Here is a 72,089-nt window from a genome sequence, read left to right as displayed (position 1 = left end):
AAGAGCAACTGATCATTGATTGAACTAGTTCCTAATCATATGTTTCCATTATAATTTAGATAGTTGTCACATTGAGCTTGTTTATCCAACTGAGATTGGAAAGCAACTTTTGATGCCGGTAATTTAAAATCAGACCAACCAACCACTACTGAGCGCCATTAATCCTTCTTTGGGTTTCTTTGTCTCAATCAGATGGGATCTCTGTCTCAACTTGCGACTGCAACCTGAAATCCTAGGTTCGATCTTATCAGACCCATATCACTTGCATTGAAAACGCTGACAGAACCTTCATGGTTGTGTACTGTGACTCGGCCCAAATGAGTCAGATTTTGACAAATAAACCACACACAATGTGGTGTCACGCTTTGGTCCATGATGTGAACTCGTCTTACGCCAAGCAGAGCTGAAATGGCCCCCTACCCATGTGAGAGAGGATCCGTTTGACAGTTCTCTGACGCTTCTTTTGTTTGCTGCTTGGACCCTCTCTCATTTCAGCTTTAAGCCAAGAGGAGCCCAGATTCCCTCCACAAAAACTCTACACGCACCCCATCTATCCGCAGAGTGGAGTCTTTTGAATTCTAATCTGTGCCCCACAGAACACATCTCGTTGTCATTATTGGAAGATGTTCCAAATACATGGTTGAGATGTGCTGTGTGGGAATAGATGTGAATTTGAATATTTTCCCTACGTGTGTGTTAAATTTGTGGGAGATTGTTCCCAATGTACAGGTCTATGCCAGTGAAACTTTCATGGGGTACAAGTTTTTGTGGGGGAAATCCCAGCTAAGAGGGACAAATTTGGCTGCATCCTTGAACAAAATGTATGGTAAGATGCAGTAACTAACCTTAGAAAAGAGACGAATTACAATATAGAGAGATTGTGACTTTATCAAGGTCATACTGGACCTAGGTGGTAGGGATAGTTTGGCAAGATATTGGGCCCTAAATAATTTAATAACTCTTCTAGTAGCCCTAAACACAAGATATGTATCACAGTTTTTATATTTAGCCATTTGAATTCATCCATAGTTTGAGATTGGTGTGTGTTAGAAAGAATTTTGTTTGATCTAGAGGCAAATAAAAGGCATTTCAAATTAAGAAATGGGTCTTTTGTTTTGTTTATGGGGTTAGTTGATCTTCCTCAGTTAATAGAAAACAACACTTAATTAAAATTAGGAGACATGAAAGGCCAACCCATGGAGATCACATTGGCGCCGCACAGCACATCCCATCCTTGGGAAAATCTCTCAATGTGGGGCGCCACTAAGGACAAAGCGAGCTTACTTTCGTAACACAAAAGCAAGGACCACGAACCAGCTGCATGATTTATTTATTTATTTTTTATTTGTTTCTTTGCAAACTTGGACTAGGGAATGGAAAGCCTGGGGTTGGGTGAAGCATCTTCAGATGTATCTAATGCATATGTTAGAGAATAAAAATTTCAGGAACGAATGGTTCCTTGACATACATTATCTCTTCATTTGACAGCAAGTGTTAAAAAAAGAATCCCCAGAACTGATGTTAATTGATGAATAGATGACTTGTATTTGAAGGGAATTCTTAGAAGAAAATGAGCTTCCATTTAGAACACAATGGACCCCAAATCTGTTTGCAAAACTTTGATGCTGGAAAGATAGATACCGAATTAAAGAGCTTTGACCAATCAACCCCCCTCGGCCCTTCCTCCAGGTTGAATTTTGATAAATATCACTTGATTGATTATTACATATTTTTATGACACTGGTTGATTGGTAACAAGGTTTTTTAGTATTATAGTCGAATCTAAGGGTGTCAATGGATCGGTTTAAAATCAATTTGGATGGACTGGATGGACCAACAAAACATATTGGATTGGACCAATCCAGTCCAAAATATTTATTAGATTATATTGAACCTGGTCCATTCGTAAGAAATTTATATTAAATTGGGTTGGATTAAGCCAATATTGATCTATTGATATAAGATAAGAATACATGTATCAATGAACCATGTTTGAGTTGAAACTAATCTAAACCAAAATAAATTTGAACAGATTGAATGGTCTAGACATTGAATTGAACAGTCCAAATTGATCCAAAACATTCATTGGATTAGGTTGAACCTGATTGGATTCACATTTGACTGGATTGGATTGGACCAAATCCAGTCCAACTGACACCCCTACTCGAATCGTTTTGTTTATACATGTATGTATCAACTGATGGTTGGTTATAAGTTTGACTGATTGTAATGAAGATTTGGGATGAAATCCCACTATTGGGTTTGGGAGAGTTGTGTATCACAGTATCAAGAATGGGCTACCTTCATTGTCTAGTCTTGGAAATAATTAAATAAACAATGATAATATGTCACAAAAAAGTGGATGCAAATTAAATGAGGAATTAATGCTTTTCTGTTAGGGATCCCCAACCCAACAACCAACCATAATGTTTTTCTTTTGTAACCAATTAAATTTGAGGGGATTAATTACTAATCAAGAGTTATTAAAATGGCCATGGAATTAATGCTTTTGTAACCAAATGTCTTACATTTGGAATATCTCTTCATAAAAAGGTATATAAGTGGAGATATTCTTAATATAAGGCTATAAAAGACTGTATAAACGATGTAAGTCTAGTGAGCACTGAAGCTGATTTCAATTCATTTAGCCATTCCATGTATATAGTTGAGACAAGTCTGCTGCTGCTGCTATGGTTCTGTAATAAATAGATACTGAAACCCATTATGTTTACAGCAACTTTCATCGAAGCTTGGGAATAAATTTCATTCAAGCTATGGCCCACACTCATCTATCAACAAAGAAAATATGACATAGATTTCTCTTCAGGAACCGTGGATCCTTATTCATCTATGAGCTCCTGAATTATAATAAGGGTAAGCTTCACATGGGATTTTCAGTATTTGTCATCTTTGGATAAATGACTTCTCAGAGCTTTCTCTTTTTCGGCTAAGCATCAAGTTGGTCCCTGTTTCCAATTATTTCACATGTTTTTCACTCATTTATATATCTTTTTCTTCATTGTTAGATCAGCTATTACCTTCAAAATTAACTGCAAATATTGCTAGTAACTATCTCATAATTTAAATTTTTAATTAAATTCTATTCACACTTATTGTGGATGAGGTGCACTCTTACTTAGCGTTGGTCTTACATCCATGCCATTGCTCCAGAAAGTGGTGACATATTAGTACTACGTTGGAAAAAATGGTGCTTCAAGAAACGTCAATATGTTTGGAACCGTTTTTCCATAAAAAATGGTATTCCAAGCCACACTTTAGAAATCAAAAAGACGTGGTTTGAAGCAATGCCAATTTTGACATATTCTCGGATTGGAGTGATGTGGCAGTGATGTGGACTTTCTATAATGGGTACCAGTGTTGAAAACAGATATGGAACATTGGTACCAAATAGAAACGTCATACCTAGCAACAATGCTTCCAAACAAAAAAAAAAGGCACCGTTTTCTCAGAAAACATACTGTATCAACAGCATCAATACCAAACATATACTTAGTTTCTTCCAAACTGATTTGATTAATTAATATTTTCAACTGCATACCCATTAATTTCTGTAGCATGGATTAAAAGGCTTCTGCAGTTTCAATAAAATTCATTAGTGTTGACTGTTGAGCAACATTTTCTAGACTTTTAGATAAAAAGTACAAGCCAAGTAAAAGATGATGGGCAATTTCTTTTGAAAAATAAGTATAGTACTATTTTATGATTTATGATGAATAATATTAAAACACATTTTTTGTTTTACAGAATAAAAACCTATTCACAGACATTACCTAACAACTTAAGCTTTTAAATTGTCAACACAAATTATGAGTAGGCCTGTAGTTACACACTCTTTAAGTGAGAGGGTGTATTAGCTTTTAGAGTAAAAGGTTCTTTAAGATATTTGCTTAAATTACACCCTATTACAATTTTACTCAGAAAATTAAGGTATGTATAAATTCATAAAGCTATTTTGGGTGGAGTCAAGGATCCTTTCCTTGAAACCAATTTAGGGTTTCATCATCTGTTGTATGATCTTCTTTCTGAATATCCATAGCAAGAGATTCCTTTAATCTTTTTTTTCCAATCTCATTAGATACATTTTTAAGATAGACCTAGGCAAATCAAGATGGCCATGATGATAATGAGAGTTTGGCAAAAAATTTTTAATGCTGGCTGCTAACCTTCCCTCCTTTACCAGAGCTTGTAATAAACATTATCTATTACAAAGTTTTTATTTTTTCAGATTATCTATTACAAGTCGAAGGGGTTAGAGAGCTAGCACACCAAAAAGGATATAAAGTGGAAATAGTAAAAAAAATGAATTGATTATCCATAATTTAATGATGAATATAACACTGAACAGAATAGAATGATAAAATAAGATTCATGTAGCTAACCCCATATATTTGAGACAAGACTTAGATGATGATGATCCCAGGCCATTCCACTGGTATTTGTAATGATAACAATGGTGATGCATGGATTTCATACGCAATTATAGAGCAGCCTTAATTAATTTCTCTAATAAAACTTTTATACATTTAGAAAGAATGACGATTCAGCCTAAAAGTAGAATTTTTAAGTCCAAATTACAGTTGGAATAGATGTCAGTTAGGAATTGATGCCTCTTTACAGTCGGGTATTGATGCATATAATGAGAGTATTTGACATTTTGAATATTTATATTCTGCGGGATTAAGAAATCTACAATGAGCCTGTCAATTGATATATATATATATATATATATATATATATATATATAAAACTTAATTATTTACCAAGCTTAATTTACATGAAACAGATCGATCCTTTATATATGGTAACAATATGGTTTCATTTTCCTCAATGACTGACTGCCCATTATTTCAATAGTTTGTTCCTTAATTGAATGGGCATTCTGTTTGTTGATTAAATTTGCAACTTGTCCCAGAGCAGTAGCACTAATCTGTCTAAATTGCCACGGAATTTCTCTGAAAGTGGTCTGTAAGATTGTCAGGACTTGTTGGACTATATGTTCTAACTGAACTATGACATTTGGCTGTGATGTCTTAAATCATTCAAATCGTCATCTTATACCATGGAATGTGCTGAAAAAACTTTGGCTCCTTAATTAATTAATTCATTCAAATCAACATCTTTCACATGACACATTATCAAGGCTGCGGGGTAAAAGAGTAATTGCTCTTAATGCTTTTTTGACCAAAAAGTCAAACAGTAGATTGATTGAGTATACCTTGAACTTTTAATTTTAGGACAGTGTATATAAATCATCTAATACAATACTGGTTATGTGTCCATCAAGAGTATGTTTTATAGGACCCTTTCTTCAAAAACTCAAAGAGCAAAACTTCTTGCAGAGTGAATGGGTTGACATAATCATGCGGAAAAAGCTCCTCAACAGCAAAGTTTTCTCCAATGTGCAGTTGGTGGGATAAAAGAATCCTCTCATCCTTATCTCCAGCTTTTACAAAAATGTATGATTTCTACCTAAAAGCAGCTTTTGGTCGCACCTAAAATAAATTATTCCCTTTAGAAAATGATATTCAATTGAAAAACAAATTATATCCCAAAATTTTTTAGCATTTCACTTAAACTTGGAGAAGCAAATCTAAATACTTGGGAAATATAATAAGCTATGAAATTAAGAAGATCAATCTTAAATGGGAATCCAAATGAGATGAAAATTAAATTAGAAGGGATAACATTTCCCTATAATTACCATTTACTTTATTTTTTCACTTTTGAATATGTGCACACTGTAAAATTGAAAATTTCAGCAAACCATTTACTTTCCTTTGTTTTACTTGCAATCAAAGGGGTAATAATGTAGAGAAAGTTTGTGACTTTTCAACTTATATATATATATATATATATAGTACCTACTTAAATTTGGAGTAACTTTTTATTTCATTTTTGAGTATTTAACATAGATTTTTTTTGCACTGTGATTTCAGTTAAAAAATAAAGATTCTTACCCAAGTTAGTGAAAATGTGGTTGATTCTTAATACAAACATTGCTTTACAAATTACTCCAATTGTTTCTATTTTTTAACCATCCAATCCAAATATAAAATCTTGGGTAACCACAAGATAGTGCCTTGATAAGAGAAAGTGCAGAAAAGGAAAGTCCCAAAACTTTACAATGTTCCTAGAGGTTCACCAACAACTCAACCCCCTCTCCCCACTGACATGACTCCGGATCTCCTGCCCACGTTTACTTACATCACACTATTTTTGTGCATTGGAAATATTTTCCTGTGCAAAATACTATGTAAGAAGATGAGATGTTCAACATGTGTGGCTGCGATGATATATAATTTATTGTAGGCAAGAAATCCTAACTTGTAAGATTGATAGTTTAGGGAGCCACGTGTAAGTTCAGGACTTGATGATGAGGGGGACTACATCATATATATACTGTTTTCTAGGACTCACTTGATCCTATTTGCACCCATCTTCTCTAATTAATTGCTCTCTTCATCTTCTTCCTCATCCAATAGCCTTGATTCACTTCTTACAAACATGAATGATTATGGCGAAGAGAATCCTTGTTGCTATTTCCATCCCAAAGAAGTGATTGTGGGGGTGTGTGCCCTTTGCTTGAGAGAGAGACTTCTCATCTTGGCTGCAAAGCAAGGACATCTTCCCCTATCCGAGTCCAAGAGAGCAAGCATTGACGAGCACAGGAAGCGTCCCATCACCCTGCCAAAGATATTCGCTTTGGGGTCCTTTCTTCATCGCCTCGAGTTCCGACATCGGAAATCTGATGCCTCCGACGATGATTTGTCCACAAGCCAAGAAGGTACACCTCCAAAAACCAGTTGTTTTCTTCAGTAAAATCAATATTATAACCAGAGTAAGAACAATAGTTGGCTCACAGACGCTTAGAAAACCTGTTCTTTCGAATAATTTCTGCCTTGATTTCTTAACATCTTTTCCCTGATCCATCTTGCACCTCATAATGATGTATAATTTGTAAAACATTCTCTTCGCATATTACATCATTTAGGATTAATTTGATTCACCATCTTCGCATGCACCAAATTATAGTTCCATCTATGAATTTCCCTGTATTTCTAGTGATCAGCATGAGTTTGCTTCAATTCAATTATACATCCTGAGGGGCTTTACCAAGTGGTTTAGGACAGCTGAATTTCCATCAGTTCAATGCTCCCAACCACAAGCAACGAGCCAAGGACTGAAAACTAGGGTACTCATTTGGTGAGGAAGAAGAGAAAACTACTGTGCTAGCTCTCATACTGAAAATTGCACCCAACATGCAAATGGATCCTAGCTAGTTTGGTTTTGGAGATCCACTAGTAAATTTTAGTTTTTTTTTTTTTTTAATCTTTTCTTTTTGGGGTGGTTTAGAAGTTCCTAGATATCCAATTATTGCATTATTTGTTAGATAATAGCCAAGGAAGCATGTCGACAGAGTGGATGTTTATGTTCATCTGATAATGTTTGTTCATGTAATGGAAATCTTGGTGGGATCAGCTCAACCACGTGTGGCATGTACCCTTTGGTGTCCTCTTGTTATTAAGCTCTTCTTATTGTATTATTTGAATAAAAACAAGCATTATTCATATTTTATATGAAATGGGTTCTGAGGTTTATTATTAATTGGTTTGAACTTTTGCAGATTCATTCATTTCCATCAAGTTTGAAGACAATGGTGTTGCCTCATGGGATAAGGGTACAGGCTCTAAGGTGTCCCTTGGGTCCCTTCACATGAATGGTAATCAAAAGTTGAGCAAGGAACCACTGAGGGAGGTTAAGACTGTGGTAGAGCATGCCAAACCACGTGCAACGCTGAGGTGGCGGAAGCGGATTGGTCACCTGTTCCACCTCATGCGGTGGAAGAGGTCCAGCAAGGCCAATGTGTGCCATGTGGGCACCAAGGTGGAGGGAGTAAAGGTGAGAAATAAGGGCTGGATGAGAACTCTGACAAAGAGGAGGAACATGGAATAAAGAGACACAAGGAAAGAGACAGCAGACCTTTCCTCCCCACCTTGTTTGGGTTTCAATTTTTTGTGTAAAGCAATACATTATTGAGATGGTAGATACAGATCAGAAGACCGCATGATTTCTGCAGTCTTGCGCTTGCTTTGTTCTTGGATTTGATAGTTTAGCTTAGCATGACAGCACTATAGCAAGACTCCTGCTACGAAAAGCTATAGCACCCAATAAGATGATGCTCCGATCAAGATCTCAGCTGTCTGATCTTGATCTCTAGATTTGTGGCAAGCGATGCCGTATGTTAATATATATTGGCAGGTGATTTGGGTACTGTTTGGTAAAGATGGATGATTATGGGCCCAAGCAACACCAAACTATGAAGCCATTGTTTGCATTTTTCGTGCATTCCTCTTCAAGTTCACATGCTTACACAGACACAGTACTTGCTCTTTGAATCCAAAGAGTTAGGAGTCTAAAGCAGGCATCCAAAGTGCTGTCCAGCTTCCCCTGTATTATTTAATTTCCTTTTGACCACAAGGCTCGTATAAAGAGAATTTCCCTTTACAAGTTTGCTTCCATAGAACTTCTAAAGCCTTTTCAGTTTTCACAAGATGGGTCTCCATAGGGAGAGGCTAGCTATATAAAGCTAGCTTTTGAGAAGATGGGTATGTAAATAAACTACTGGAGAGTTTGTTGTTATAGTCTTCCACATTTATTCCTATTTCATTGTTCAATAATTTTATTATTCTTTTGTTAGGAAGCTTCTAATGAAGTGGGCAATTCATTAGAGAACCATGAAGTGGTTTGACATTTGTTTCCCTAGTCTCTACTCCCTACTAGAGGTGTAAGGAGCTGAACTAAGCCATGTGAGCTCCTGTATACCATTTAACATTTGTTTTTCTAGTTTGTTTGGTTCAAGCATGAATGAGAATGAAAATTATATTGGAATTAATAAGAATGGGATTTCATTCCCAAGTGATAAAGGAGAGAATGGCCATTTCCTCAAATGGGAAAATGTCATTCCACCAAAAATGAGAATAGAATTTCGATTCCAATTCCAGACTCTTATTCCCTCTAACCAAACGGGGCCTCAAACTCATTAAATATTTAAATGACACACTCAATTTCAATCAGTCAGGCTCAGCTGACACACTGTACACTGTACAGAGATTTTTGTATACATAGAGCGAAACGATGTTGTGTAACCCTATGCACTCCAAAGAGTTGTCTTGTGAAGTTGTTTCTTTAGTCCCCACATGAGGGAGTATAATGTTTCTTCCAGGAGAACTAGCTTTTCTTTGAAAGAAATTAAGGTTCTGTTTGGCTCGTTTTTTTGCATGGTCATTCGGCTGTTTATAATCCGGGCAAGTTGCATCTTGGTCTTTTTTCGTTTAGTTCGTAATAGATCTAATTACCAAAAGTTGGTGTGAAAAGATGCGAGAAACCCATTTTAAGCTGTTTTCGGGAAGTTCTAAATGAAGTTTTTTGCATATTTCTCACTTTATTCTCACACGGAAAGACACGGAAAGATGCATGAAAAGATGTACAACAGCCAAACTAACTTCGAGCTTCTCAGATTTTCATACAAAAGCTCAATATATCTTTTGACTGTCAAAACTACAAAACGATCTTTTAAAAAGACATACCAAACAGTCTCTAAAACTTTGTTTGATTGGATAGAAAAATAAGAAACTGAAAGTTGATGAAAAGTTGTTGAGGAATGAGGATGCTTACAAATTTCGTTATTGAAAACTTTCTCTTAACTTTCTATTTCTCTCTGTTTTCTTTTTGCAATCAAACCAAACATATATACCTTCAAATATAACTCACTAATTTTCATACAATAACCCTACTTTGATTTTCTCTGGATGTATAACAAAAAGTTGGTCATGGGTCATTTGGTGATTTGTCCTTGGTGTTGGCTCTAGCCGTGGACCGTTCCCTCTAGCATCTAGGACCACCATAGACATGGAGAAAAAGAGCTTCATGTTGGCTGGAGATAAAGTGACATGACATGAACCAATCAACCATATTATACATATTTATATGCACGCACACGCATGTAATCAAGAGATTAGAAAAAGAAAAGGAGCCCCATTAAAGTAGGAAACTGGTCAGGTAGGTGGATGGTCTGCTCAGATCCGACCTATCTGAAAATTTGACTAGTCTTAACGGGAAAGTAGTCGGAAGATCAATGACTTTTGTATAAGAGATGAGTGGGTTCAGCCAAGTTGATCCGAGTTTGGTTGGGATTTGGGAAATAATGCTCAATCAGAATGTAATTCGAATTGTAAACCGATAATTAAAAGAAATGACAGCTCGGGTAGGATGTTTTGTTCCGTGGATAAGCGGGTAAGAGATCCGGATTCGGATTTGCCACCGTATATTCCTAAGAAATTTGAGTCAAAGACTATCAGTCTCAACGCCTATGTGTCAACTCAACCCGGAGTTCAACCGATGTCAGTTCTGCAAAGCATCGAGTTAACTGAGTTGATTTGTTGAAACACAGGAAATTTGAAATGAACCGACTTAACATTTCCATTTCAGTTTGATTAACTTAAGAATCATTGGAGAACATTACTCTGCAAGTCATCGAGTATACTGTGACTCGGACCTCCGAGTTGTGTTGAGTTTGTATTTAAAGCAAAGATCATTTACTAAAACATTAAACATCCCCTATATGGTCTGCAATTGATTTAACTAATCAACCTTGAGTAAGATACATGGTTTTCAACTGTCCAGTTCCAATGGATGGTATGTTCAGACCAAAAATTTAAAAAATAAAAAAATAATAATTAAAAAAAAACAGTCAAAAACCATTGAACGGGTTGATGAACCAACGGGTTGTTGATTTTTTCAATGGTTTTTGGTCAAAGACTAGGTTTGGGATAAAACGGAACTGGTTTTTTAGATGGTTTTCGGGCTGAACAGTCTGACCGTTTGAATCAACGGCGGTTCGAAAACCATGGTTAGATAAAAGTGAAAAGGAAAAACCTATGATAGTGAAAAGACATGGTATCATAAGAGATTTGAGTCTTTGACAAACCAAAGCACCTTCTGAATTTTGATGAATACCACCAGATTGGTCACTTTTTCTATGATACTAATTGATTGACTCTAAAATTTTCAAGCATCATGTCTTTCCATTGAACCCGAGTGAAAAATGATGGTTTGACCCTAAGGCTGTGTTTGGAAATGATACAAATAAGTAAATGCAAATATGTAATGTATAAAACGATTCATATAAATTACATGGGTTAGTTTTGTGTTGACAATTTAATGGATGCAAATATAAATTCCAATAAAGCATATGTTTCTTTTATCAAAAGTCCACCTGAATGCAAATTTTTTTCTTTTTTGTTGATGTACTTTTACATCTTATTATCAATGTATATGCATTAGTATGCCATTTGTCAATGCATAAATGTAATATTGTCAAATACAGGCAAAAGTGAATCAGAGTACAAATTTACCCTGAACTGAGATTTACACTCCATTTGCATCGTTTCCAACATTCCTTTGAACAAATTTAATCAAAAAATAAATAAAAATAATGATATTATTCTTGACCCCGGTGAAACACTGATAACTATTTTGTTCTCTGAGGCATGTCGAGCATCATTATTCTTTCTTCTTCTTACTAAAACCAAACACTGTTTTGTTAGATCGGAAAACCAAACATTGTCTCCTATAAACTTCATATGAAGTTATAAATTGATCTATAAACTTCATATGAAGTTATAAATTGATAAGTGTTAGCGATATTTACTCATGGGCTGATGCCTTTAGACATTTTTTCCCTCCGTTTAAATGATAACCATTTTCAAAAGGCAATACAAACGGTTTTCAATGAAAGATCGATTAAATAAATCAACTTTATTTTAATAAGTACAAATTATAGGATAGATTTCAGTAAATCCATAAAAATATAAGTGCTGTTTTAGTAAAAGATCTTAAAACAATTGTGAAGACAAACCAACAATAACTTCATTCCGTGAGAAAGCGAGTGGAGTTGGGGATGCGGATTGTTGGTGAATGGTGAGTAGTAGATGTGAATGGAGACGACAGACGTCAAATGCAATCACATCTGGTCAGTATCAGTTGCCTACAGAAGGTCCCAGTTACCAACAGCTCTGAGACATCCCTATCTTGTGGCCTACTTTTGTCTAGTATGGTATCTGCTCTCACCATGTGAGCACACTGAAATGTGGTCTCGCCAAGTTTAAAAAGAAATCATCAGCTAGCAACATGGTTGGTCTTTGTAATTTTACACGTAAAAGGAGTTATAGTCCTTAACTGGGTATCTCAGTCTCATATTTCTACAACTTTTAATCTAATTTCTTCTTTTTTTTTGTATAAACTGGTAATGTTCATATGCATGTTAGATATTATCCATATTGGTTGAAATATGAGAAAGAAAGAGAGGGGGAAAGTGACGAGGACACATCAAGCCCCTCTTCACCACAAATCAAATCAAGAGTAAAGTAGTCTTGGCTCATTGAATTCCTCATAAGAAAAGGAAGCCCTTTTGCAAACCCGAGTCAAAGTTCTTTTCATAGCTAGGCATGTTATAGAGGGTGAATATGGTCCATCCAAGCACTCAATTCTGAAAAGAAATGGTCCATGGATCGAAACTGTAAGGTGTGGTGACCGGTGAATGATGATGAATGTTGGATACTTGGACAAGAAATAGGAATCCTCATGTTTATCTTAAATTCTTTCTCTTTTAATTTTATAGAAATTAGTATTAATTTAGGGAAATTGTCTAAAATTCATCATGAGTTTTCAGCATTCTTCTTAAATTCACCACAATTTTTCAAAACGTTTAAAACTCATTATGTCAATAAGTTTTTATTTTCCAAAACTCACGTTCTTTTAATACACCATTAATGTTTCTTAGCAGAGGTGTCCATCACCCTTGAATGGTGAGTTAGAGGAAAATTATTTTTCAATTTTCTTTTTTTTTTTTACATTTTAGTGTTTTGTTATAATTTCTAATGTTTTTTTTTTATAATTTCTGTTTTCTTACATTTTTCTATTTTCCACAATCTAAAAAGTTTCTGTATTTTTTATTTATTTGCAATTTCTGTGCTTTTCTATAATTTTTGTATTTTTTCTACAATTTTTATTTTCTAATTTTGTTTTCCAATTTCTATAGTTTCTATAATTTGAAAATAATTTTTTATTTTGTGTGCAATTTCTATAATTTTTTTATATTTTTTCCAATTTCTGTGTTTCTATATATTTTATATTTGAAAATATTTTTTGAACTTTTCCTTTTTTTTCATATCTAAATATTAAAATATATGTATATATTTTATATTTTTCTATGAAGGTTAAAATGGCAATATATTAGCAGTTGTTAGTCTCTTTAACGTCAAGTTAGTTACAAGGTGAGTTTTAGACATTTTGAAAAGTTGTGGTGAGTTTAAGAGAAATGCTGAAAAGTCATGGTGAGTTTAAGAGAAATGCTGAAAAGTCATGGTGAGTTTTTGACAATTTCCCTTAATTTTAAGATGAAACTGCTGTGGTTATTTGTGAAAGACGAAGACTCAGTTTGGAAGGTGTACAAATACAAATTTATAGAGTATAAAACCTTGTATTTTGTATTATTTTCTATGTATTTGCATTGTGTATATTTGTATTATAGTCGAACCCTGAAAGGGAAAATCTAAATTTATGGGACTGGGGATCCTACACTTGGGACATTAAAGCATTTATCCTAGTTATGGTGGATTGAACCAGCCTGAAAACTGTCCTGGCGGACCTGGCCGGGTTCAAACTTGGCTTGACCTAAAGCAGCTGGTTTCTCTGCTCGTTGATGGGTTGAACACAGTGTTTTCAAAACCAGATCGGAACGGACCAGATAGGTGGACAAAAAAATCAGGTGGTTCCATTTCACCCCAAAATCACTTTTTGGACAAAAACTGTTGATTTGGTCAGCAAATTGTTATCCTGGGCGGTCGTCCAAATTAGTTTTTGGCCATTTTTTATTTTTTTATTTATTTTTATAATTTTTTTCTTATTTTTTTGTTAGAGTGAGCCATCTATTCAGATCAGATGGTCAGACCATTTGATCTGGGAACTAATCCCAGAATGGTTCCTGTTTGGTCCGGTTTTGAAAACCTTGGTTGAATGGTCCAACCATCAGGGCCGGGCAGGGTATTGTAACTGCAAGCAATGATATATATATATATATATATAAACATGACCATATTGAAAAGTAGTTTATTTTATTTTACCTTTTTCTTTTATTACTATTATCTTGATTTATATCTACTTCCTCATTGACGTGATAACTTAATACTAACAGCTTACACAACTTTTTCTCTCCTCAATTACAAGTAGTCCATTCAAAACATCCTATCTTGGAATTCACAGAATGTCATCACATGGCCATCATTTTGTCTTCAGTCCTGTGATAATGAAGCCTAATCTGATTCATTCCTCAATGAAAACAAGTCGAACTATCTAATAAAGAAGCACAGACTCCAGCCTCCAGCCTCCAAAGTGTGGCTATGATGTCTTGGTCCCATACAACTCAAGCTCCATGGCTTCATGCAATGAACCTAGCTAAGTGGAGCAGTAGTCCGTGGCTTCTACGCAACATTAGGTGGTAACTAGAGGCCTAACTGCTTGTTGGCATGCTATGAGGGTACCTTTTGGGCTCAATCATCAAATAAGCACAAAAGTCCCTAGAGTCTAAGCCATAGTATGTACATCTATAATTGAAACATTTCAATAGGTTTGGTTAACCTAGACTTAATAGAGTGTTTGGTGATGGTCATTTCTAGTATGGAAGCAGAGGCACCTAACTCTACCATACAAATATTGTCATCTTAGACATGTACATATAAGCAAACATGGGACTCTTTGAAACCTGTCTTCTCGTAGGGTTCTCTAGGAGCTAATGAGCCTATTGGATGATGAGCCACAGTTTATGCCCAGCCCATTACTGTTCAACTCTTTGCCAGCCTTTAGATCCAGAATTTATCAACCTAAACATTAGTCATACTTGACACATTAGTCATACTTGACCATGAAGGTCAAAACGCAACAACGACTCAGGACAAGGTCTGATTCAGATCATGGTTTCGAAAACTGTGGCTCATCAAACGGTTGGACCAGAAAAACTAGGAATCGATAAGGAAATCAGTTCCGTTTCATCCTAAAACTGTTTTTGGCCAAAAATCGTTGATTTTATTAGTGATTCATTACCCGAGTAGTTGAATTGTCAATTCAGACAATGGTTTTGACAGTTTTTTTTTATTTTTTTTTATTTTTTAAGTCAGGACAGGCCATCTATTTGAATCAGACGGTTGGATCGTTCAACCTGGGAACTGGTCCCAGAACAGTTCCTGTCCGATCTGATTTTAAAAATCTTCATTAAGACTTAATTGCACCAGGATTGGCCAAATTTGATCAGGTTTGACTGAATCATGTTATTATGAACACCAAGATGTTGGAAACTTGAAATTTTGGGAAAGTAGGAACAATTTTATATCCTATTTTCCCATAAATATTTTCCTGATTATTCACATATTTTACATAACTGTCCTATTTTGATCTATTTACTTGCGTGTTGTATTTCTATCTAAAAATAATAGAATCATTTTTTATTCCGTACAAAAACGGTTAGGTTGACAGTTATTCGTTATTTATGATAGAGCTAGGGGTGTCAAAGGATCGGTTTTGGATTGGAGCCCAAAATCAATTTGAACGGATTGGACGGGCCAAAAAGATATAGTGGATTGAACCAATCCGGTCCAAAGTATGTATTATATTAGACTGGACCTGGTCTGTCTATAATAAATATATATTGGATTTGGTTGGATTGTGTCAATATCTGATTCATTGATATAAGATAAGAATATAGGTGTCAATTGACCAGATTTGGTTGAAATCAATCTAAATTAAAATGAATTTGAACAAATTGATAGTTCGAATATTGAATTGGACCGGTCCAAAATGGTCCATGAATAATTAAATTGGACCTAACCCATTTATAATAGATTCGCATTAAACTGGACCAGATTAGACCAAACCTAATCCAATCGACACCCATAGATAGAGCTAGTTAAGTTGATAATATATTTATTATTTATGAGTATGACAAGAAAATTCATTAATCATATGCTCTGGTTAGGTCTTTCTCAATACAAGAGGCAGGACAAATAGTCCAGGTCTGAGTTTGATTATACAATGGGCAGCAGAATTAGTAGACATTGAGCAAAGAGAGGTGTGATTCAAGTAAGCTCTGCAATCATCAATCAAGGAGGAGATTTATCAATCTCCAACAAAACATTAATAATCTGAAGTGCATCCTCCTCAGTTGGTACCATATTCATCCCAATCTCTAAGATGAATTTTAATGGTTCAAGTAAGGCCAGAGCTTCTAATTGTCCAGTGCAGCTTTTGCACATGGGCCCAATTTAACAGCTATTACGATCATGATTTAGAGTTTTGCTCCTCAATTTAAGCATGGGCCCAATTAATGATAAATCATCCTAATTGCAGCTTTTGCACATGGATTTTCATATCTGCAATATATAAAATGATACTACACATTTAGCAAATAAAGAAACTGTTGAGGAATTCAACACATCTACGGCCCATTCCGCACACCAGTAAAAGAATCAAACCACATTGCACGTGGCGTGAATAGGTTATGAATACCACGCAAAGTCAATAAATGTATACCAGGTGGCAAATTTTTGGTACGCCAAGTAATATTAATTAATAAATGCAGGACGAGTGGTAGAGAACTGACCTGCTTGAAGATGTAACGCTCTAAGCTAGGAAATTTTGGTCTAAACCAGGTTTAAAAATTCGATATGTATTGGCCCATATCGTCCAATACGTATACTATTGAAAACATCTCAATAATATGTTCCTATAAATAGTATATCGGGGTTTTGACTGGTTCAAGGGGTGGAGGAATCTTAAACCGTCCTCTAAACAAAAAAAGTATGGACGTATTGAATATATCTATATTTAGAACCTTGTTCCAAACTAAACAATCCTCTCCATGCAGTATATCTTCTGAAAACCAAAATATGTTTAATAGCATTGATTTCGGCCGCTGTATAATATCATTCCGATACATCATCCCTCCATTTGTGAGTATGAGTATCTATTAGGTGAGCAACCCTGGTACATTGGATATTTGGAAGCTGCATCTCATCCATTACTGAATTTGAAAAACCCGGAATCCATGGATCAAACTGTGTATCAAAACTCCTACCATTGCCTATTACCCCGTGCCCTCATTTCAAATTAATTCTACATTCTTATCTTAATTAATTAATTTAACGAAAATCGTAACTTACTACTTTTTTATATAGCAAGGGCAATCGTAACTTACAGTTGCAATTTTGCAAAGGCAATTAGTAACACTATATATATATAGTAGGCTTTATTGTATACACTAGTTGGGCGTCCCTGTCCTCAACATCTCACAGTCAACATTCAACCAGTTGAGAATATATATCACTCTCAATTGGTCATGGTGGAGGAAAGCAGTGGATTTTGCCTTTGTACTAGCCGTTAGGGATGGCTACGAATTGAGTTTTTTACAAGTTATTTGAATTCGACTCAGTTTAAACTGAATTTTGAGCCGAGCTTGAGGCTGATATATAGCCTCATTTGTTAATCAAGTTGAGCTTGAGCCCAATGAAACTCGACTTGTAAGGCTCACAAGCCTAATATAATAAATAAATAAATAATTTTTTATTTATATATATATATACATACATATAATAAATAATTTTATTATATATAATATTTTTATTTTTTATATGTAAAATAAAAAACATTTTTATATGTATATTTTTTTATTTTATATATATAATAAATAAATTTTATAATTTTTAATTTTTTGTATATAAAACAAAAAATATTTTTATATGTATAATTTTTATTTTTTATTTTTTAAATACTTGACTTTTACTCAAGCTCAAGCCGAATTGAACTCAAACTGGCGTACTTTGAACCGAACTGAGCTCTTACACAGTTTTGGCTGGAATCCACCTCTACTAACCGCCTCAGAAAATACAGATTTGGGCTGTATAGGCCATGAGCCAATGGCATAAGAAATAGGACTGGTTTGGGTTTGGCCAAATTTGGGTTCCACCTTGAAACAGAGCGAAAGATGTGATTTTGAAACAAAAACCATGGGCGTTGGTAAGATAATCCATTTAAACTGAAATCAGGTGGGTCTAAAGACATATCTGATCAGACATTTTTTTTGGTAAGCTCCACTTTATGTAGGACCTATCTGAATATCTGCGACATGGAAAGTTACGAGGGACTCTGAAGACAAGTAGCGGTTGTGTTCCAACTTCCAACACCCGATCCAACTCCATTGATAAATTGGAAGAAGAAATTGGTTGATGGAACCTGAATGTCGACCGAGAAAGTTGCCGAGATGGTAAGTTTAATGGTTCGACCGAGTAGTTCATCTGGCGAAATGATCAAAACTGTCTAAAACCAGAGGCAGTCAGCTGTCTGGATTGTCACCGGTTCAATCATACAGGTCAAAGATGGTTTGATAACACTGGTCTAAACGATTCATAAGATTCCGAATCCCGCTATTATGAAAGAAAAGAACTGTTGATGTAATGTTGTACTGTTTACTTAGATGAATAAGAACCCCTAAGGGGGGTGCCGGGCAATGATTAATACGAAAAAAAAACTAATTGATCCTATCCTGATCACTAAATTTGGATTCGGAAAAGCCCTTATCAAAGAAAAATAAGCATTTTCTGTGACATAGAAACAATCTTAATATGAACTGTCCTATAGGCCTAGTTTGTTTGAAATGCAATTTCATTTGCATTGGTGCAGAAATATGGGAGTGTATGTGAATGGAATGCAAATCCTGATTTATTTTTGTTTTAAATTTTACTCTCATTTGTTTGCTTTGTAAATGAAGTAAAATATAACTTGAAGCAAAGCAAAGTAAAACCCCAAGCAAAAGTGAACCGGAATTTCCAGAATTTACATCAGTAGAAAGAAAAGGAAAGACCCTCATATGTCATATCTCACCACCTGTTGCATATTCAGTGGATAAAGATCTACATTGGATAGGTCCAACATTTAGAGGTGTCCAGCCAAAAATAGAATGATGAGATAACTTTAGGCCATCTCAGAATTTCAAGAGTAGTCAAGTACTTCTTGCAGCCTTCCATGTATTAACACAATGGATATACAGAGCTGCTAACAAAGTAGAGGTTTGATGAGACCAGACCCTCTGAATGGAGGACAAACGACAAGATATGGGGAGCCCCAGATCAGTTACTGGTCTTCTTCCCCTGACACAAGCTTTTGTAGATCTGGGAGAAGGAGAAACTTGAGTATGGGGACAAAGGACCAATAGAAAGATTAGAAGGGGGAGGGATATTCTCATAACTTGTCTTTTGTCCTATGCATTGAGAATCAGGACCAAATATTTGATTGGGTCCAAACTACAACTTGGGGTAGGCCCATATGTTGATAATACAGATTCTGTTTTGCCTTGATAGGAATAAAATCTTCTGCTCCCAGATTTTTCGCCCAAGTAATAACACTGAAGTGTTTTGGAGGAAGGAGGGCATCATGCATGAAAAACTGGGATACATGGCAAGTTATGAGGACTTAGACCCACTAATGGATCCTGAGTAACCAGACTCAAGATTTGGCCATTTCTGAATTGACTCTCACTGCATTTAATCAAAGCACTCATCCACACATCAATACAACCATGGAGGAAGAAGAATGTATTTCTATCTGCTAACATGCTTGTGAAATAATCATAAGCAACGAACTAAGCTGTGGCCACAGAGTCACAATTATACATGATAATAAAAGGAACTCCATTTTTATTCTCACTACAGCTTATAAGTATGCTAGGCATACATATGTCTGATTCATGTTTGAGCATGCATGCTCAATTTACATGGCTTTCTTGTGGCATGCCATTCTCAAAGGAAGAGGTGGATCCGAGTATTTGCCATCGACAATCCTGTCTAAAACCCATCTGTTAGCTGCCTCGGTGTAATGTATTCCATCCCAAATTACTCGAACAGAAGGGCGCTTGCAGGATCCAACAAATAGTCGGGTGCCATTGACAGTGATTGTATCTCCACATCCTGCAGTAGGACTGTAGTTATACTTGCCTCCATAGCCACAACAAGCTACAAGTGGGTGCTCAAAACCTGCATGTATAGTTTATACAGAATTGGTTAGAGGCTTAGAGCAGAGAGCAACTATAACAGAGTTGCCCACATGTGAACATTAATGCCGGATGAATTGGAAAATCTCAGAAAACTTACCATACTTCTCAGCTTGGCTAATGAGAAGGTACTTCACCGAATAAACATCTACATATGTGAATGCGGCCAAGGGAAGGTCCTTTCTGAGCTGAACCACAGCCTCCTTCAACTTCTTATTGAAATACTGTGCAACATCATTGTAAGGAGCAGCGCAACCGGCCTTGTCTATCTGAGAAGCTGTTATAGGCATATTAACCAAAATGTATGGAAGGCAACCAATGGGACCAGTGTTGTGGATCCAGAATGATCTAGCTCCAAGGTCATAAATTAACTGCATAATCACAAGCCCTGACATGGTTAGCAGTGATGATGGAAAGAGTAGGAAGAGCATTTAGGGCAGAATGACTGTAATATGGTAAATGGACATTGTTATTCATACCCTAACATCCCTGCTGAAGTTGCTGACTATGTCAGGGACTGAGGCATTAACTTCTTGAACAGACTGGTTACCAAAAAAACCTGCTCCCAAGTCATTCTGACCAATATCAAATGTATACAGAGCTTGAGAAAAATATTCTTCCTTGGGCATCAAACTTGCAAAGACTCCACCTACAATGAATCAGAATCCCATCAAAGGATGAGTTGCATTTCAGTCGCAGGTACCAATTAAGGTAATTTTACTAAAAGACGTTCAGAAAGTAACCTCTTTTCTTGATCAACTGGGATCTAGATTTGAATTGCATGAATTGCCAGTATTGCACCAATAAGTAAAATGGACTAAATCCACCCTCACTTAGACCTCTTTTCACCGGTCGAATCGGCGATGCTGCTGTGGCGAAATTGGCGCCATGGGTGAAATTAGATTCCAGGGAATTAAGATAAGCACTTAGGTAGGGCAATCCAAGGCTCTGCGCTGGAAAATATGTGTTGTTGAATATTGTCAATAATAGTGAATCTTAAAGCTTTAGTGGAAAAGAGAAAAATCTATTGAGACATGATAATGTTAAACTGAATATCGTAATGTGTTTTCTATTAACATCACAAAAGAGATGACCCACAATTTTTCAGTATGTAAAAGAAGATCCTCTTTTTTCTTTTTCTACGTTAGATAAGCTTTGATATTACTTCCTCCAAGTTCTAGATAATACTTTGCTCATAAGAAAATAGTAAAAAAATAAACGATTCTATATATTTCATTTTGAACCCAAATCACCCCAACTGTTTTCATCTGAGATGGGTCCGGGTTTGATCATTAAGAGAGGTCCTACAAACCCAAGTGGCCTAGTCCCAGGTTCAACAAAGTTGCCAAAAATAAAAGTTCAAACATAAAGATGAAGACCCAGTTCACCATCATAGATCGATCGATTAATCTTTGTAAACAAAATCTGAAAATAAGGTCAGTTTCAAGTTCTATTCCAAAATAACTCTTGCACTTTCCATTACATTTCAATACTAATGCAGAAGTGAAACGAAATGGGTGCATTAGAGGTGGAATTTGTCCATAGAGGAAATAGCCACGTGTATATTTGGCTACTGCTGGACTAGGTTTGGGCGAGATTTGACAAGACACATTAACCCAAGACCAACTCTAGCATAGGTTAGGTTGGGATTTGAAAACAGAAGTAACTGAATAGTCCGTCTCAACCTCAATCTCAGAGTGGATTGGATTCAATGCAAATGGACACAATCCTACAATACCCAACTTTATCTAAACCCAAACCCGATTCAACTGGCCTCAGCTCAGGCCAGTCATCAGAGATTAATATAAGTATTCTACTCTTCGGGTAAGGTTCAGGCTGGCGCAACCCCACCCAGCCCGACCCAAAATCCCTCCCTGCAAAGCATTTGGTCCTTCTCACTTTCTCAGTTCTCATCCTTCTTCCATGTGGCAAATATCTGCATGAATTCACTCACTCTTGTGCTAAAATTTCAGAGACTGAACACAGAACAGTATAACAAACAAGTATAATAAAATGTTGAAAACCATGGAAGAATGACAACAGTATCACAGTTGGATGAGGAAGAGCCAGTACCCATGAAATCGATGGTTAGCCGCCCATCAGAATATCTTCCAGCCGGCATGTGGAAGAAGGTCTCCCCATTGGGTGGTTGTGTGGGATAGTACGAAGCAGACAAGCCACCAGTGTCAGAATTTGAGTCACCGAAGTTGAAGATCGCCGGAAAATTACAGTCTCTTGAAGCAAATGTAGGATTCAAGATCAAAGTCAGAATTATCAATGTGGAGAAAAAGAGAGAAAGAGAAGGTTCAGTGGATGCCGGAGAACCCATGATGAACATAGAGAAAGAGCAAACAGAAGTTGATTAGACAATGAACAAACAACAAAAGAAAATATATAGAGGATAAGAGGACTGAGGCGGGAAACTGACTTTTCCACAGCAACCGCGTTGAGTGATAAGAAGCTAATTGGAATAATGCGAATTCCAAATTACTTCTCAAGACCAAACAAAGAAATTTTATTCAAAAACCATGTTTTATTTTAACAAAGAAATTTCCGTGTCCTTGAGGAAATTATACTGCTTATTGAGTGATGTATTTTGATTGGTTCTGTTTTTTTTTTTACTTTTTCTTTTTTTTTTAAGAAAAAACCTTGTTGGTTTGTGGCTGGCAATATCTTGGTCTTTTATTTCCATTGTACTAAATAATTTGCTTCTGTTTTACCCTTTAATTGTTGTTTGAGACCTGGGAGGGCTGGAGATTGATTTGGGCACTGCCAGTTTATTTTAATAATTGAGCATTTGGGAATAGTGATCAGAATAAATGGTGAAGAGGATCTTTTTCTTGTGAAGTTGGAATTAAGGATAGTCTTGAGAAATCCAGTGGGGCTGTTTGATAACAGATGGAATGGATGGATGAATTGAATGACTGGAAGAATTAAATAGTTTTGAGCTCCTTAATGGTAGAATTTATTATTAGGTCGCCTCTATCTACAAGAAGACAAAAGCAATAAGTCATTCATTTCAGCTCTTACACCCATTATCATAGAGTACCTTTCATGTCGTAGAATTTAGAGGAAATGAGACAGAGTCGGGTTCAAAGATTTTGATGATGTCACGGTGAAATGCCTAAAATACCAAGAGGGGATAAATTAAAGAAAGAAGAATAATAAAAGGCCTTATACAACCACCAAAAAAAACCTTCACTGAGGACAGAAACACAAAAGAAAAGAAAGTCTCTAACAAGAATCTTCATATAATAGAATGCGCTGCAACCTGTAAGAGCAAAACTAGGGATTGCAGTGGTTCAATTAATAGCAGGGTAGGATGCATTCAGTGGTGGGCCCCTCCAGTCAAATAGGACGAAGATATTTTGGTGGGCCCAGATCGGAAACCCAATAAGTTTTCTGGGTCCTACAATTTTTTTTTTATCTGGGTGGTGGTGGGGTTGGGGAATTGGGATCTGCTAGTCACATTGACTTCACAGTCACATTCGACCGTATATTGGAATTATCTGACCGTGTATTGGAATTATCTTGGATGAATATGCGGTCAGGACATGTTGTGAGGTCAGTATAAGGAGTGCCCTCTGTTGGGAATAGATCCAACTCGGCTTGGGGTGGGAATGATCCAAGGAGCGTTTCAATTTTACATTTGATACAGTTCTGATTTGAGTTATGAGTCCTACTCAAAGTTTGACATGAGAAGCATTTTCATTAGATTAAGAGACCAATTCGATTTGTTACGTGTCAAATGACGCCGTGAACAATCTTCTAGATTGTGACTTTAGAGGCAGAAGAGATGAGGCTTTGAGAAAATTTTGCAAGCTAACAGATAATGAACTCTTCAAATTGGCAACGTGTTTGACGGAAATCATGGTCTTATGGCTTGCAACTCAAGCAGTTGAAGCCTGCAATTTTCAAAGATTGAATACGAAGTGTCCCAGAAATGACGCAGCTAACTTGAGCTCTTTCTCATGTGGATTGCCAGATTGGATGTTAAATAGTGGTACAAAACAATCCTTCTGCTAACTCCAAACTCTACGAATAGTTGTATTCTGAGGCTATTGTAACTTGCCACGTGTTGTGTTCAAAGTATTACGATTTAGGAGTCAGGACCCACCATTTTGTTTTGTTTTGCTGGATTGGACAACTATTTCAATTATGCATCATCTCTTACCATAACTTGCAATAACAATAATAATTAATAATTTTTTTTCTAGAAATGCATTGGAAATCATGTTTAAAGACTGATTATAATTGTTCGACAAGCTTTTTTAAAGGGTAAAAGCACAAAAAGAAAAAAAAAAAAGGAATAAAAAGATATTGAGATTCTGTCGCTGAATGCCTTAATTCATTTATTAGATTTAACTATTGAAATATTTGAAAAATTACTGTTTATAAACATTAACCGATATAATGATGCTACCAAAATACTATGATTTAACTCTTATAACCTATTTGAAAAAGAAAACTCTTATAAGCTGCACGAAAATCAAGACAAGGGTATTATATAGTATAGGAAATTGATGGGTCCTGGTTTCCAAGTGCCCACAGCCCATAAAAAGTGCAGTGCCACTTGGGATCATACAAAACATGTTCGCAATAGCTCAGATGGTAGGGACCAACTAGAAATGATGGTACTGGTGACAATTTTAGTAGTACTCTTCGGATGAGTAAAATTGATTATTGATTAATCAAAATTCAAAAGGAGGGAAACTTTCAAGCCTACAAATGAAGGTTTTCTTTCTGTTTTAAGTTCAGCTCAGGTTTATACTTTATAGTTTTATATCACATCCTGATGATGAAGTCAATCTTCACCATTTAATTAATCGACTTAACATTAACCCATTGAGAACAGTAATAAAGTAAAATGTAAAGTGTAGAAATATAAATAGAATTATATCTCAAGCTATGAGATCTAGTATAAGAATATTTATCTTGTGAAATTCATTTCTCCCCAGGAAATAAAAGCAGTTTTTTTTCTTTTTTTCTGCTTTCATTTGGAGGTAGCAAACTGCTTTATTTTTAACTCAGCTTCCAGAGCTATAATAAAGCTGATTAGCTGTTTTATAGGCTTCTAGTACATGTAGATATCAGTTTCTTTTCTGGGTTCCCACTCTGCCCTAGTAATGTTATGGTTGTGTTTGGTTTATTGAATGCTTTTGTTTCTCAAAATGAAAAGTGCCACATCAGGGAAGTAAAATAAAACCATTCACATCATCAAGCACCACCTATATATGAGCCCCGTTCAGGGAGTGGAACCAAGGGGGGCGCAAGAGGGCCCCAGCCACCAGAAACAACAATAATTTACAAACTGATCCGCACATTAGGGTGTTTGTCCAGGCTTTTTTAAAGTGTTATTGATCCATAAGATACACATGCATTCAAAAATGACAAGGTTGGACTGTCCAACTTGCCAAGTATCCAATAGTTCACACACAGACACCCCAAGTGACAACTGACAAGGTTGGACTGTCCAACTTGGACAAGAAAAAGGTAGCATCCCTCTGTCAATTGTTGTGCAAATCACATGAGACCTGAAAGGCTGAAACAATGGCTCTGAATGATTAATAGGATTTTTTTTATCAATAATTTTGGATTGAATTAATATTAAAAATATGAGAAAATTACTGGGCAAGGGGGCAAAACAATCTTAGCTCCCAAGAACAACCATTAAGCATCAAATGAACAAAAATTACAAGACAGCCCAAAAAAGAGAATGTCTGCTCACCCCTTGTCTAGCTAGACCATCTGTCAAAGAGTTCAACTTCTTTTTACCCATTTGTATTGGATTTCCATGTCCTTAGTCAGCCACTTGAATTTTCTCTTTTCATTATTGTATTTCCAAAGTCCAAGACTATCATTTTTCAGCCAGTTTACCACCACTTCGGAATCTCCTATGATCAACTTGTTAATATGCATATCTTTGATTCTTTGTACCCCTTCAAGAGCTGCAAGAATCTCAACTCTCAAAGAACCTCCCACACCAACTGGTCCAGAATACATAGCTAATAGTTTCCCTTGTTCATCTCTTATTACTCCTATTCCGGATGGTCCTGAATTGCCCAAGTTGCTGCCATCAAAGTTCAGTTTAACAAAGTCATGGGGTGGGGGGGATCCAACAAACATTTGAGGCCTTCCTCATTGGAACAAGTTCTGCTATCATCTTCCACTTTCTTTGCAGTTCATCAATTGAGAATTCTGCGAACAGAGCCAAGGTTTTCAGCCAGTGTATAACCCTAATGTGGATGACCTTCAGCATTGCTTCCAAACTTCTCTCCTTATCTGTAAATAATCGTGAATTTCTCTCTTCCCAAATAGTCTAACAGACTGCAGTCCTCATACACCTCCACATAAACTTGGCCCTTTTTGTTGGCCGAAACGGCATACATGTGAACAGGCTTTGCACATTCAAAGGGGGGGTCCACCTGCACCCAAACAAAGAAGTACACCACTCCCAAATGATGTTAGTGAACCGACAGGAGATTAGTAAGTGATATCTAGACTCACCATCAGCTTTACAGAGGACACACCAGTGAGAACAAAAACAACTATTGGGTCTTTTTCTTTCAAGTAAATCTGTTGTGTTAACTCTTTCCATAAAGGCTTCCCAATAGAAACTCCCAACCTTAGGAGGTATAGGATGACACCACCTCTTTAACAGGGAAAGACAAGCCCGTAGAAGAAGAATGTGTGAGAGCGCTAAAGAAAGAGGACAAGTGAAAGAACTAGAGGGGGTGAGAGTTCAAATTCTACTATCTGCCTTTGTTGGCTCTTGGAACACCCCTTCAAGAATGGATAACAGTGATGAGATACCATCAAGCTCTATGTCCCTGATATCTCTTCGCAGGCCCAAGTTTCAGCCGACCTCAGAAATAGAATTAGAAGTTACAATGAATGAAGACATTGGTTCATTTTTAAAAGTGGAAAGGGCAAAAAGGCTTGGGAATTGGTCTTTTAGGGTGGAGCCCCCAATCCAAATATGTTCCAAAAAATTAATGAGATTGCCTGAGTGCAAGTCATACATGATCCATGGAGAGAACAAAGCTAGAATAGCTTGAATAGCTTTCCAAGGAGATGCTCTTGTACTCTTTGCCAAAATCCCAGTGTCCCATCCATTTGCTGCAACCCCATGAATACTTTCAACTATCTTCACCCAAAGTTTGTCATTCTCCAATGAGAACCTCCAAAGCCATTTCCCCAGAAGAGCCAAGTTCTTATTCCTTAAATTCCCGATACCCAAACCTCCCTCCCTCTTACTCCTACAAACCATCTCCCACCCCACCCTATGGTCTTTCTTCTCCTCCCCTGACTCCTAGAGAAAGTCTCTCATTAGTTTTTCCAATCTACTAGCCACCTTTGTCAGAATCTTGAAGATTGACAAAAAGTAAACAGGAAGGTTAGCTAAAGTAGACCTGATTACAATGTTTCTCCCTCCAAGAGACAAATAGTTTTTCTTCCAAGTTGCTAATTTCTTTTCAAACCTCTCCACAATCGAAACCCAAAACTCACCTTTTTGAAGGTTATCACCCAATGGCAAACCAAGGTAATTAAGGGGCCATTTTGCTATTGCACATTCTAAAATGTTTGCAGCCTCAGAGATCTCCCCCTCGCCCATATTTACCCCAACTATACAACTCTTCTCAAAATTCACCTTAAGGTTTGACATTTGCTCAAAAAGTCGTATAGTGAGCTTCAAATTTTTAACCCTGTTAGGGTGCCCTGCTTTACAAAAGAGTATGGTGTCATCTACAAATTGCAAATGTGTGAGTGGCACAAGCTCCCTCTCAACTCTCCAACCTCTGATTAAGCCCCTGGAATCTGCTCTATAAATTAGTCTCCCCAGAACTTCAGCTACCAAAGTAAATAAGAAGGGAGAGAGGGGGTCTCCTTGCCTAATCCCTCTCAAGGCTGGGAAGAAATCGACCACTGTCCCATTTTCCATAATGGAGTAATGGCAGCTCCTGATACAACCCAAGACCTATCTGCACCAATTATCCCCAAAACCAAAATTGGTCATCACCTCCATCAAGAAAGACCAATCCACCAAATCATAAGCCTTTTTCAAATCTAGTTTACAAATCAACCCTTTTTTCTTGGATCTCTTAAACTCCTCCAAGCTCTCATTTGCTATCAGAATCTGATATGTTATTTGTCTCCCCTTCACAAAGGTTCCTTGATTATCTGCTAGGCTGATCGACCAGTACCTTGGTGATAATCTTATAAAGGCTGTTGACTAGGCTGATCGACCTGAAATCCTTTGGGTGACATGCATTCCTCTTATTAGGAACCAGTGCAATAAAACTGGAGTTCAGCCATGGGTTGATCACCCCTCTAGAGTGGAATTCATCAAATACAATCCATAGATCTTCCTTTAATATCTCGCAGCAATCTTAATAAAAAGCCATCGTAAAACCATCTAGGCTTGGTGCTTTTGATCTATCCATAGAGAACACTACCTCCCTTATCTCTTCCACTTCAAATTTCCTTTCCAACCAATCCCTATCCTCTATCTACAAAGTTGGCCATTCCATGCCCTCAATCCACACCCTATTATTTGGGGGTTTTCTAAAGATAGACCTAAGGTGATTTGCAAAAGTCCATGCTATTTCTCTTTGGGCGGATATTGTAACCCCTTCAATCTCTAGACTTGAAACAAAATTCCTTATTCTTCCACTTTCCATCGCATGAAAAAATTGGTATTCCTATTCCCCTCCTTCAACCATTTACACATTGATTTTTGTCTCCAACTTATTTTCTCTTGAAGAAGATAATCTTCTAACTGTTTATGCAAATTCCAGCTCCTTATCTTCTTCTGTAAGACAACCCCTTTCTTCCTTACCATCCAGGTCCTCAATTTGTGCAGCCACTATTCGCTTTCTTTTCTCTAATCTCCCAAACTCTAACAGATTCCTCTCCTTGATTTTTCCTTTCAAATATTGGAGCTTCTTTATGAAACCTCATTCCACTCCATTTCACTGTTGGATTGATTTTTAGCCACCACTCTTTGACTTTCTTTATGAACCCCGGGTGTCCTAGCCACATGTTTTCAAACCTAAAGGGAGCAGGACCAGCACCTCTCACTTCCTCCCTACAGATCACAATAGGCCAATGGTTTGAAGTCACCCTTGGATATGCTCTAGAGTTTAGATTCCCCCATTGTTCTTCCCAATCATTTGAGAAGAGAAATCTATCCAGTTTAGAGCAAATCGGGTTCACTTGGAGATTGGACCAAGTAAAACAGCTGTGTGATAGTGGGATTTCTTTAAGCTCGTAAACATCCACAAATTGATTGAATTTCCTCATACTCAAGGTCGATCTCCACCTCAGACTATTTGTCTCTTCCAGAAATCTTATAACATTAAAGTCACCTCCAAGACACCAAAGCCCTTCCCGTAGTCCCCTTATATCGACCAGTTCTTCCCACAACTTCCTTCTTTCTCTGTAATCATTTGAACCATATACATTGGTAAGCACCCATTCAAACCCATCCTCCACTCGTTTAAACTTCAAGGAATTTGAAAATTGGCCTATTAACTCTTCCTGACCTATGAGTACTTCATTCTTCCACATTGTGACAACACCCCCCTAGACCCCCAAGAAGGCAGAACCGCTCATCTAATCCCCCTGCCTCTCCAGACACTCCTTGCCCACCTAATGTCAAAATCTGCTCTCTTGGTCTCCTGCAAAAGTACTACATTTGGGTTTGTTTTCTTGATGGCCTCTTTATTATTGCTCTCTTTCTAGCACTTCCCAAATCTCTGACATTCCAACTTAAGATCCTCATCTAACTATCTTCTTTCCCCTTAGACCCTCCTGCCCTTAGTTATCAAACTTCTATTTCCTTCCACCTCCTTTAGCAGCCTTTCAGCCTCACTCACTTTTCTCCTTTTAGATTTTGCTTATTCTTTCTTTGTTTTCAAACATACTTTGAGAGCATTTGGATCTTTCAATTTGCACCCTAGTTTCCGTACAAAACCCACCACAAAATCCTCACTAATTACATCTCTTACACTTGAATTTCTACTTCCCTCCCCTGTTGTTGTCTCACCCCTTCTATCTCCTTTCTCCTCAAAACCCTCTACTCTAACTCCCTCTGACCCTTCCTTTTGATTGTTTTCCACCACTGCTTCATTTAATACACTCTAGGATTTCCAAGATTCTTTTCTTTTTTTCTATTTCTCCTTCATTCCCTACTTCTCTCTCCTAACCCTCCCTGTCGCTTCTATTTTCTCTCACCCCATCCCCTCCTTCAAGGGCTACAGCCTCTGGGTTGGGATCTGTATTTGGCATAGAAGTCAAAAAGCAACAGTTAGTATCACAAAACGAAAGGACACGGTTACCTAGGTTATGGTGGGGAAGATTGGGAGTGTTGGAGTTGGATACAGAAACAGTCTGGCCCTGATAAGGAATGTGGGTTCTATCTGGTTCTAAGGCTTGGTTCTGATTAGTTAGCCTTTCCGTCACCTCTGTTAAATAGAGATCACAACTCTCATCCACCTATTTATGCCTCCCCACTGTGTCCCCGTATTGCTTTTGAGAAGTCTCGAGGGATCCTTTACAAAAAACCTGTTAGGATTGAATTGGGAGTCTCCGGGATTAGGAGACTCCACTGAGTTAGGATCGAATTAGGAGTTCGTTTTGATTTTGAGTTCCTGTAAATTTAGGAGTTTCGATATTCGATGGCTGTGTATGACTGTGTATATATATCTAAATCTTCAATGAATGAAAATAAGAAAAGCAAACTAGAAAAGCTCTAGTTTTACATGGTATTAGAGCCACAAGAGGTTTGTGTTCCAAGACCTTTGGAGATCAGTGGCGGAAGCGGCGATATTCGGTGCCGGGAAAGGAGAAACTATGCACGCCAAATTCCGATCGAGACTCCGGATTCCACAGAGTTAGATCTTTGTCTTCATCCTACCAAGACTACAACCGGCGGTGGAAGTGGCGATCTGTTACCAACGGTGCGAACACTGAGAGGCGGGAATCGTTCCAGCGGCGGCGATCCATTACCAGTGGTCGTGTTTCGTTCTGGTGGCGGCAATCCCTTACTAGCGGCAGCGATCTGTTACCAGTGGTTGTGTTTCGTTCCGGTGGTGGTGATCTCTTACTAGCGGCAGCGATCTCTTACCAGCGGCGGCGTTCGTGTTTCGTTCCGGTGGCGGCGATCTCTTATAAACGCTGTCGACAGCACTACTTCTACTTCATATTGCTTCCACTTCCGAACAAGGGAAGAAGCCTGCAGTTTTGGGATATCAATGGAACTTTCTGTTGGAGTTGGTGAAGCCCCTCTTAGAAACGCTAACTGCCTTGTTGACACAGGTTGACTTGGAGAGAGTCAAGAGTTCACGGTTCTGCCTCTCGATTGTGGTAACCACATCCCGGGCCTGAATAGAAGCCCACCGATCAAGTATCCGTGAGCGCTTGCGTCGAACGTCTGAAGATTCTACACTGACTCAAGAACCCACCGATTGGATCAGGACGATCCCGGAGGAATCGCGCATTGAGGTTGTCGGAAGATCGGTCTCAGATTCCATGGCTTCGAAATCGGTGCCTCTTTAGGGAGTTCCGGATAAGACTCACAAACGTCCGGATCTTTAACGGGTTTCCGACGAGTCAAAGTTCTGCGGCAGGTTTTAGGGAGATCCAATTTTCTATTTTTGTGACGATTCTGCTGCCGATTGAGGGTTTTCAGACACGGTGGTCGATATGGCTGAAAGTAAAGAAAAAGAACACGGTGGGCGTGGTGGACGGTAACAAGGAACAGGGGCAGGAGGAAAAGGTCGTGGCGGCTAAGTCAAGGCCAATACAGCCAAAGACTCTGCGCAAGGCAATGCGTCTCAAGGAGAATCAACCGATGCAGTCAAGACTGGGTTAAATGGACTAAGTAGTGAGCAGTGGAACATGTTACTCAACCTTTTGAACACACAGATGCAGTCAATGCGTCTCGAGTCGATGAGAGACATAAAGAACATCATTCCATGCTCTGTCGGGCTACCAGATGGGAAAGCAACAATAGTAGAGAAAAAAGGCACAGTTGCACTGGATGATCATTTGAAACTGACTAATGTTTTATATGTGTCTAGATTGAATTGCAATCTAATTTCTGTGTCGCAATTGATTGAGGAGTCGAATTGTGTTGTTCAGTTCACTAATAAATTATGTGTGATACAGGACCGAACTACAAGGATGCTGATTGGAGTGGGTGAGCAGCGAGAGGGACTCTATTATTTCCAGAGCATTGCATCAGCAAGAGCAATGAAGATTACAGAGAGCAAAACGTGTGATATTTGGCATCAAAGGTTAGGGCATCATTCTCATAAAATTGTTAAGTTGCTGCCTTTTGTTAGTACTAAAAATAATAAGGATGACAGTATTAAGGGTTGTGATGTCTGCTTCTGAGCTAAACAATGTCGATAAGAGTTTGTTTCTAGTAATAACAAAGCATCTGATATTTTTGAGTTAATTCATTGTGATTTATGGGGTCCTTATAGAACCACAGCTTCTTGTGGTGCTCATTATTTCTTGACAATAGTAGATGATTTTTCTAAAAGTGTTTGGATTTATCTTCTGATTGATAAGACAGAAGTGAGACAAGTTCTTCGAAATTTTTTTGCTATGGTTCAAAGGCAATTTAACAAACCTGTCAAAATGGTTCGTACTGATAATGGGACTGAGTTTGTCTGCTTGGCTAGTTATTTTGCTCAGCATGGTATTATTCATCAAGCCACTTGTGTCGGGACCTCTCAGCAAAACGAGAGGGTTGAACACAAACATCGGCACATACTCAATGTTGCCCGAGCATTGCGTTTTCAAGCTAGCATGCCTATTGATTTTTGGGGGGAATGTGTATTGACCGCATGTTATTTGATCAATCGGACACCGTCCATTCTGTTGAAGGGAAAGACTCCCTATGAAGTTTTATTTGGGTGACCTCCCTCTTATGATAATGTGCGAGTTTTTGGTTGCTTGGCATATGCGCACAATCATGGACATGGAGGGGATAAATTTGTCAGTCGAAGCAGACAGTGTGTTTTTGTTGGGTATCATTTTGGAAAGAAAGGATGGAGCTTGTATGATTTAGAGTCCAACACGTTCTTTACATCAAGAGATGTTACTTTTTTAGAGGATGAATTCCCTTATGCATGCAAGGAGGATAAACAACTAAACAAAGCACAAGGCCAATTTCATTGTGGAATAGGTGGGATAGATGAGGTGTTGGTGCCGTCCACTTGTTTACCAGGACAAGCAAATGGCGAGATAGAGACTAACCAGCGATGTGAACTTGCAGAAGGAGTCAGTGTAGAAGAAGGAACCCATGTAGACCCAAATGCCAATACTAGTGAACCCATGCATTCTTTTGATGTCACCACAAAAAATACAAGCGAAGACAGTCCTGACGTCAGGGGGGGTGGCAATGTTGAGCAACGACAATACTCTGATTCTCATTTAGGGCGTGGGCATCGACAGAAACAGCAGTCCACAAGGTTAAGAGACTATGTGCTTCACACCATACAACGCTTGAGTCCCTCTCCGCGTCCCTTTGCAAGGTCACTCAGCCAATCACATCCTATAGGTAGTCTTTATCCCACAGATAACTGTGAATTGTAACATTTTTTTTTGTCAACATCGTGCTTTCTTGGCAGCTATTACTGCAGGAGTTGAACCTACTTCTTTTGCTGAGGCCGTAAAGGATGGAAAATGGAGGGATGCAATGCAGAAAGAAATACAGGCACTTGAGAATAATTAGACATGGACCGTAGAGCCTTTGCCATTCAGAAAACAAGCCATAAGATGCAAATGGGTATATCGAATCAAGTATATCGCTGATGAGACAGTGGAAAGATACAAAGCCCGTCTCGTGATCTTTGGGAACAAACAGGTTGAGGGAATTGATTATAATGAAACTTTTGCCCCAATTGCAAAAATGGTTACTTTTCGTACCTTTCTTGCAGTCGAAGTAGCTAGAAATTGGGAGCTTCATCAAATGGACGTACATAATGCATTCTTGCACGGTGACCTTCATGAGGAAGTCTACATGCGAATGCCTCCTAGTTTTCAATCAGATAAACTAGGTATGGTGTGTCGATTGTGAAAATCTCTGTATGCCTTGAAACAAGCGCCGAGATGTTGGTTTGCTAAATTAACCGCAACCTCGAATACATATGGGTTTTAGCAATCAGGTTTAGATTACTCCCTATTCACCTTTCGTCGAGATAGGGTACATGTGCTTGTCCTCGTGTATGTGGACGACATTATCGTGTCAGGTAATGATCATATGGCAATTCAAGTCTTCAAAAAATATTTGAGTGACTGCTTCCATATGAAAGACTTGGGACCATTGAAATATTTTTTCTGACTCAACGAAAGTATGCTCTGGATATTATCGTTGAAGTTGGATTACTTGGTGCAAAACCTGCTCATTTTCCTATGGAGCAGAATCACAATCTGGCCTTGACAGATGGGCCTCTCTTATCTTATCCTGAGCGATACAAGCGCTTGGTGGGCAGGCTTATTTATCTCTCAACAACTCGTCCTGAGTTGTCTTATTGTGTGCACGTTCTGTCCCAATTCATGTAGCAACCGCAAGAAAGACATTGGGAGGCTACATTGCGATTGGTGCGCTACTTGAAAGGAAATCCTGGTCAATGAATTCTCTTGCGTTCAGATTGTGACTTGCAATTATATGCATGGTGTAATTCAGACTGGGCGAGTTGTTCTTTGTCTCGACGTTCCCTGTCTGGGTGGTTTATTCTATTTGGAAAATCGCCGATTTCCTAGAAAACTAAGAAACAACACACTGTGGCTTGTTCTTCAACGGAAGCAGAGTATCGGTCTATGGCCACAGCCACGTGTGAATTAAAATGGCTGAAGGGATTGTTATTGGCCCTTGGAGTGACGCATTCGAACCCAATGCGATTTACATTGTGATAGTCAGGCAACCTTGCATATTGCACCAAACCTAGTGTTTCATGAACGTACGAAACATATTGAAGTTGATTGCCATTTTATTCGTGATGAGATTCAAAATGGTTGCATTCGTCTTGCTTATGTGTCGACTACCGTTCAACTGGGAGACATTTTTACAAAGGCACTAGGTCGTAGAGACTTTGAGTATTTTCTCCGCAAGTTGGGCATTCACAATCTGCATGATCCAACTTGAGGGGGGGTGTTAGGATTGAATTGGGAGTCTGCAGAATTAGGAGACTCTGCTGAGTTAGGATCGAATTAGGAGTTCGTTTTGAGTTTGAGTTCCTGTAAATTTAGGAGATTCGATGTTCGATGGCTGTGTATGGCTGTGTATATATATCTAAATCTTCAATGAATGAAACTAAGAAAAGCAAACCAAAAAAGCTCTGGTTTTACACCTGTTCGGCAAGGAGATTTTGAGATGTAGCTTCTGAGTGTGAGTTAGAGTTTCCACCCCGAGTTCGAAATGTGTTCAGCGACAACAATGTACGGCTCTTCCTCAGCACAGTGAGACGTTACCGCACCTGGTCTTTGTGAGAACAATGTATCCAAATCAAAAGTTGCAGCAGATTCTTCCCCTAAAAACTTCTCACCCAAAACACTGCCTAAACTGGACTGGCTATCCACGTCTTCTTCCTCCATTTCGTAGTCCACCCAGCCCTCGTCAAAACCATCCTTCTCCTCGAGATGAGCTCGATCGTACCTGGGGTTTGGTCTGTCTTGTGATGTTTGTCCCTCCCTGGGTGTTTCAAGAACTGCGCGAGGCACCCACCGGAGAGTACTTGAGCTTCGCTCTGACTGCCTGAGATCACCTACAACACCCCCGTCCAAAATTTTTGAAGAAGAAGAAGATAGATGATGTCTATCGTCTAGAGTCCCCAACTGTCTCCCCGACCCACGTCCTCACTTAAACAATCACGTGGGTAGGGATTCCCCCTTCTGGCTGAGCCGATCGGTCCACCCACCGGTTCAGATGACCCGACCTGCAAAAATCTCCCTTTCTTAACCACGTTAGCGAAGGTGTCTTGTCCCTTCGAATTACCAGCTAATCCAAAAAATTTTGAATTTATTTCTTTTAATAGATTTCGTGGTTTTTGGTTCTCTCCCACCGACTTTTCAGCTTCCTTTCTAAGCTGCCCCCTATGTTCAGTCTTACCCTCCAGCTGTAGGCCCCTAGTAGTCCAACCCTCCACGTCAGCATCGTCTTCTACCTTGGGTCTTTGTCCCCACAACTCTGCCTCCATGTAACTTCAGCAAGAACCTCTATTGTTCTTGGGAGCGATTCCGGTCTCACCCCGACCATCCTAACCACAGCGGCACGAAAATCTTGCAGATGGACTTCCTCCATTTCTCCGCCCAGCAGCTTCACAATATTTTCCAGATTTGCTTCACTCCAGAGATGGAAGGGAAGACCTACCAATTTGAGCAGGAAACTTCTGCAGACATGTTCCATCTCATTACAAAACGGTTTCTAGTTTTGAATCTGAATCAAACCTTCTTCACATTCAAAAGATGTAAATCCCCTGATTTTTTCATCGCCAAATCTCAACACTACCTTCCTGTCTGAGAATGGTTTCAGAGCAACCTCGGACTCCAGCTTCAAGTTGTGCACCACTGAGTTTAGGACCTTCCTCCAATCTTGTATTGCTTTGCTCGCTAAGGTTACCATTCTCCGCTCCCAGTCTTCTTTCTCACCCTCAAACCACAGCTTCACCCCCGTATTAGAGCTCGAAATAAGTTCACCATCACTGCATGAGCTCTCCTTCAACGGCTTCTCTAGGCTTTTAATGGGTGCTGAACTTTGTTCTTGCTCCAACACCACATCGACAGAGACAAGAAACTGCTGCAACCCCTCCGCAAAGGCCATCCAACCTTGTTTCTTCTTCCCTTCCGGTAAGCAAAGCAATTGTCTTCTTGCGTCGAAATATTCTGTGACCATGATGAACCAGCCTTTACCATTGCATCTCAGTTCCAATTCGTACCTCTTCTTTCCCAGTTCGAAGACATTTTTCCATCAATAAAGCCCTTTCACCATGCCACTGCTTCCTCAAACAATAGTATCGTGGCCTTCCTATCCTCCCTAATTTTTAACAGGTTCTTTCCTCTGGCCCTTCCGCTCTCAAATAAAAATTTCTTCGCTTCAATAATCAGTTCAGACTTCCATCTACTCACCAAATGAAAAACTTCTCCACTTCGGCTTCCCATCAGTTCAGTCTTCAGTTCCAATCCACTAGATCATAAGCAAAAGATTAATAGGATTCAACTACAGTATTCCGGTTGATAGAAGGACAGCACATTATTTATTTTGGGGAGAGGCCAGGGAGACTAGGTAAGAGAAAATAGAAAAATACAGGATGAAGACAAAAATAAGGACAAATAATTTTGGAGAGAAGTTGAGGATTAATAACCCCATTAAAATTTATTGTTGAATATGAGATGCAAAGATAAAAACATTTACCAAATAACAAAGGCGAAGAAAATATCCCCTAGAAGACATGGAACTCCAGAATGTTTTTACATTTTTCTCATGAGATCAATCAGAAAATCATCAGGTCAGTCCCAAAAGCTGTGGAAAATGTTCATTAATCCTATAAAATCTGAGTGATTACACTAATTCCGATTGGAGGAAACTTGTATGAATGTACAACAGTTAACTTCATCATATGGCTTACTAATGAGATTGCCACAAAATAGGAGCTTCAGAAGTAACATCACTTCAAACTTTCTGTCCTCGTAAACCATACCAACGCATGAATGCTAACACCATGAAGAAACAATAGAGAGAAGATAAGATGGAGCCAAAATCAGGACAAGAATGTTGGACAGAAAATTTGAGGATCGATAGCTGGATTGAAGTTTTATGTATAAGAGATACAAAGATAATGATACCCCTGATTATGATAAATGCAATGCATCAACACTGAATAATAACAATACAGAATTCAGGAGTCTCTACAATCTCTTCAGTAGAGTGTTGTTTTCTTAACTATAGATATTATCCATAAAAAATTATAAATCATTTTATGCATGGGATATTTGGTTAATGTGCATAAGATCAATAGATTGAGTAGTTGGGCAGTATTGCTGAGGTTATCTGAGGGAATGAATTGGTATCATCGACCTTATGAGAGGAGAATTTCATCACCCTATCAGTCCTCTTTTCTTACCCAAATGGATGGCTATAACATATAAAACCAAACAACCTCCTAATGTACCAATGGTTGTCTCCCAAAATGCAGTGGATCCTTCGGTTTTAAAGAGACTTATTTTGATATTCATGCCAAACAAACCAACAACAACAATTCCTGCACTGAACAACAATGTTGCTGTACTGAGCACAACTCCCATCTGTAGCAACTGATTTTGTTTGTCATCCAGCATGATATTGATATAGTCTTCTGTGTCATCCACATAATCTCGCATCTTTTCAGTACAAAAAGATATGGAGTTAGTACATTATTATGGAATAACAGGAAATATATTAGAACCAAATCCAGAAAGAATATAAATTGTGACAGAAAAGGAGGGGAACTCTGGTTTCTTTCATTAGTGAGCAGAAAAAGGACCACAGATATGGTTAAGTTATTTTTCTTAGTGTGAAACTACATGGAAATTAAATCATTTCACTGTTTCCTGTACCATTTAAATACACAAGTTATTTAAATTGCACTAATCAGAATGGAAAAGGTACTAAAACTATAGAATCATTTTTTTTTCTGAAAAATATAGAATCAGTTCTCTTCTTCAAAATCCAATAGGTATATACATTTATAACAAGTTTCTCTCCAATAAAATCACAATTTTATTACACCTACTTTTCAGTTACAATAAGATGAATTCATTTCAAATTATATGAAAAATAAAAGGAGATTATTAAATTCAGCATGATTTACAAACCCCACTACTATTTTTCATATTTCAGAAATATGTTTGCCAAGAGGTTCATCTGGGACAAATGCAGCAATAAGCTTTAGGGAGAATGACCGATAACCCCCATGTCAGAATTTGTAGGCTCAAAGTACATTTGGTGTAGGTGCCAGCTCGGAATTGATGCCAATTCACGGGCGGGTATGGGTGCGTAGAGTGTGGTTTTTGGACCTTCTGAATGTTTATAGGGTTGCAGTGGGAATCAGAAATCTGCATTAGGCCTGTCCGTACTTTTCCGTAAGCTTTATGCCATTAAGACCTACTGAAATAATTAAGACCTCTATTATGACAGTAATTGTTTCCTGATTGCCTGAGAAAATTATGGCTTGTATAGAAATCTCAAGTTTAGAGTAGAGATTAAATGAACTAATGTAGAATCAAATGAGTAGAAGAAATTGATAATAGAAGCCTCTTACAGTCGCCAGAAATCGTCCAAGATTCAGTAGAAGAAGAAAACTTGAAACACAGTCTAGAAAAGGAAAGTATGGGTGCAGCCGCCCAGAAGAGATGTATAGATCTCTCTCAAATCTTCTCAGATCTCGATGAAAGTTTCAGAATATGATGAGAGGGCCTAAGTGACACTTCATTTCAAATCTCATTGCAAACTGAAGAGATCTAATAAAATCTCTCTCCTTGGATGCGCAAAACACAGAGAATAGATCTCTGGATAGATCAAAACAATCCAGATTCAATCAGTAGTGACAAAAGATGTCACACTGATAAAAAAAGAGGAGAAAAGGATTAGAGAGCAGCCTTCTCTGATACCATGTCAGCTCGAGAAAAAGTGAGAGAGCAATGAGAAAGACAAAAGTCCAGATCTGTTAGGGTTGATCAATCTGATTGATCCAACCCAGAAAAGATGTATTTATATTAAACTTATGTGAATGGACAAGATTGTCCTTACAAAGAGAATAGAAAAGGAGTTGTACACTAAAGTACACACCTATTATAGTACAAGAAAGAAAAAATAAAGTACAGTACATTAGAATTACAAAACTACCCTTCAGTAGTTCTTCTACAACAAACACCTTAACCTAACCAACTCAAGGCACTTAAGCCTCTTTTCCTAAGGGACAATGAGTCCTTTTCAGTCCCTTTAGTAGCTTCTCTCGAAAAGGAGTTCTGTAACTACTAGGGCACAAAACAGAGGAATGAATAGTAACCTGTGAGTTCACAGCTCTCATACCATATTAAAACCTATGAATACAGAAGAAAAAGAGGGAAAAGGAAGAAAAAGGATGGGAAATCTGTCTTACATAGTAGAAAGCAAGAAGAAAGTAGGAGGAAGTAGAAAAGCGGGGTTCAAGGAAGGAATACAAACTGTGTACACCTTCCTATTGACCTGGACTTTAGTTCTATTCATTAAGCATGCAAAAATTACAAAAATGCCCCTGTTAAGTGATTCTTAACAGGGGAATACCATATTACATCAAAGGACTAAAATGTCCATGTGAGCAAACATTTCAACAAGGTACTACCACAGAACTCAATGACTTTTTTTTTGATAGTTGAAAGATAATTTCATTAACCAAAGAAGATAAATTGTTACATGCATCCCTTGGAGAAGCGCAAGGTGCAACCTCTCCTAAACATTACAGAAAAACAAGAAAAACAAAAAAAAAATTACAAACTTACCCAAAATAGCTTTTCCCTAGATAACCCTTGTTTGGCAAGAAAGTCAGCAAAAGCATTTGCCAACCTACCCACCCATTGTACTCTAATTGTCATGTGTCTTGTTAACCATTTGACTTTTTTCATAAGATCCCTATAGCTCCAAATAACTGAATTTGGGTTCAGCAACCAACCCACACAATCGCCTTGGAGTCCCTTTCAATAAGTAATTTCTCTACCCCAAGTTGTTTGGCAATCTGGGTTCCTTGTACAAAAGCCAACAACTCAACCTTTGTAGAATCACCTACTCCCACCGGGCCTGAAAACTGCGATAAGACATTGCTCTCCTCAGTTCTCAAGAGTCCTCCAATCCCTGACGATCCTGGATTGCCTTGACTACTCCCATAAAAATTCAGTTTGATAAAACCTTCCAGAGGAGGTGCCCAAACTGCTACAGATTTATTTTTCTTAGAGGATATGTTAGCTATTATAGCCCAGCTTCTCCAAAAGTCAACAAAGGTAAAGGGAGTAAAGGAGTCTAGGGTTCTTACCTAGTGTATAGCTCTACTTAATATACACTCCTTTACTGTTGAAAGGGTTCTCTCCTTGTCAAGAAAGATTCTAGAATTCCTTTTTCCCAAATAGTTCACTACGTGGTTTTGAGGCATCTCCACAAGCATCTTCCTTTTTTTGTTGGCCAAATAAAGCTAGACAAGCCAAACAACAATTTTACTTCTGATGGCAGATTTCCCCTATAACCAAACAATTCAGACATCCAATCCCACAGAGCTGCAACAAAGGGGCAGGAAATCAGTAAGTGGTAGTAGTCGTCACTATGGGTTTTGCACAATATACACCAATTTGGGCATAAACACAAGAAAGGCCTTTTCTTTTACAAGTTTTCTGAAGTATTAATCTTACCATGGTATACCTTCCAGCAAAAGATAGATATTTTGGGGGGAATAGGCTTGCTCCAAACTTCTTGCACAAGGAAGTACCAAGAACGTCACTAGAGTACAGGGATTTGAAAAAATAAGCACAAATAAAAGACCCTTGGGAAGTAGGGGCCCATACTCTCTTATCAGAAGAAGGGTCTAAGCAAACATTGCCAAGAGAAGAAAGAAACTCAGTGACAATGAAATTTCCCCTTTCAGGTTTCTCCAAAAATGTTGGGCCTGGTCATGGAGCGGGCCGTGGACAAGAATTCAATGCACAACTCAACAGTTCTCTATTTATTCAGTGCTAGTGAATGGGACAGTGGTTGATTTCTTCCCAGCCATTAGGGGTATAAGACAGGGAGACCCCTTACCTCCTTTTTTGTTCTTACTAGTTGCTGATGTTTTGGGGAAATTGATCCACAGAGTAGACTCTAGGGGTCTCATTAGAGGTTGGAGGGTTGGAAGGGAGGACATCCCACTCACTCACTTACAGTTTGCTGATGATATGATCATGTTTTGTAAATGAGGTAATGTGAGCTTCATCAAGAACTTGAAACTGGTGATTCAACTATTTGAGCAAATGTCAAATTTGAAGGTGAATTTTGGGAAGAGTTGTGTAGTGGGTGTGAATCTAGAGGAGAGAGAGATTAGGGAGAGTGTAGAAGTACTTGGGTGTGAAGTTTTCAGGGTGACCTTTGAGTTATCTAGGGTTGCCCCCTGGTGATAATCCTAAGAGAGAGAGCTTTTCGAACGCAGTGGTCGAAAGATTTGTAAAATGACTTGTCTCTTGAAAAAAGAATTACCTCTCTCTGAGTGAAGGGACTACACTGATCAAGGCCACGTTAGCAAACTTACCCATTTATTTCCTTTCAGTGTTCAAGATTCCAAGGAAGGTTTGTAGTAGGCTAGAGAGGTTGATGAGAGATTTCCTTTGGGAACTGGGAAAAGGAATTAGGCCCTTTTAGGGAAGTGGTTTTGGAGGTTCCCTTTGGAGAAGGGGAAGCTATGGGCTAGAATAGTGGCAAGCATACATAAGTTGGAGCAAAATGGATGGGATGGTGGAACTAGAGCACAGACCACAAGCACTTCACCTTGGAAAGCCATTCATGATTTGCTTCCAGTTTTCTCCCCTCTTGTTAGGTATGATTTGAATTCAAGTAATTCCATAAAATTCTGGGAACAAATTTGGGTTGGGAATGCTCCTCTTAAAGACCAGTTTCCTTCTTTGTATGCTCTCTCTGATTTTAAAAATGAGTCAGTTTCTTCTTTCATCACCCCTTCCTCCTCCAGTTCTGGGTTTAGGTGGAACCTGGGTCCGAGGAGGGCTGTGAGGGACTTAGACCTCGACAGTATTTTGAGCCTCCTTGAACTTCTTGATAACGTTTTCTTAGACCCCTCTAAGGTGGACTCTAGGATTTGGACCCCTACCCCCACAGGCTCTTTTTCTTATGTTTCATTCTTCAAAGTCTTTTGCCAGTCCACCAGTCTTGCAACCTCCCCTTTCCCGGTTAATGAGATTTGGTGCAAACCAATTCCTCCTAGGATTGGTAGTTTTTGTTGGGAATCCTATTTGGAAAGTTTCAACACCGGTGATTTGCTCCAAAAGAAGAGACCCAATACTTGTTTGTCACATCATTGTTGTGTTCTTTGCAAAGCGGATGGGGAGACTGGTTTTCACTTACTGATGTCTTGCCAATTTGCAAACTCAAATTGGGAGTGGGCTTTTTCTCTCTTTGGGTGTAGGTGGAACCCTCCATCAGACTTGCAGAGTCTCTTTTCCCCTTCTTTTTTCAGGTGGTGCATGAAAAGGGGAAGCACTATGTGGAGAGGACTAAGGGCTGCAATATGCTAGTCATTATGGGAAGAAAGAAATTCTAGGATTTTCTCAGAAGATGAGAGAGGGGCTGAAAAGTTGAGGGCTGTGATCCATATAAGGGTTGTACAGTGGCTGAAATCATTTGAGCTATTTACAGACTACACAGTGGATGACATGTTGAGAAAGTGGGGTGAGATTGCAAAAGTGCACACAGACCAAACCAGTTATAAGGGTGTCCTGGACCCCCCCCCCCACCTGCTAGTTTCTTAAAATTAAATTTTGATGGGAGTTGTAGGGGGAATCCTGGACAATCAGGGATTGGAGGTGTTTTTAGGGATGAGAACGGGATCATTTCTGCCATGTTCTCAGGCCCAATTGGAGTGGGGGATTCCCTTAGAGCTGAGAGATTGGTAGTTATGGAAGGATTCAGAAAGCCAAGGAGATAAATGTCAGCAAACTCATAAATAAGGGGACTCGGAGGTGGTGATAGGGTGGCTGATTAAAGACAACTGCGGCTTATGGAACTACAGCAATGAGAGGAGTTAATTCAAGTGGCTGGTGCGGGAGATGGAAATCAGGATGAGTTGGGTTAAGAGATCAGCTAATTCTATAGCTGATGGATTAGCTAAACAAGGGAGAGAAAGGGAAGCAATGTTTTGGGCCAAGCTGTAACTTAACTGTCTTTTTTTTCCTTTTCTTTCTTTTGAGGGTTTAAGTTGTACTTGGAAGATAAGAGTGTTTGCCTTCCTTGCTGTAAATATTATGCTGTTTCAATGAATATAATGAATCTGTTATTGATAATAAAAAAAAATAAAAAAAAAAAACCTCAACAGTTCTCTATAAAAAGTATTACATTTCATGCAATTAAGAGTTCAAAACTTAAGCCTACAATACCTTTTAGCTTAACCTTACCACGTTAGAAAAGAATCATGAAAACACAACATATAGACAAGCATTGAATAAAAAGAAGCACAACATACAGTCGATAGTTTATTTAAGGTTCCCTCTATCTGCACAAAGTAAGCCTCCAACAGCATCTCCAAATCTTCAATATTTGGCTTAAAACCATTGAAGTTTCCAATACTGCTTTTGTTGCTCCCTGAGTCCTCGTAACTGAAAGTTGAAGCAAAGATGAAAGAATGCAAGTGCATAAGTACAATAAAGTATATACTGAAAATCTATTGCACATGAAAGTAAAATAACCGAGCCTTATTGCTACCATATATTATAATAATTCATGAAATTTACAAAACATTTCAAGGATGTTCTCAAAAAAATGATAAGATTAAGGACAGCCCAGTGCACAAGGTTCCAGTCAATGCAGGGTCTGTGGAGGGACAGATGTACACAGCCTTACCCCTGCACATACAGTGAGGATATTTCCAAAAACAATGATAAAATGTGCTTGTTTTAATTTTAAGAAGTCAGTATTGCTCTTTTTGATGGGTGTGGTTGATTCATACTTAAAATAATCAAATTTTGGTATCATGGCTTACATATACTAATATTGAAAGTGTGGCTGATAGTGTGGATTTTTTGTTTGACTAAAATGCCCAAATTTTTAAAATTTGGTCCCTCTCTAATTGTAAGGATAGAAATGTATTTTTCTTTTGATAAATGGATAGAAATGCCTGATTTGGGACTATGAAACCTTCCTACACAAATGCCTGATTTTGCATTATGCAGGCGGCTGCCCTTCAAGTGAAGAGGTAGAACGCTGGACCTCCCTCAAGTGGCGGAACCTGCAGACCTCGTCTGTGCGAAGGCTCAAAGGAAGCATGTGGCTCATCATTTTTGCTTCATAGGAAGAAGCATGCGAAGCTCTTCACTCCTGAAATCCCTACTTCAACGGGATGTGTTTCTCCTTGACGCATTGCACCTAGTTAGGTTGCTCGGAAAGACAGAGCCGCAATTTCGGCAAGTGGTGGGACAGAGTGTTCGGAGTTCCACTTTTAGTTTGGTGCCCGGCGGTTTTCAAGGAATTTGGAGACATAGTTGGGAGTTTCATCTCTGTCAAAGAACCATTCAACCTAAAAGCTTAAGCTGTTAGGAGAGGTCCTTGAATAGGTTGATATTCTCTAACATACCCCCCTCACACGAAAGCCCATTGGGCTTGAAGTGTGAACAAGCACAGGCCCACCCATACCTTGTGCTGAAACTTAATTAATTATAATGGGGGTAATGAGGATCGAACACTAGACCACTTGGTCAAAGTGGCTCTGATACCATGTCAAAGAACCATTCAACCTAAAAGCTTAAACTGTTAGGAGAGGTCCTTGATTAGGTTGATATTCTTTAACAATCTCTGTGGACCTGAACAACCTAGGAAAAATCTCGAAGCCCTCTGTCTTTTAGTGTGGAGCAGGATGGTTCGTGATATACCAAAATGTTTAGAAATCGTAGTTTGTGGTGTCAAGTATATTTTGCGGATTGCAATAAGTGATTTGGAGACACCTGTGGCCTGCCAAACTCTAAGTTGTAATGGAAGGGTTGTGAAGTAGCGGCCACCTGCTCTGCATTCGCAAGCAGGTTCGGAACAAACGACCTCTGGTGTGATGTTGGGGTCTGTTTTGGGGAACAATGAAGGCAATTTGTTTGGGCAAGGGGTTTCCTTTGTATATGCCAAAAGAAGTCACTGAAAAAGAAGAAGAGGGAGGAAACGATAGTCACAACTTCATAGTGGAAGCAGAGAGGCAAGGGAAATGGTATTGCAGAGGCTCCCAGCGCTGCTACATGCTGAAGCAGGGGCTCCCTTCCCGAATCAATCATCATCAACAGATAGGAGGACTAATGAGGCGCAGCTGTCAGTGGGTTTGTCACTTGACCTAGTGCCTTCAAAGGACCAGTCACCAAAGAAAACTAGAGCAACGGCCTTCTCTGTACATCGAATACCCTCCTGTTTTGCAGCTAGGCGTGACTTCACATCTGGAGCAAGGTGAGCCCAATGTTGGAGGGGATCTGGTGAGGGAATCCCTGCCGCAATTGCAAGAGGAAGATACTTCTGCACAGTTGGTAGATGCAAATCAGGTGGAGAAAGTGTTGGCCTTCAGGAAGTTCCTTGGGGTGTCCTACTCAAAGGAACAAGAACTCCAAGTACGAGAGTGGGTTTAAAGATAAATTAACTGACGAGGTGAAAGTTCACACCTCTCAGAATGATTCATATTTAAAAACAGGTACATATGTGGAGACAAAAAGGTCGTGGTCAAATTTCTCTTCTTCTTCTTTGTGTCTGTCTGGGAGTGGAAAATCCAAGTCTCTAATGGATTGTTACGACTTAACGACTGTTACTCCTTTCCGAGGGATATGCAGCACCAAGGGGAGGGGCAGAAGAGGCAAAGGCAGAAACAACTCGGCCTACTAGAGCAACTGTCTTCCTGCTTGATCATGATTGTTTGGGGTGTGTTTTGTTAGAGGTCCTAGATTAGTTACTTTCTTGTGGTTTGTTTTGTTTTATTGTTTGTGGCCTTTGAGCGAGTGAGCACAGGTCGAGAGTGGTGTTTTGGGATCTGTTAGGCTAACTTCTTATTGTATACCTCTTGTATAACTTCTTCCTGCTTTTCTAATAAAAGATACCTTATCCCTTTCAAAAAAAAAATATTAATTAACCATATTAAAGAAAAATAAGTGTAACAAGGTATAATTGTTGTCATTGATGATAGAAATAAAATACAAATTTAAAACCAACCCAAAAATGAAGTTGTTTTCCTATTTGGTGGTGAGTCAACAATTCAACCTTTTGGGTCAAATGTATCAAACCTAGATGTCATAATTAAATAATAATCAAATTGAAAAAGATGAAAACATACAAAAGTATAAAAAATACAAAAAACAAATGTAGCAAACATTTGGGCACATCTCAATATCATATATTCATCATATTAAAGAAAAAAGTGTAACAAACAAGAATAAATTTTATAGACATAAATATAAAAAGAAATTGTAGAAATTTTTGAAAACATTATTTGCTATCGTCATCATCAATATGCAGAGAACCGGACCAGGCATAGAACCGGAAAAGGGAGAGGTTCACGAGTCAAAGGTTTAACAGGGGTCGAACTGGAGGTCGAATCTTGATGATGTGGCATATACATATATATACTATAAGTCATATAAATAATATATATAATATATTTTACATCTTTTAATATACTTAAATATGGTGGATGGATGGTAAGTTTCTTAATTTTTAAAACTAATGACTAGGGTTCAAGCCTTTTAATTTACATCTTTAAAATACATGTATAATAATGCAATATATATACAATAAAGAGTCATTAATTAACATAACTAAAGAGGTGGATTAGTGGTAATTAAGTAATATGTGAGAATAAGAGGTCTTGGGTTCAAGTCTTGTTACTTACATTTTAAAATTCCACTCATGTATGAACCCGAGCGGTTTCATGAAACTGGGATTGGTTCACAGATTTTCTGGTTAAACTGGCTAGTCAACCAGTTTTAACCGAGTTTTGAGCAAGTCCAATTATTGGGGTGTGACCTAACCAGCCAGGGTCCCGGGTCACAGTTCAACCAGTTTGACCAGCCAGTCCAGTCCAGTTTTCTAAACGCTGGTCATCATCATCATAAAAATTGTGACGTATGTAAGGAGGTAGGCTTCACCCAGGGAAAAGCCCATTTGAGCAGCTTTTACTGCCTTGAATTGAGAATATCTTCGTACTTGTGTGCTTTATTTTCATGGGGAGATATTCCCAATCCAAGGTTGCAAAGGGCTGTTAGAACGGTGTGGGCATAGATTTGCCCTGATAGAAGCCAATCTAGTGTGTAAGTCTTGTTATCGTGATCTTTCAATGAAAACATTTGTTAGAATCAACTAAAAAGGGGTATTTTGGTCTTTTCCCCTGAGTAAAGTGCTAGTTGTATGTCTCCTCATATGTAGGGGAAATTTCGTCCTTGTAATTTTATGTTTTGTAATGTTTTAAACTTGGTCGACTGGGTTAGACGTTTGGTCTTCTCAGTTCGACATTGTTCATCTTCTTCTTCCTCTTCTCTTCTTCTTCTTCTTCTCTTCTTCCTTCCCCTTTTCTCAGTTCAGTTGAACAACACAAATGTGAAATGGGGTTGCTAGATCAAAGGAAGGCATCAACCTCTGTCAGCAGAAATATGTTCTTGACCTGTTGGAAGAAATGGGGTTGCTAGGTGTTAAACCAGCTAAAACTCCCATGTAACTGAATGTGAAATTGGGAAGTGACACAGGTGAATTATTTGATAATCCTGGAAGGTATAGAAGGCTAGTGGGAAAACTGAACTATCTAACTATCACTAGGCCTGATATCTCTTTTACCGTCAGTGTAGTAAGCCAGTTCATGCAAAACCCTCGAGTGCCTCACTGGGATGCAGTTCTTAAAATTGTACGGTATTTGAAGGGGGCCCCAGGTCGTAGGTAATACAAGCCAGGAGGTGACCTTGAAGTAGTTGGATACACCGACACAGACTGGGTTGGCTCTATATCAGACAGGAGATCCACTACAGGTTATTGCACCTTTCTAGGAGGAAATCTAGTGACTTGGAAGAGCAAGAAGCAGGCTGTTGTAGCAAGGAGCAATGCAGAAACTGAACACAGGGCCATGGCACATACTACATGTGAGCTAGTATGGTTGAAGAATCTATTGCAGGAAATCGGAATTTCAATAAGCAAACCCATGAAGCTATATTGTGACAACCAGGCTGCAATTCACATCTCATCCAACCTAGTTTTTCATGAGAGAACTAAACACATAGAGGTAGATTGCCACCTTGTAAGGGAAAAGGTCATCAATGGTGAGATAAGTACTGAGCATGTGAGAACAAGTGATCAATGGGCAGATCTGTTCACAAAAGGGTTGAGTTCGGGAAGAGTGAGCTATGTATGTAACAAGCTGGGCTTATATGATATATACTCTCCAGCTTGAGGGGGAGTTTTAGAATAAACTAAAAAGGGGTATTTTGGTCTTTTCCCCTAAGTAAAGTGCTAGTTGTATGTCTCCTCATATGCAGGGCCATTTCCGTCCCTGTAATTTTATGTTTTGTAATGTTTTAAACTTGGTCAACTGGGTTAGACGTTTGGTCTTCTCAGTTCGACACGATTCATCTTCTTCTTCCTCTTCTCCTCTTCTTCTTCTTCTCTTCTTCCTTCCTCTTTTCTCAGTTCGGCTGAACAGCACAAACGACATTATTCACTGAAAGATGCAACAATGCGATGGATAAGCCTGGCTCATTCTCTACAAAATCCTGCTAAAAGGGATGAACCTTAATAATGATTGTTATCTTTGTGGGGTGAAACAGGAGTCAGTCAGTGACCTGCACATCCACTGCCTAGTAACATTGCTGGTGTGGCCGATTTTCTGCAGCTATTTAATAGACAGTGGGTTACTTTCTTGAATTTGTCCTGTACGTATTTGCTGTACTCTTTCCAAACTGAGCCTAAAGGGAAAATTCATTGGATTGTATTGTGTTTTTCCCTTTCTTGGTCTGTATAGAAGAAAGAAATAGCCGGATTTTTGAAGAAAAAGCCTTGCCCTTAGAGCAAGTGAGCAACTTGATTGAATGGACCTTCATGAGGTGGCCTGGGTGTTGAAACAATATGCAGGGGTCAAAGATAACATGTTTAGGAACCAATGTGCTAGAATCATTTTTTCTATTTTTGCTCTTTTTTTCATGGACATTTTGTACATGCTGCACATATACCTATACCTTGTAATCTTTTGTCTCACCCTCTGTTCAGCAATATAATTTTTTTATGAATCAGCAATACAATATTATACACCACTTATCCAAAAAAAAATCACTAAACAATGCATAAAGCAGCGAAGTTAATTATATTGAAAGCAAAGAAAGGTCAAGTTACTGATTACAGTGATACTCTTTACCATTGGAAGGAAAAGAACAAAAACAAATGTAGCAAAAATGAAGGGTGGACCATGTAATGGATGAGGTCAGATTAATGGAACTTGAGAACTATAAGTTTGTACATGCAAATAAAAGAGAATTTAATTTTAAGCACCATACAAGGGTCTCTTGTACTTGTGTGATCATAAACCCTCATGAACTTGAAATAGTCATCAGCCATAGTACTACAGAGGTCAATTAACATAATATATGGCACTCCATGCCTCCTTGAGGAATAATTTGGTAACAGCATTCTTTTGAAATAGACATGGAAACAAAATGCAAAGGCATAGACTGCAGATGATTAATAGCTGTGTGCTTATAGCTATTTCAATATTACATAATGGATCCCAGCAAATATTATTGATCATAAAACCATGGTGATTTAACTAATTCTACAGTTTGCATGACCACCATAAACCAAAAAGAAAACAATGAAACCCATAATTGCAAGATGGCATAAATGGATTAAAACTCTTAAAAGACTGACAAAACAAAAATGAGTAATAAATGCAAACAATCCATTAAATTAACACACCTTTCATTATCAAATTCAAGTGGGTCAATATCCTTATCTAATTCATCCTTTGAGACAATTTCTTCAGATTGCTGGCGGAAGATCTTTTCTGACAAATACATCTCAGCCATGTCCATATCATCATCCAACAAATTTTCAAGCTCATCCCTCACCTGAGAAACATGAAATGACAATACAGCAGAAATAAAGAACATATCTGAAAGCATAATGAATTCTCCAAAGCTAGATACTGCAAATTCAAGCACCATGTCTCTCTAGTGGAGCAGACAGCAATAACAGTTGTAAAGGTTTTAAGTTAAATGGAAATTTAATTAACAAAAAGTTCTAATGAAACTAATATGCTTCACCAAAACATTCCAATATATGGTTATGTTAGAGAGATGATTGTAGGTGCATATGCACAACATGCAAAAGTTTTCTTACATCCAGTAAACTGGCTAACAGGATACATTTATAATGGGCAGAGTTAGACCTATTAACAGATAAAGAAAAAAATTAAAAGGGAGTTCGACCAAATCGAAGTAAACAAATGTCGTTTATGATATAATAAAGAGCTGCATAAGTGTTCAAGAAGCTGCTCATGAATTCCTTCTGTCCATCTAAACCTCATCTACCACCAACTGCAGCCGTCATGATTCAGTATACCTGGTCAAAAGTCCATTTTGTATACTTTTTTCATCCATTTTCAAACTTAAGAGTGTCATAAAATTCAATCCATCAATTGGTTCCTGTTTTTCAAATAAACAACAAAGTCTGAGTATTTTCAGAATTATATTATTTGAGAAAAAATATACCTGCTACTTATGATGTAGTTTTAAGCGCTCCACCTCTTTCTAGACTTCAAATTGAACAAATAAGGTGAAGCTGATTATGAAAACTGAAACTGAAACATGTCATAGATAAAAACAGAAAGGGGCCTAAGCATATCTCAGACTGAAGAGACTCAGAGGGACTCAGAAATTTTTCCTAGCTATAACATTCTAACCAAATGAAAAAAGGAAAAATGTCCACATAATGTGAGAATGGAATTGAATTCACTTCCCCTCACTTCATGCTTTTACAGATATTTTCATGTCTTGAATGATTCGGAGTGTCCCTTATTTTACAATTTGCTGATGAAACTTTATTTTCTGCAAGGGTGACCTGTATACAATGCTAAATTTGAGTTTCATTTTAAAATGGCCTGAGGCAATCTCAGGGCTGAAAATCAACTTTTTAAGAGTGAATTGTTTGCTATTGGTGAGGAGGTAGATGCAGATTTGTTGGATGATTTGATAGGATGTGAAGTTCACAAATTGCCCATATGATTTCTGGGGCTTCCTCTAGGAGAAAAGTGCAATAGAAGTGGGGGCTTGGGAATAAGAAACCTGAAGCTCTTCAATAAGGCTATATTAGGGAAGTGGTATTCGAGATTTTCACGAGAAATATGATCAAGGGAGAAATAGCTGGGATCCAGGTGATGTTAATCTTACTTACAGTTGGAACCTGTGGATAGGTTTTTGCCCAGCCTGGCTCTTGTTTGTAGCTGATTTGTGTTTTTAGTGTCTTTCGGGTGACTTCTTCAGCACCTTCAGTTGTATACACCTTGTATGCCATTTTTCTTTTAATGATACCTTACCCTTTTCAAAAAAATATATATATAAAATTGGGGTTGGTATGAGGGTAAGGTTTTGGAATGAACTCTGTTTTGAAGAAAATAGGTTGAAAGAGATTTACCCTGTTTTATTTGACTTAGCTGTAAACAAAGAAGCTTGGGTGGCAGATCTGCTGACTTATTGAAATGGTACAGCAACATGGTCTCCCTTCAGGAGGAACTTAAAGAACTGGAAGGTGGAGTAACTGACTAATCTGCTACAAAAGCTCTACATTTTTATCCCAAGAAGATCAGGGGAAGTTGACAAAAGAGAATGGAGATGGTGCAAGGATGGCAGGTTTTCAGTTACTCCTTCTGTGGTAGTATGGAGGGTGGAGGAAGTCGTTTCCCATGGAAAAGTGTTTGGTGTACAACTGCTCCAAAGGTGGCTTTTCTTGTGTGGACAGAAGCACTGAACACATGTCCAACTAGAGATAACTTAGTGAAGAGGGGTTTTTTGATTGATAGCATGCTGCATCTTCTGTAATGAGGAATTGGAATCATTTATTTTTGCACTGCTATTTTGCTAGAAGGCTGTGGGTTGAAGTGCTGGACATTCTTGGACTCCAATTCTGTTTTCCAAATTCTGTGGTGGAATTTTTAGCTAGTTGGCAGCTGAACTCTAAGAAAAAAAGGAAAAGTAGTTTGGAAGGTGATTCCTTTGGCAATTTTTTGGACTGCGGATGAAATGAAATGGCAAATTATACAAAACCTTGAAAAGAACAGAAGACACAATTGTCAAGGAATTGTGGGGTAGAATACATTCTTTGTTTGCAATGAACAGATTGTTTACAGATATACCATACAGCTCTTTTTTGAATACTATTTTGTTATTTTGTAATGTATAAGCAATACTTTTTGTAAAGGTGGAGGTAGCTTTTGGCACGGCTACTTGCTGTATAGGTGTGGGGATGTTAGTTTTCCTTTCTTAATACATTACCATTTTTTCAGAAAAAAAAATGATGCTTCCAGTAAATTAACTGTCAATCTTTAATAAACCAGCTAAGTGAAATAGGAACTGTAAGGCTACTCCAGAATCCAGACACTATGACTTTTAGATAAATACAGGCTTCAAGTGGCATCAACATTTAGCACCTAAGACAAGCATTATAGGTTGCAAGGAACATTATTGATCTTGTGAGATTCATGCACTATGACCAGGCATGTACCAAGTGGCATGCTTGGCATGTGTCGAATTACATCCACGAAAGTACCCTGACATTGTGATCAACACCATTGATGTAAGACTGACTGCTCTGATAAAAATTGATGTAGGAGTGGAATGGCCCATGAATGCATCTTGGCGGGCAATGATGGGCTAAGAAGGATTTAAGAGGTGATTTTAAGGCAAAGTAGAGATTGGTTAGGTTAGTAGGGTCTCGGGGCTTGACTGCAAGAATTGCAAACTTGTCCCAAGATTATGAAAAACTTCTTTTTTTTCTAATTTTGATTGATAAAAACATTGAGAGAACTTCAAAATAAAGAAAATAGCAGGACTGGAATTTTTTAATGAAATTTTGTAGGTAGGGTGGATAACTATAAAGGTCTTAACAAATTTACGAGGGCCAATAATATGTCTTGCACAAAAGACAAAAGCTCGACTTTGTGAAGAAAATCTTAAAACTATGGAATCTAGGGTTCTGGATGGAACTTTGAGATAATATTTGGTGGGATGAAAGGTTATGAAAATTTATGGGTTGCCCAAATATGAGAGCAATCAGAGATGGTTTGGCACAAAAAGATGCATGCGAATGCGAAATTTTTCAATTTTAGAAGTGAACAAAAGAGAAACATATCCGGGCCGAGTGATATAGGACCAACTAAACCAATTAATGGAGGACTGAACCGAATTACTGAAGGATGAATCTAGGAGGATAATGGTGGGTTAGGAAGGATTTAAGTATGATTTTAGGACTATATGTATAAATAGGTTAATAGGAAGGGTTTACAAGGTTTGATTGCAAGAGTTGCATATTTGTCCAAAAACAGTGAAGAAATCTGAAATGAGAAAAATAGATCAAGGATTGAAAATTTTCAATGAAGTTTTGTAGATAGAGTTTGAATGGATGGTTCTAGGGACCAACCAAGTTTTCTAGGGCTCAAAGTACATCTTGTACAAAAGGATGAAAATTCTGGTTTGTGAAGAAAACATAAAAGTTATGGAATCTCAACATCTCGGATGAAAATTCTGGTTTGTGAAGAAAACCTCTATTCCCAAGAAGTACCTTAGAGGTCTCAAGTCTTTTATCTCAAACTCAAAGACCAAAAGCTTCTTAAGTCTTTTGATCTCTTTTTGAACCATTTCCTATCACCACCATGTCATCCACATTAGAAATCAATGCTGATAGTTTCTGTCGGCAAGATATGATTTGCGGCAAATTAAGAAAGATATGATTTGCTGCAAATTTAGAAAGCTTTGATTTGATTGATTACAGATTTGAATAAATTTAGGATAGATTAGATTTGAATAAAATTAGGAAAGTCATATCCTAGGATTAAGGGAAAGATTTAATCAATCCCTAATTGAGAGAGATTCTAGGAGTTTGTCTCTCCTATCTTTTCTTATTTAAGTTGTATGCTCAACATGTTTTATCAACACATTATCAATACAGAAGTTTTTCTTCTTCTCTCCCTCTTTATTTCTTCTTCTCTTCCTCTTTATTTTCCACAGTTTCTCTCCTCTTTTTCTATAGAATAGTGTGTGATCAGCCCTAGGTGATTGCTTAAATCCATACAAGGCTCTCCTCAAGCAGTATACGTTTCCATTCATGTTATACCCCTGTGGAGGATCCATATAGACCTCCTCTTGAAGATCTTCATTCGAAAAGGCATTCTTGACATCTAAGTGCTGCAATTCCCAGCTATAGTTAGCTGCTAGAACAGTAACACCCATATGGTGTTCAACTTGGCAACTGGAGCAAAGGTCTTTGTATAGTCAATGCCCTCCTGTGTAAATCCCTTTACCACCAACTTTGCTTTATATCTCTCTACTAATCCATCAGCATTATGTTTCACAGCATACACCCATTTACACTCAATAGTGCTCTTTCCAACTAGTAGATCCATCACTTCCCAAGTACTAGCCTTTAATGCTTCTCTCATTTCTTCATCCATTGCTTCCCTCCATTTAGGGTCAGCAACTGCCTCTTAGTACCTAGGAGTGGAAATGGAAGACAAGGCAGAAACAAAGGAATAATATGTTGGGGACAAAATGAGAATAAGAAACAAACTTATTTATAGGGTGAAGGGTACAAGACCGAGTGGGTTTCCACAAAGCAATGGGAAGATTCAATTTTGAGTCAGAAGTAATAAGGATATTACATTGTCCAGCTTCAAAGGCATATCTATTTGGTTGTAGTCATCAACTAATGCACCTCTCTTCCTTTTCCTCCAATACACACCCATCTCCCTCTCAACCATCTTGTCAACTTCTGTAGTAGGAGCCACTTCATCATCTTGAATAGTGGGAGCAGGAGCAATCTAATAATCTTAGGTTTGTGAGTTAGGACAAGGGCCATGATCAAAACACTAAGGAGCAAGAGGAGAAGATGGAAGGGAAGAAGACACGATGGAAGCATAAACAAACGGATTAACTTCAGAGGAATTCTCTTCCACCCCACAATTCTCCCCCTTAAGAGGATTCTGGGAAGGTTCAAAGAAAGACTATGACTCACAAAAGGTAACATCCTTGGTGATAAATTTCCTCTTTCTATGCAAATCAAAGCACTTGTATCGTTTTTGTGTGAGTGAATAACACAAAAAAAACTCCCCAAATTGCCCTTTCATCCAACTTAGTTCTTTTTGGATCCTTAACATGAATGAAATGGACACAACCAAAGAATTTTGACGGTAAAGAAAACACGGGACCATTAGGACAAAGAATAGAGAAAGGGGTTTTCAACCCAAGTATCCCAGATGGCATCCTATTTATCAAATATGATGCAGTGAGCACTGCATGAGACAGATACTTCTTGGGAACCTTGTGCTGAAACGATAAAGCATGGGATGTCTCCATAAGATGTCTATTCTTCCTCTCTGCTACCCCATTCTGTTGTGGAGTGTAACTACAAGAGGATTAGTGTAAAGTCCCTTGATTTTCAAAGAATGCGTTCAAGGTGTTCTTAAAGTATTCAATTGCATTGTCCAACGTGAATTATCTAAACTTGTAAGCAAGGGGAGAGGAGTCTCCTGTCCAGCCATACCAGAGAAGGCTGCTCTTGATTGTTGGACCAAGTCTAAGAACCCCATGCCAAAGGCAAATCGAGCATCTCCCATTTTTACAAGAAATCAAAGAAAATTCTCATACCCCTAAATGTTCTTGTGCAGCCTTTTATCCTCCATCTTGAGGATGACACTGAAATCTCCACCAATTAACCAAGGTCCATCCTAAACACTTCTTACCCCCATCAAGTTCCTCCCAAAAGGCTTCTTTTAAGCTAGAGCCAATGGGTCCATACACACCTGTCATTGAAAGAGAAAAGTTGAAAGGGATCTAAAGGAGCTTTACTGAAATTGAAAACTTTCCAACTACTTGGTTCAAAAGCTTGAAGCAACTCGAGTTCAAAAGAAGAGCAATCCCACTAACCATGTTAACCACTAGAATGGTTAGCTAGTGTCACAAGGACCAAAACACCAAAAACTTCTCACTTCTCTGAAAATGAAATTCTGGAGTTTAGTTTCTTGTAATAAAAGAATGTTTGACTTCCTTTCCTTCAAAAAAAATCGAAACCACCATTCTCCTTCAACCAAAGCCAAGACCACTAACATTCCAAGAAATTAATCTTAAATTCTCCATGGAATATCGTCTAAAAGCTCTATTGTTTCAATTTCCACTCCCAACATAGTCGTTTAAAGCCCAGGTCAGACGAAGAAGCTCTTTGGATTACCTCTTGTTCTTCTTCCTTTTTCCATCAAGTGTCTACTTTCAATTACCACCAACAAAGCTTTTGTCTCCTCATCCATGCCTTCGAAAGAAACCCTTAGAAACTTCCTGAAATAAAGAAGCTTAGAAAAAACCCACGATGATACCTCATTTTCATTAGTGTACCTCAGGTTTACCAACTTATGTTGAACCAAATGTTGTAGATCAAGGGTCTTTGAAATATGAGAGCAATCCAAAGAGCAATCGGAAATTGTTTGGCACAAAAAGGACGAAATGGCAAAAATAAGAAAACTTTAGTACTTTGATGTAAACTAAAGAGATGATTACTTGGGTCAAACCCATATATGGGAATAGGTTTTCTAGTTGGTTTATTTAGAGAAGAGATCTAAATGGCTTAGGAATCTTACAAGTGACAATATAGTTTGGGAACCAAAAGTATTGTACATGTTAGCCTTTTCATCCTCTACAAATGGGAGAAGTTCCAGCTCAAAGTCCTAGTTATGTGTCTGAAATAATCCCCTTTGTGAGGAAGTTATTAAAGGCATCTTCCATACCAGTTTGATATATATATACACTGGCATCCATTTCTAAAGGCATCTTATATATGTTTAATTGTTAGTAATAACCTTTTAAGTCTTAGCTAAATTGTTTTGAGTGTTGAATTAATGATCTCAGGAGTAATAGATTTTAAACCAGACATCAAGCTCTAAAGCTAACAAGGGAATATACAAACTTAATCGGACCCTGTGTTCTTTCATTGGATACAAACTGAATTTGGTGTCTTCAAATCAAAAGGATCTTTGATAAAATCAAGATCCAGAAGATACATAATTGAATAGATCAATTGAATTCATAACTCCATAAGGCCTGTCAGTGTAAGAATCATATGCCTTTACAGGAGCATTCTATGCAAGGCATAGAGCATAATTGCTTCAGATGTTTTCTCACCTAGTAGTTCTCAAGACCAACCAGAATGGTAAAGTTATTGTAACCGGAATTTCCCTTCACATTTCTTTTGGAGTTCTCAAATATCATACTCATAACCTTTCATCTTGATAAAAATATAGTATTGATACACATCCTTGACCAAAACGAAAAAAAAAAAAAAAAAAAGGAGGAGCTTCCAGAATGTGAGTGTATTGTCCTTTTCTCATGCCGTTAAGTCAAACAATTAATGTTCATGGACAAAGAGGAAGAAAAATTGTGAACTATCCATATGCTTATAATTCATTTTTGGGACTCGAATTACTCCAAACTACAAAACAGATGTTGACATACATGTCTGTGTGTATGTCTGTATAAATCTCACCTTCTGGACTCTCCCAGATAATGCAACAAGGCGATTCTTTATATGTCTAACACGCTGGAGATTAAGTGTGCTGATCTTAGAAGTCAATTCATCTAAAGCAGGATATGCCTCTTGTTCCAATGTAGAAGTCTGTTCCAATATACATAAACAAATAGTTTAAAACAACGTAACTGATCCATACAGCATAAACAAACTTAGAACTAATTAATATTACTTAATTAAAACAAAATATTACATTCAGGAATAAAAAAAAAAATCAAGGTCAGAATGCTTAGTCATCCTTGAAATCTGCCAACTTGCATAGTTAGTAACCATTGATACAAATTCCAATCCAATTAACCTGCCAAAAACAAAATACAACTATAACTCAACCTAAGAGTTCTTGTCTTGGCATATTTTCTCCTACTTGATGAACTAAGCTGTCATTCTTTTGCTAAAGTTGTACTACAGCTAAAGCTTATTTGGCTTCAGTTTAACTACACAGATATTTATCTCTAGGTTCCAGCTCTGCCCCGGTAAACCCATGAGTGCTTTAATATATCAAACCAGATAACAATTAAGAAAACACCTCAGCTTGCTGAGTTATTCCCAAAATGTCATGCTTAAGCCAAATTCCACTTTACTTCATTGAGGACTCTTGATGATCACCACTCCAGCATTATGAGTTTTCCTTTATTATTTATTTTTATAGGTAACAGTAATATTTATTGAAATCTGTACAGAATAATTACAATATATACAAGGATTAGGCTAGCATAAGCTACCAAAACCCAAATTGCATGAACCTCCCCTTACATGATTACTCCCCAAATCAGAGCTTCCCTGATGACTCCTAGCCTTGCAAGTTAAGTCAGCTACCATGTTAACAGATCCGTTAGTCCAATTCCAAACGACACCCAACTCTCTAACTAGATTTTTAGTTTCGCTCACAGTATGCCTGCCACTTGCCTTGTGCCCCCTGTTTAAGCCATCCTGTTAAAATTCAGGAGTCACCTTCCACCATAATTCTGCTCAAATTCAATCGCTTGCAAAGCTATAATCCCTGTAGTAAATCTCTAAATTCAATTTTCCTATATTTGATTTTCTTTCCTCTTTTTTGGTAACAAAAAGCATTAAATGTTGACAGAAGGTGATCTTGGTTTCAAACTTCAGAGGAACACACAAACTGGGGTCTCTAAACTGTAGAAGGAGCTAATGATATGGTGGCTATTCCATGAATCATGTCTTGCCATTGCATTCTTCTCATCACTCTCAGGTTGAGGTATAATGTGTCACTTCCAATAAATGACCTAGCATGATGCATGAACAGAAAAAGACAATTCAGGATCCATGACCATAAGAGTTTCGTAAAAGTTTTAGTACAGCTGTCGACCTGACAGAACATTACTCCTTTATCTGGGCCAAGGATTGGTAGTATAAGACAAGCTCACACTATATATCTTGAACACATCTTTTTTTTCAACCAATGTCGTATTGAACCTGAGCCCATCTTTACAATTCCGTTCCCATTCACAACCATAAGAACAGTTCCAACACACATATACAAAGAACTCTAAAAGAATCATAGACATGTCAAAGGAACATCTAGAAACATTTTATTGAATATTATACAACTCATGGACTCTTAATGAATGTATCTGTATCACTTGTAAAACTAGTTTTCTACTAATATAACATTGTAGAGAACACTGATGTGGGCCCCACAGCTACGGTCCCACTGTGTTCGTAGGGTAGAAGATGTTCTAGTCTGCCTAGGGTTAGCTATTGGTCATTTAGTTGTTTCAGTTGTTATTTATTTCAGTCTTATTTTTTGCTCTATTTGTTATGTAAAGACTAAGGGCAGATCTGTCCTTTCCATGTAATGAGCATAACCTATAAATATTAATTAAAGTGGCGGCGGCAGAACATTAAGCTTCTGCTCCTCCTTTCAACCCTTGTGTTCTACTACTTCTCCTCCCTCTTCCTCTTCTTTCCTCTTACTTTTCTTCTTATCTTCGATCCTGAAATCCATTAGGGTTCAAAACTGATAACAGTCCTGAACTTCTACTTGGTATCAGAGCTAGGGCTTCTCATGTGAGTCTAGTCCAGCCGGCCACATGAGAACCATCTAAGGCTGGAAGCTGAGAAAGCAGAATTCGTTGACTGGTTCTTGGAGATCTCCAGAGGATTAGCAGCTGTTTGAAGAAGTGCCACAGTTGCAGCGAGTTGGTGATCAGGAAGAATCGGAGAAGGCTAGGGTTCGAGTAACCTTGGTAGGCAGCGAACTGCATCCTATTGTAAGTCTTTTATTTTCTGAAGAAGTAACATCAGAAAAGATAGGTTGAACCTATCCAGCAAGGGTGGTCGAACCACTCTAGGGTTTTATCTCTCTATTCTCTAGGGTTTTGTCTTATCCCTGCGGCAAACCCTAGTATTAGGTCGAACCTTGTGATCTTATCCCTGCGGCAAACCCTAATAGTTCTCCTCAACATTGATCAGTTTTAGGGTTTCATATTAACCCTAATACAAACCTTATCCGTACGGTACTGTCTGGAGTGTACGGCTCTTAGGACTGATTAAAACCTCAAATTGGCTTCAGCATATCAGATTGCTCTTCAAACTGTTTTTCAGTTTTCTTTTGGGGGTTCGAACACTTCTAAAGGGGTGAAAACAGTTCGGACTGTTGCTGTTGTGTGTGGTTATTGATTTCAGGTCAGTCTTATACATATTTCATGCACGTCTATCGTGAGTACAGATTGGTTCTATACTAATTTTGTGACTGTTGTTGGGAGTCCTAGTGCTGGTTTTGACTGTAGTAACCATAATTTTGAGACTTCTGGTTCTTGACCAAAATGGAGTTTAAGAATCAGGCAGAAGGCAATTTTGGGAACAGCAGTTATGGTGGTGGTTCTGAGACAGGTTTTCAGATTACAACCGTAAAGTTTGATGGATCAAACTATTTGGAATGGGCCCACTCAGCCATGATGGCTATTGGGGGAAGGGGCAAAGTAGGGTATCTCTTGGGAGATGTGGCAGAACCTTCCAAGGGAGACCCTATGTATACCAAGTGGGTCCAAGAAAACTACTTGGTTATGACATGGCTCTGGAATTCTATGCAGCCCCATATCATCCAAAATTACTTATGGGCAAAGACAACCAAGGAGATATGGAATGTGATGAAAGAGACTTACTCCCAACCCCTTAATGTTACCAGAGCATATGAGTTGAAATGTGAGGTGAATGCCCTTAAATAATGAGAGAAACCGGTGTCGGTCTACTTCTCTACCTTGAAGTCCCTGTGGCATGAGATTGATCACTTAGAGACTCTTGAGTGGGAGAGTCCCAAAGATGCTCAGATACATAGAAAGCACATCAAGACAAAAAGAGTGTTTGAGTTCCTGGCAGGACTGAATTCAGAATATGATATTGTGAGGCAGCAGATTTTGACCAGAGATAGTGTGACCCTCTCTCAGGCATACTCCTTAGTGCACAGTGAAGAGACCAGGAGGAAAGTCATGATGCAACCTCAGCCGCTTACACCTGCCTTGGTAGTTGTCAAACCCAAAACAGAGGGTGATTCAGAGAGGGACAGAAAGAAGGAAGATAAAAGGGATGTGGTGTGTGAGCATTGCAAGAAACCTAAACACACAAAAGAAACATGTTGGAAGCTGCATCCACATTTGGTCCCGGCAAAGTTGAGAAATAAAAGGGGTAATGCTCATGTGGCTATGACTACTGATTCAACATCCTTATCTGGCACAAGAGGCACACCATTAGAGACCTTAGCTGCAGTTCGGGCTGCTCTAATACAATTGGAGAAGGAAGTTGGCAGTTCAGCTCAGTTACCGCAGTCATCATCAGCTCCGGCCACACCGGCCTTTGCACACTCAGGTACTCGAGCCTCAGCCTACCATGCCTCCGCTCCAGGTACTACTAAACCGTGTTAGGTAATAGATTCAGGTGCCTCCGACCATATGACTAGCTTGCCCTCTTTGTTTACTACTTATCACTTATCTTCTGGTAGGGATAAAGTATCTATAGCTGATGGCTCTCTTGTCCCTATTTCTGGCAAGGGTGACATCAAACTATCAGATACTATATCCTTGTCCTCTGTCTTGCATGTTCATAAACTGGATACTTACCTCATTTCCGTTAGTAGTATTACCAAACATTTGAATTGCTCAGTAACTTTCTTTCCTGACCGATGTGTTTTTCAGGACATGGAGACGAAGAAGGTGATTGGGACTGGCTGTGAGACGAATGGGATCTATCTGCTCGGGGAGAGTTCATGTCGGGAAGAGTCAGTGGATAAGAAGTTACTTGTTTCTCAGGTTGTGAGTCCGGTTATGTTGTGGCATAACCAATTGGGTCATTTATCCGTTCGGTCCTTGAAGAGTCTGTTTCCTACTTTGTTTGAGTCTGTTGAGTCATCTCAGTTGAAATGTGAAAGTTGTGAGTTTGCTAAACATTGTAGAAATTCTTATTCATTGTGTAATAAAACGAGTAATAGTTCTTTTGATATTGTGCATACTGATGTTTGGGGGCCATATCACATTCCTTCTATGGGTGGGTACAGGTATTTTTTGTTATTTGTTGATGACCACACCCGGTTTTCTTAGGTTTATCTTATACGATCACGAGATGAAGTGTCTGCCCTGACCCAAAACTTCCACCAAATGATCCTAACCCAGTTTGATGCCAGGATAAAAGTGCTTAGATCTGATAATGCAAAGGAATACTTTGCTAAGCCATTGGCATCGTACCTCCTTAATCATGGGGTTATCCACCAGAGCACGTGCCCTCATACACCTCAACAGAATGGGGTTGTAGAGAGGAAGAATAGGCACATCTTGGAGGTGGCTAGAAGTATTATGTTTACCTCCAATGTCCCTATTCGCTTCTGGGGTGATGCTATCCTTACGGCGATATCTCTTATTAATCGAATTCCTTCTCGGGTTCTTGATATAAAACCTCTTTTTTCCTTTCTATACCCCAATGAGGAGTTGTTCACTATTCCCCTCAAGACATTTGGTTGTACCTGTTTTGTTCAGCTTCTTGGTCCCCATCACTCCAAGTTTCAACCCAAGGCCTCCAAATGCATCTTTCTTGGTTATGCACAAACTCAAAAGGGTTATTGTTGTTATGATCCTGTCTCAGGGAAGAAGTTTGTATCCATGGATGTCACTTTCTTTGAGGAGACACCCTACTATTCTCGGGTCTCTCCTCAAGGGGAGAGTAGTAAGCGTGGAGATTTGGGTCCTTTTCTTCAGGGGGAGTGCAGTGAGGACAGGGTTAATACCTTTGGGATTGTCCCCTTACCTATTCCAATTGGTGATGAGGGCTGTAATAGTGAGGGTGGTCAAAGGGATCGGGAGTTGAGAGTCTATCATAAGCGATGCAAGCAGGTTGATCCCGGTCATCAGCAGTTCCAGCCAGCTCCAATCTCTTCTGTAGCTCCAAGTCCAAATATTACAGTCCCAGGGCCAACAGAGACTCCTTCCATTGTTGCTACCTCACCCTCTACAGATGACCTTGACCTTCCCATTGCCCTCAGTAAAGGAAAACGGCATTGCACCACATCTACAGCCCACTGCATCTCCTAGTTTTTGTCCTATGATCGCCTATCTCCCTCCTACAGGTCCTATCTCACCTCCGTTGCTGATGTCCCTATTCCGAGAACAGTGCAAGAAGTCCTATCAGTCCTAGAGTGGAGAGGTGCAATGCAAGTTGAAATGGATGCCCTGTTGAAAAATAATACCTGGGAGCTAGTTGACTTGCCCAGAGGAAAGAAACCAGTTGGATGCAGGTGGGTATTTACTGTGAAGCACAATGCGGATGGTTCCATTGAGAGGTACAAAGCCCGGCTAGTTGCAAAAGGGTTCACTCAGACTTATGGTATAGATTACTTGGAGACATTTGCCCCGGTAGCCAAGATGACCACCATTCGGGTTCTATTATCTCTCGCAGCAAGCTACACTTGGCCTTTGTACCAAATGGATGTTAAAAATGCATTGTATGGTTTGAAGCAGTCACCTAGAGCTTGGTTCGACAGATTCAGACTAGCCCTTGGGAAGTTCGGTTTTGTACAGGCCCAGTCAGATCATACACTGTTCATCAAGAGGGTGGAGTCGTCACTGACACTACTTGCAATTTATGTTGATGATATTGTGGTGACAGGAAATGACAACCATGAGATTGAGCCCCTCAAACAGCCCCTTCATTAAGAGTTTGAGGTGAAAGATCTAGGTACACTACGGTATTTTTTGGGTATTGAGGTTGCTAGATCTAAACAGGGGATCTTTGTCTCTCAGAGGAAATATGTGTTAGATCTCTTGACTGAAACTGGAAAGCTAGGTGTCGAACCTGCAGATACACCCATTGAACAGAACCACAGGATTAGTGCAGAGAGTGGGGAGCTGCTTGAAGACAAAGTTATGTTCCAGCGGTTAGTGGGAAAGCTCCTATATCTATGCCTTACCCGACCAAACATTAGTTATGCCGTTAGTGTTATTAGTCAGTACATGCATTCTCCTAGAACCACGCACCTTCTAGCAGCAGAAAGAATACTAGCATACTTGAAGAGATGCCCAGGTAGAGGTATACTGTTCAAGAACAATGACCACATGAAGGTGGAAGTCTATACGGATGCCGATTGGGCTGGGAGTGTTGATGACAGAAGGTCTACCTCTGAATATTGTGCTCTTGTGGGAGGTAACCTGGTTTCTTGGCGGAGTAAGAAACAGAGTGTTGTCTCCCGATCCAATTCTGAAGCTGAGTACAGGTCAATGGTTAATGGAGTGGCTGAAATTCTTTGGCTGAGATCACTACTTGAGGAATTGGGTTGAGTATGAGAAGCCCCTGATGTTGTATTGTGATAATCAAGCGGCTATTAATATAGCACACAACCCAGTGCAGCATGACAGGACTAAACATATTGAAGTTGATCGACACTTTGTACGAGAGAGGGTCTCATCACAAGAAGTGTGTCTCCCATACATCACCTCCAATATGCAACTGGCAGATATCCTTACCAAAGCTGTATCACGGAAGAAGCTAGAGGCAAATCTATCCAAGTTGGAAATGATAAACATTTATTCCCAACTTGAGGGGGAGTGTAGAGAACACTGATGTGGGTCCCACAGCTACGGTCCCACTGTGTTCGTAGGGTAGAAGATGTTCTAGTCTGCCTAGGGTTAGCTATTGGTCATTTAGTTGTTTCAGTTGTTATTTATTTCAGTCTTATTTTTTGCTCTGTTTGTTATGTAAAGACTAAGGGCAGATCTGTCATTTCCATGTAATGAGCATAACCTATAAATATTAATTAAAGTGGCGGTGGCAGAACATTAAGCTCCTGCTCCTCCTTTCAACCCTTGTGTTCTACTGCTTCTCCTCCCTCTTCCTCTTCTTTCCTCTTACTTTTCTTCTTATCTTCGATCCTGAAATCCATTAGGGTTCAAGACTGATAACAGTCCTGAACTTCTACTGACATGCCTACAAATTTTAGTACTGCTTAATGAACTTCTGCACATAATATTTTGCATATTGTTTTTTACTTACTTTGGTTAAAGAATCAATAATTGGTACATAGGTACATGATATATGTGATGGTTAGAATATTCACAATAAGTTGAACTTAAAAAGCAATAAGAGTTTGTATATTTTTCAGAGTCTAAGCAAAAGACAAGAGAAAAAAATCAATAAGAGTCTATTTAAATACTTCCTTGTTTCTTCAAGTTCAAAATATTACAATGGCAGGTTTCCACCTGATGCTTTCAGCACAAAACTAGTCAACTACAGCTATGGTTTATATGGTATCAAACAGATAACTGTAGTAAGACCTTGAGGGAAGAAGTTTCAGAAGTAATCGGTATTCAACATTAAAAAGGACATAACCACTGTATTCTATAATGGGAAGAAAGAAGTCTTAGCTTTCTGTTCTTACTTGTCAATTCAAAGGGAAGACCAGTGAAAATTGTGAAGAAACAATACTTATTAAAGAAGTGTAGTATATACCTCGGATTCTAGGCACCTGCAAGTAGATTCAAGGCAAGCTTCAAGTGCCTTGAACTCAAAAGGCAACACCTTCGGGCCATCCACTTTTGGCATGTCCTCTGTACGCAGGGGACCGTCACTACCATTTATTGGAATGACTTCTGTACGTTTAGAATTGTCATAGGGCTGTTGAGAAGAATTATGGGAAGAAGAAATAGTGGGCGAGTCGTCTGCATCCATCTGTGAAACTTCCAATTCAGCATCACTGCCTTCTTACAGAAATTTAATTGAGTCCACAGAAATAAAAATTAAAAAAAAAAATCTAGAATTAACCAAAGGAGAACAATTTTCTGCCAAAACCAAATTGAACAAATTCCATAGAATTGAGAAACAATACACTCCAGAAAAAAAAAAAAAAAAAAAAAGAAAAGAAAAAAAAGAAAGAAAGAAAAAACTCACCCCCGGATGTGCCACATTGAAGTTGGCAAGACGGGATTCAAGATCACCAACGAAAGGAGCAACGGCCGGATTCTGCGAGTTCAGCACCAACACCTCCGTCGCAGTGATAATCGCCTTGATATGCTCCAAATTCACAACAATCGCCCTCTCTCTCCCAAGTATAGTCGAGGGGTACGAAAGCGCAGGATCAAGAATCCTCAAATCACGCGCCGGGAGTCCAGTCCGTCGCATGATGGAATGCTTTCCAGCCTCCTCCAAGTGAGACTGTCCAGATTCAGACACAACGAGCCATGCCCTAATGCCGGCACCCTTCCGCCTCGGCGCCGGTGGCAAAGGAGGCGGAGGCGGTGCTGGTGGGGCTGTGTAGAGTTCTAGTCCTGTCATCCGGTTGGATTGCTAAGGTTGGTTTGTGCGGTGAAGAAGATAAGTTTGCATCTTCATTCTGAGGATTTGGAGTCAAAGCTTGCAATTTGTTACAAGAGACACGTAGGTTTTGGACTTAACTGGTCCAGATCCAGACCTCCTTTACTCTATCTTTTATTCTTTTGACACTTTATTCGCCTATTCGTGCAGTAGTGTCTTCAAAGCTTCTTGTCTCTGTTGTATGTAGTCAACTCCATGAGGATTTATGTTGGCGGGTACGGACGATCTCTTACCGGTCGTTATCCGTCAAGTTCTGTTTTGCGTTCTGTGGTATTTAAAATATATCGTGAGGGTAGTTTAGGTATTACGAAGGCCACGTTTTCACTTACACGTGTAAAAAGGGCAAAGATTCTGGTACTGGGACAAGTCACAACCATCTAGATTCTAGATAAAGGATTTTTTTTTTTTTTATTTATTATTTTTTATGCCGGGAGGCGAGAATGCCCAGTGATTCATAAACGTTGATATGCAACATAATTGCAAATTTTGGCAAAGTCGAGGGAATTGGCGAGGAGATAGAGCGGATCACTTGGGAGATCAAACTAAATAATTGGAAGGCTACAAATCTTTCTCAGGTGGGAAAACTAATCTTCACTAAAACTGTCATCCATCCAAGTTGTCCCAAACCATCTCATGTCTATGTTTATGCTTCGAGCTAAAGTGGACAAAATTCGAAGGAATTTGTTGTGGAAACATGGAAGGTAGCCTGGTCTTTCTTAAACAAGGAAAGTTCCCTTTCGGTGCAGCTCTTAAAAACCAAGCGTTGGAAGAGCAAGATTCACTTCCCACAGAAAATTAGTGTTAAACTCTTAACTTCTTTGTCTCTAATAAAATTAGTTTGGTTTTCGCCTATTCTTCCTAGGTATAAAATTTTCCTTTGGAGACTGAGGGGTTTTCTATTTCTTCTTCTTGTGTTTTCTGTAAAACTGAGATTGAATCGGTGTTTCACCTTTTTTTTTTTCTTTAACTATTCGTTTGCAAGAGCAATTTGGTTTGCCTCTCCTATGCCTTACGTTTTGAATTTGGTTGGTGCTTCAATCCAGGAGACTGTTACTGCGATGTTGGCTTTCCTTGGTAATTAAAAAGATAAAAAAGACTTTTTAATTACATCTCTAGAGAAAGTGGTGAACCATATTTTGTTCTGTTCAGCCCAAGTAAAGGCATTCTTTAATTACATCTCTAGAGAAAAAAAAAAAAAAAACACTCGTTAGCCCATGAAATTGCAAAATGGGCCCAAAGAGGGGATAAGGAGGTTTGTTTTGTAGATACCCCTCCTACTTTCTTGGTAGCTTAGTACAAAAACTTTCTAAATGAATGGTAATCTCCAATTTCATAAAAAAAAAATTAAAATTAAAAAACATTGATCCCTGTATACACTTGGGACTTGGGTTTATTCAGGTGGAGGGATGTCATCATAAAATTTTATTAACTATTATCTAAAGTATAATATGGGGAGGTAGTCCACCTTTCCCTATATCTCAACGATAATGAAATTTTTTCAAAACAAAACAGAAAAAAAGGGAAAATTGTATATAAGTACCCTATATTTTGGGCTAGTCTCACTTTGGTCTCTGAACTTTAAAATGTACCAATTCAGCATCTAAACTTCTAAAACGTGTCAATCCACTACCTGAACTTTCAAAATGTGCCAATTTAGTACAAAATCATTAACCACCATTAAGTGGAATGTAAAAGGGCAAATTCCCTTTGAGTGTCATCCAATTTTCTTTAGGGTTAAGTACACTACAACTCAATGTAGAATTCTGAATTCCAACCCCCCATGGTCTACTAGTAGATCCCCCCCTATAAATTACATCCTTCCCATGAATTTGACATCAATTTACGGCCAAGATGCATCCCCTTGTGGTTTTGTTAAATTGAATGCAGAAGCTTCTCTTAGCACCAAGTCTAGAGCTTTGATTGCCTTTATCCTTCATTCCTCATCATGAGATATGATTTGTGTTAGAGGTTCTAGAGCTTGCCCCTCTTTAGTTCTCACTTTGGAAGTGCTTGCCTTTAGAAGGCATCTGGCTTAAGTCATTAATTGTGGAATTACTTCTTTGGTTGTTAAGTCTAACTCCAAAGATCTAATCGTGCTTCCCAATTCTCAAGTCTTTCATATTAGACATGAAGCCCTTCCAATCATTTGTGACATCAAGGCCTTATTATCCAAGTTTCATTCAATCTCCTTTGGATGGATTAGTAGGATTGCTAACCAAGTATCTCACTTTATTTCTACCTATTGCTCAAGAAATGAGTGTTGGAATGGATGTGCAACATTTGGACCTCCTTGGTTGGAGAATCTATTAGGCAAGCATAGGTAGTTTTTCATTGTGTTGTATTTACCAACAGAAAGAAAAAAGATATACACATATATGAATTTGTCAAAATTAAAAAATAAAAAAAAAATTGAGTATCAATTGTCAAAAGTTCTGCACACATGATTTTACATATCTAGAGATGTTCACAAAATTTCTACCAATTCTCTAATTATTTCTATAACCTTTTTGTATTACAATGTAATTTCAATTTTTAAAATTTAATTATGCCATCATGGTTTAACTCATTTGACTCAAATAATTTTAATTTTTGTATTTTCTTATTCCTATATATTTTTCAAAATTGCTAAGTTTTTTAATTTTGTATTTTCTATATTTATTATATATATATATATATATGTTTAGTTTTAAATTTTTATTATTTAATTACATCATGAGTTAATGCAATAGACTTGCATGGAAAATGGTTTCTTTCCTATGCCAATTTAAATTTTATATTCCATTTCTATCATTAATAAAAATAATTTTTTGTTTATGACTTTTATTTTTTAATATGATGAGTGTTCCCTAATTTTATATATTTTTACATAATACTGTATATTATTATCTATTAATAAAATTTATTATTTAATTATGACATCATGTTTTGACCCAAATAGTTAAATCACTAACTTGTCGCTCAAACAAAAAAAGTTTTGTTTTGAAGGCAATTCTAAAATCTGTATTCCATTTTCATAATTAATAAAATATTTCTTATTTATACAACTTAATGAATTTAGAGTATCAAATATATGCTCAATTTTTCACTACAAAATTTCTGTAATTTTTCGTGTAAATTTATGTATTTTATCTATTGTTTTAATTTTAGTTAATTGTGACATCATAGGTTGATTGATTTGACTCGGTTGGCTGATACACACTAACTCACCTCCTATATGAAAATACTACTTAATTTATAAGTCATTTTAAAAACTTATATAAGTTTAATGGGTTATAGATTGAATTAATGAAGGTTTTCATTGGAAATCAGTGGAATTTAACAAAAAATCTTTAAATATAGAATTTAATGAGAGAGATTGAAAGTTAATACCTTAAATATAGGTTTTAATCAGTAAGATGAACTAAAAAGTGACAATACAGATTATATTTTCTGTTAATAATAGAAAGGGATAAATTCAAAAATAGAATATTTTAGTCAATAAAAGTCCAAAAATCTGGAACCCCATTGGTATAGTTGCATGTATTAGGTGATGATTCTCATATATATCAACTGATGATGCACATAGCAATTTCATTTTACCAATTTACTCTACAAAATAGGATGTTGATGCATCATCCTCATTTTACTAATGTTGGTTTCTGTTGTACTACTATTATTACTACTAATACTTCTATTATTGCACATGACAAGTTTAAACGATGATGACAATAACAACAACAACAACAACAATAATAAAATTAAAGCCAATGTAAAAATAATTAATTAAAGCATGATATACTAGCAGATTTGTTGCTTTCCAACCTAAATACTTAATTTGCTTCAAATCCTTTTAATGGATTGATCAACAATCAAACGACCTTCTTCGTTAAACTGCCAACCTACCACCTACATCAAATTACAATTTCATCTCTATGTAATTTTAAAAACACAAGTTTTTATAGCACCAAAATTATAGATTATAAATATAATTAATGATCTTTTTCAATGAAAATTAGTGAAATTAAATAGTAATAAATAAAAATACTTTAAATATAGAATTTAGTAAGGGAAATTGAGAGCTAATACCTTAAATATAGATTTTATTGAGAAGAAATAACTAAAACATCACAATGTAAATTATATTTTCTACCTTCATAATAGAAATGTGTCAAATTCAAAAATAGGGTATTTTAGTTAAGAAAAAATACAAATGTTTGGAACCTCATTCATAATTTTAATAGTAATATAAATGCATTTAATAGCTAGGTGATGATGATGCAACATCTTATCAAATGGTGGTGCATGTGGTAATTTTATTTGGCCAATTTGTTGTATAAAATAAAAATACGATGATGCATCACCATCATCATTCTATTGTTGTACAAAACAACAACAAGTTCACTTGTGACTGATTATACAACTAGATTCATAGACTTGTTTTCACAATAGATCACGTGCCAATAAAGACAAGTAATCAAAGCATGGGGTACACGTTGATTTGTTGCTTTCAATTTTAAAAACGTAGCTTTTTGTATTTTATATCAATGTTTTTAACTTGTGGTTGAACCAAACAATCAAATT

General features: G+C 38.0%; 3 protein-coding genes and 1 long non-coding RNA gene across 4 annotated transcripts; 1 reads left to right on the top strand and 3 right to left on the bottom strand.

The window, feature by feature from the left end:
- The first annotated feature begins 6,347 nt into the window (after positions 1–6,347).
- LOC148852039 (uncharacterized) lies at positions 6,348–8,718 on the top strand. The gene is made up of 2 exons (XM_088943227.1): positions 6,348–6,805; positions 7,646–8,718. Exons 1-2 carry the CDS (start codon positions 6,526–6,528, stop codon positions 7,972–7,974), a joined length of 609 nt encoding a protein of 202 aa, XP_088799353.1. The 5' UTR covers positions 6,348–6,525; the 3' UTR covers positions 7,975–8,718.
- A 10,987-nt stretch (positions 8,719–19,705) lies between these two features.
- LOC148852038 (esterase-like) lies at positions 19,706–22,734 on the bottom strand. The gene is made up of 5 exons (XM_088944106.1): positions 22,247–22,734; positions 20,917–21,126; positions 20,653–20,822; positions 20,274–20,544; positions 19,706–20,156 (listed from the first exon to the last, which is right to left on the bottom strand). Exons 1-5 carry the CDS (start codon positions 22,509–22,511, stop codon positions 19,894–19,896), a joined length of 1,179 nt encoding a protein of 392 aa, XP_088800232.1. The 5' UTR covers positions 22,512–22,734; the 3' UTR covers positions 19,706–19,893.
- Positions 22,735–25,730: 2,996 nt separating this feature from the next.
- LOC148852037 (uncharacterized) lies at positions 25,731–36,021 on the bottom strand. Its single transcript, XR_016099096.1, has 2 exons — positions 35,539–36,021; positions 25,731–26,598 (listed from the first exon to the last, which is right to left on the bottom strand). It is a non-coding gene; the product is annotated as an uncharacterized LOC148852037 (long non-coding RNA).
- Positions 36,022–37,958: 1,937 nt separating this feature from the next.
- Positions 37,959–67,777, bottom strand: LOC148852036 (magnesium transporter MRS2-F-like). The gene is made up of 6 exons (XM_088944105.1): positions 67,107–67,777; positions 66,669–66,887; positions 58,677–58,805; positions 50,853–51,004; positions 44,413–44,545; positions 37,959–38,563 (listed from the first exon to the last, which is right to left on the bottom strand). Exons 1-6 carry the CDS (start codon positions 67,488–67,490, stop codon positions 38,282–38,284), a joined length of 1,299 nt encoding a protein of 432 aa, XP_088800231.1. The 5' UTR covers positions 67,491–67,777; the 3' UTR covers positions 37,959–38,281.
- Between the last annotated feature and the right edge of the window lie 4,312 nt (positions 67,778–72,089).

Source organism: Nelumbo lutea, chromosome 5 (assembly GCF_056320005.1).
Source record: "Nelumbo lutea isolate HS-2025 chromosome 5, American lotus-T2T, whole genome shotgun sequence".
Classification (NCBI taxonomy): Eukaryota; Viridiplantae; Streptophyta; class Magnoliopsida; order Proteales; family Nelumbonaceae; genus Nelumbo; species Nelumbo lutea.
This window is presented reverse-complemented; position numbering and strand designations above follow the sequence as displayed.

Bases quoted from the DNA above. Each gene is read 5' to 3' on its own strand.
- LOC148852038 (XM_088944106.1), bottom strand. From the start codon at position 22,511: ATGTTCATCATGGGTTCTCCGGCATCCACTGAACCTTCTCTTTCTCTC. The intron at 21,127-22,246 runs GTACTGGCTCTT...CATATTTTCCAG, and splicing joins GCTAACCATCGATTTCATGG to CGCAGAGCCTTGGATTGCCC. The intron at 20,157-20,273 runs GTAAGTTTTCTG...CTATACATGCAG, and splicing joins TAGCCAAGCTGAGAAGTATG to GTTTTGAGCACCCACTTGTA.
- LOC148852039 (XM_088943227.1), top strand. From the start codon at position 6,526: ATGAATGATTATGGCGAAGAGAATCCTTGTTGCTATTTCCATCCCAAA. The intron at 6,806-7,645 runs GTACACCTCCAA...GAACTTTTGCAG, and splicing joins TTTGTCCACAAGCCAAGAAG to ATTCATTCATTTCCATCAAG.
- LOC148852036 (XM_088944105.1), bottom strand. From the start codon at position 67,490: ATGACAGGACTAGAACTCTACACAGCCCCACCAGCACCGCCTCCGCCT. The intron at 58,806-66,668 runs GTATATACTACA...ATATTGGAACAG, and splicing joins GCAGGTGCCTAGAATCCGAG to ACTTCTACATTGGAACAAGA. The intron at 51,005-58,676 runs GTGAGATTTATA...CATGTTTCTCAG, and splicing joins TATCTGGGAGAGTCCAGAAG to GTGAGGGATGAGCTTGAAAA.